We start from the raw sequence: 72,089 nt of genomic DNA, 5'->3' as shown, positions 1-72,089 counted from the left end.
CTGCCTCGGATGTGTTCTTCACCAGCCAATCGTCGAGATATGGGAACACGTGCACCCCCAGCCTGCGAAGTGCCGCTGCTACCACAGCTAGGCACTTTGTGAACACCCTGGGCGCAGAGGCGAGCCCAAAGGGTAGCACACAGTACTGGAAGTGGCGTGCGCCCAACTGAAATCGCAGATACTGTCTGTGAGCTGGCAGTATCGGGATGTGTGTGTAGGCATCCTTCAAGTCCAGAGAGCATAGCCAATCGTTTTGCTGAATCATGGGGAGAAGGGTGCCCAGGGAAAGCATCCTGAACTTTTCTTTTACGAGATATTTGTTCAGGGCCCTTAGGTCTAGGATGGGACGCATCCCCCCTGTTTTCTTTTCCACAAGGAAGTACCTGGAATAGAATCCCAGCCCTTCTTGCCCGGATGGCACGGGCTCGACCGCATTGGCGCTGAGAAGGGCGGAGAGTTCCTCTGCAAGTACCTGCTTGTGCTGGAAGCTGTAAGACTGAGCTCCCGGTGGACAATTTGGAGGTTTTGAGGCCAAATTGAGGGTGTATCCTTGCCGGACTATTTGGAGAACCCACTGATCGGAGGTTATTAGAGGCCACCTTTGGTGAAAAGCTTTCAACCTCCCCCCGACTGGTAGGTCGCCCGGCACTGACACTTGGATGTCGGCTATGCTCTGCTGGAGCCAGTCAAAAGCTCGCCCCTTGCTTTTGCTGGGGAGCCGCGGGGCCTTGCTGAGGCGCACGCTGCTGACGAGAGCGAGCGCGCTGGGGCTTAGCCTGGGCCGCAGGCTGTCGGGAAGGAGGATTGTACCTACACTTACCAGAAGCATAGGGACCAGTCTTTCTTCCCCCGAAAAATCGTCTACCTGTAGAGGTAGAGGCTGAAGGCTGCCAGCGGGAGAACTTGTCGAATGCGGTGTCCCGCTGGTGGAGAGACTCTACCACCTGCTCGACTTTTTCTCCAAAAATGTTGTCCGCACGGCAAGGCGAGTCCGCAATCCGCTGCTGGAGTCTATTCTCCAGGTCGGCGGCACGCAGCCATGAGAGCCTGCGCATCACCACACCTTGAGCAGCGGCCCTGGACGCAACATCAAAAGTGTCATAAACTCCTCTGGCCAGGAATTTTCTGCACGCCTTCAGCTGCCTGACCACCTCCTGAAAAGGCTTGGCTTGCTCAGGGGGAAGAGCATCAACCAAGCCCGCCAACTGCCGCACATTGTTCCGCATGTGTATGCTCGTGTAGAGCTGGTAAGACTGGATCTTGGCCACGAGCATAGAAGAATGGTAGGCCTTCCTCCCAAAGGAGTCTAAGGTTCTAGGGTCTTTGCCTGGGGGCGCCGAAGCATGCTCCCTAGAACTCTTAGCCTTCTTTAGGGCCAGATCCACAACTCCAGAGTCATGAGGCAACTGAGTGCGCATCAGCTCTGGGTCCCCATGGATCCGGTACTGGGACTCAATCTTCTTGGGGATGTGGGGATTACTTAGTGGCTTGGTCCAGTTCGCAAGCAATGTCTTCTTCAGGACATGGTGCAAGGGAACAGTGGACGCTTCCTTAGGTGGAGAAGGATAGTCCAGGAGCTCAAACATTTCAGCCCTGGGCTCGTCCTCCACAACCACCGGGAAGGGGATGGCCATAGACATCTCCCGGACAAAGGAAGCAAAAGACAGACTCTCGGGAGGAGAAAGCTGTCTCTCAGGAGAGGGAGTGGGATCAGAAGGAAGACCCTCAGACTCCTCGTCAGAGAAATATCTGGGGTCCTCCTCTTCCTCCCACGAGGCCTCACCCTCGGTGCCCTGCTCGACTCGGTGGAACCCCGTCCACGGTGGGGGCGTCGAGAGGTAGACTCCCTCGCCCGCATCGGCGAAGCTCCCTCCGCCGACGTAGTCGGGGAGCCTTCCTGAGAGGTGGCCGCGGTCGGCACCGCACGCAGTACCGACGTCGGGGACCTCAACCTGGGCGATGGGCCAGCCGGCGCCACGCTCGACGGTACCGGAGGCGCAAGCACCGCCGGTACCGGAGGGGTAGGGCGCAACAGCTCTCCCAGAATCTCTGGGAGAACGGCCCGGAGGCTCTCGTTTAGAGCGGCTGCAGAGAAAGGCTGAGAGGCCGATGCAGGCGTCGACGTCAGAACCTGTTCCGGGCGAGGAGGCTGTTCCGGGCTGTCCAGAGTGGAGCGCATCGACACCTCCTGAACAGAGGGTGAGCGGTCCTCTCTGTGCCGATGCCTGCTGGGTGCCGAATCCCTCGGCGACCCAGAGCTCTCGGTGCCGACATGGGGAGGAGACCGGTGTCGATGCTTCTTCGACTTCTTCCGAAGCATGTCACCGGAGCTCCCCGGCACCGACGAGGAGGACGTAGAATCCATCCGTCGCTTCCTCGGGGCCGAGACTGAAGAGGGTCGATCCCGGGGGGGCTGTACCGCAGGAGCCCTCAGGGTAGGAGGAGACCCACCCGAAGGCTCACCGCCACCAGCAGGGGAATGGACAGCCCTCACCTGCACTCCTGACGATGCACCTCCGTCCGACGACATCAGCAGACGAAGTCTCGGTACCTCCGACGTCGATACAGTCGCCCGATGCCTCGGCGCCGATGCAGAGGTTCGATGCCTCGATGCAGTCGATGGAGCGGCAGCCAAGGAAGATGGTCCGGACGCTGACGACGTCGATGCACTCGATGCCTCCGGTGCCGATGCCGACGAAGAGCCCGAGAACAAAACGTTCCACTGGGCTAATCTCGCTACCTGAGTCCGCCTTTGTAACAGGGAACACAGACTGCAGTTCTGAGGGCGGTGCTGGGCCCCTAGACACTGAAGACACGCAGAGTGCCTATCAGTGAGCGAGATTACCCGGGCGCACTGGGTGCACTTCTTGAAGCCGCTGGAAGGCTTCGATGTCATGGGCGGAAAAATCACGCCGGCGAAATCAAAAGCCAAAATGGCGAAAATTGAAGCACCAAAATTTAGAGGGAGAAAAATCTCGACCGAGGCCAAAAGAGGCCTACCCCGACAACGAAAGAAAACTTACGGGGCAAAAAACTGAGAAATACGGGAAGGGCAGAAAACCCGAAAGGGTCTTCCGGAACACTACCGGAGCGCTTCCCAAACTTTTTCAAGGAAAAAAGGACAAAAACACGTCGAAAAGGACGCGCGAGGTCGACTCTCTGGGGCACGAACGGCGTAACACAACCGTACCGAGTGCGGACGAAAGAAGACTGGCCGGCTCGAGCCGGTTTCGGGCGGGAAGACGGCCGCGCATGCGCAGTGCGCATGGGCGCGCGAGGACTAGCAAAGGCCTTTGCTAGTAAACTTTCCGATGGAGGGGGGCTGCCGAGGACGTCAACCCATCAGTGAGAACAAGCAGCCTGCTTGTCCTCGGAGAATATAACTTATGTTTAATGATCGTGACCAGACTAGAGCCAGACCTGGAACTCGGAGAAGGACAGAGAAGAATTTATAGGTTGTATTTAGGGGCAGGGCTGTTTCTCTTAAAGCGTAATATCTTCTTAAAAACAGATATGTGCTAAAATAATCAGACAGTATAACCTTGGCACAGCAGCACAGGAGAAAAGGCAGCTGAGAGGAGATATGATAGAGGTCTATAAGATAATGAGTGAAATGGAACGGGTCGATGTGGAGCGTCTGTTTACGCTTTCCAAAAATGCTAGGACAAGGGGGCCTGCGATGAAGCTGCAGTGTGGTAAATTTAAAACGAGTCGGAGGAAATTTTTCTTCACTCAACGCGTAGTTAAACTCTGGAATTCGCTGCCGGAAAAGGTGGTTGTTGGTTATCTTAGCGGACTTCGAAAAAGGGTTGGACGGCTTCCTGGAGGAAAAAGCCATAGAACGTTATTGAATGGACGAGAGAATAATGCAGTATTTCTAGGATGGGCAGGACAAATTGCTTGTTCTTTTGGCCGCTGTCGGTGACAGGGTGCTGGACTCGATGGACCCTTGGTCTGTCCCAGCATGGCGATGCTTATATACTTACGTACCAGAAGTCTCTTTTCTTTTTCTGAAATTTTACTTTTATTGAATCAATATTGCTAATGTACTCAGTAGATTCTCAGAAGTTATTGCCCCAAGGCAAGAGACTTCGTAGTATTGGAGGGTGGGGATGGAAATTTGAAGAGAAGGAAGCTTTATGGCAGAGGGTGGGAGAGCTGACGGGTGAATGAAGGTGGTTCAGAGATGGGATGCTGTTTAGGGGAGCATGAACATGTGCATCTGGACAAGATGGAGAATGCCTGAGCTCATGGGACAGAGATCGAGAAGAGCACACACAATCCCAGGGGAGAAAGATAGAAGGTCCAGTAGGGACAAAACTTGAGACTAGCTAGCAGAGGTAGTCCTGGAGGGCACTCCTCGATTGGAGAGATAGGTGTGGGTTGTAGGTTTTTTTTTTTTTGTTTGTTTTTTTAATTTTGCCCATTTCCAGGCTTATATGGGCTCCAGGGAGGTCCGGACCATTTTTGGCCCACTTCTGGCTCCATTGGTGGCCAGGGGTTGCTTTTAAGCCTGGGGTGCTGCTGCGCTGGTCCCAGTTCAGTCTGGGACGCTTAGGACCATTTCGGGGCTGGCTCAGACGTGCCCAGTTGTTTTCAGGACCCATTTTGGGCCCAGAGAGGGTCCGGGAGCTGCAGGAGGTAAACCACTGCAGGACTTCACGCCTGAAGCCAGAACCTGAAAAAAAAAAGATCCCACATATCAGAGGGGGAGCTGAAGGCCCAGGTGTACATCAGAGGAGCCAGGTATGAGGGGCTTTAGGGGTAAACACTGTAATTTTAAATTGTATTTTTTTCTGTAAATCAGGGGTATTGGTCAGGGATCCTTAAAATTATTTAATTTAAATTTCAATGGAGGCTGTGTCTCGAGGGGGCTTTTGGGAGAAGGTCTTGGTGGTTAGAAGTTAGAAAAAAATCATTTAAATCAATTTAGTTAACATTTAATTTTAAATAGTTTTTAAAGTGCTGTAATGTGAATGCAGCGTGTGCAGAACGAAAGAGTGGCTAGTTACAGCTAGTGTAGCTAGCGGGAGGTGTCAGGGATTTTTAGGAGAATCTGGGTGGTATTTTGGGGTAATATCCATTCTCATTGTATTAAAAGCTACAGTATTTGTAATATGGTTATGGAATTTTTACCTACATTTTTATGTTTCAACTTAGGAAATTTTGGGTTCTATGGTAAAGAATGTGTTTTTATTAATTATTGATAGACAACTGGGTTTCTTTTAATTGAAGCCTATAGTAGGAAATCAGAATATTCATTTAATTTAAAAATCAGTCTGCACCAAAAGCATGCATGCAGGGCTATCGGAATTTTCCTGATGTATGCCTGTGATTGATTGAGAAACATTCTGGCGGGAAAGGTGACATCAGCTTCTTATTGCTCTCATGAAAAATTTATTCCTCTGAAGAAAAGATCACCACATAATTAGGTTTGCACCTTTCACAAATAACACAAAAATATGTTGCTGAGGTACAGACAAAGATCAATCACCTTGAAATAAATTAATAGTACCTTTTGATACCGATATGGGTTCCGTGCTAGGACCGCTGCTTCTTAATATATTTATAAATGATTTAGAGATGGGAGTAACTAGCGAGGTAATTAAATTTGCTGATGATACAAAGTTATTCAAAGTCGTTAAATCGCGACAGGATTGTGAAAAATTACAAGAGGACCTTACGAGACTGGGAGACTGGGCGGCTAAATGGCAGATGACGTTTAATGTGAGCAAGTGCAAGGTGATGCATGTGGGAAAAAAGAACCCGAATTATAGCTACGTCATGCAAGGTTCCACGTTAGGAGTTACGGACCAAGAAAGGGATCTGGGTGTCGTCGTCGATAACACACTGAAACCTTCTGCTCAGTGTGCTGCTGCGGCTAAGAAAACAAATAGAATGTTGGGTATTATTAGGAAAGGTATGGAAAACAGGTGTGAGGATGTTATAATGCCGTTGTATCGCTCCATGGTGCGACCGCACCTTGAGTATTGTGTTCAATTCTGGTCGCCGCATCTCAAGAAAGATATAGTAGAATTGGAAAAGGTGCAGCGAAGGGCGACTAAAATGATAGCGGGGATGGGACGACTTCCCTATGAAGAAAGACTAAGGAGGCTAGGGCTATACAGCTTGGAGAAGAGACGGCTGAGGGGAGACATGATAGAGGTATATAAAATAATGAGTGGAGTGGAACAGGTGGATGTGAAGCGTCTGTTCACGCTTTCCAAAAATACTAGGACTAGGGGGCATGCGATGAAACTACAGTGTAGTAAATTTAAAACAAATCAGAGAAAATCTTTCTTCACCCAACGTGTAATTAAACTCTGGAATTCGTTGCCGGAGAAAGTGGTGAAGGCGGTTAGCATAGCAGAGTTTAAAAAGGGGTTGGACGGATTCCTAAAGGACAAGTCCATAAACCGCTACTAAACGGACTTGGAAAAATCCAAAATTCCAGGAATAACATGTATAGAATGTTTGTACGTTTGGGAAGCTTGCCAGGTGCCCTTGGCCTGGATTGGCCACTGTCGTGGACAGGATGCTGGGCTCGATGGACCCTTGGTCTTTTCCCAGTATGGCATTACTTATGTGCTTATGTACTTATGTAATCACGGTCAGGAAGAGGGTAGAAGTTAGTGAAGCTGTGTTGGCAATATCAGAAAACAACAGCAGGGGGCGCCAGTACAATTATAAGTAAAAGAATATAAAGTATCACAGAGGAGCTAGAAAGTACCACAATCTCATAATGATACCAAGGAAGTAGGACTCATTTAGGAGGATTTTTAAAAAGGTTTAGGTGTCTAAGGGGCTCATTTTCAAAGCATTTAGACTTACAAAGTTCCATCGTGCTTTGAAAATAGATCTTCATATATAGGAGCGGAGGAGTAGTCTAATGATCGGCGCAGTGGGCTAGCTCCTTATGATCTTGGGCAAGTCACAACCCTCCACTGCTTTTTTTTATTATTATTTATTTATAAATTTAAGCTTTACATTTATGCAATAACACAAATATATGGAATTCAAGAAAATTCAATAATTCAAAGTAAAGTATAAAGAAGAAATAATTAATTATATCTTTGTCCACAGTATATGATCCAAGTACTAGGAAATTCAATTATCAATAATAATAACAAGCTCAAATAATAAGCAAAGAGTAGAAGGAGTTCAGGAATACACAGCCGAGTAGCGAAATGCAATCTGGTATTTCCCCAAATTATTCTTTAGTATTTATGAATTCTAATAATTTCCCAGGTGTGAAAAAACATAATTAGTGGAATTCAATGAGACAATACATCTGCAAGGAAATTTAAGGAGGAAAAATCCTCCTAAATTATGAATTCTTGGTTTTAGTGCCAAGAACTCTTTTTTTCTTCTTTTTTGAGTGTCCCTGGACAAATCCGGAAAAATCCGTATTTTTGAACCTAGGAAAAGAGCATTTATATGACGGAAATATAGTCTAAGAATATTGTTCTGGTCAGGTTCTAAAGCAAATGATTCTTTCAGAAATAACTTCCATAGAATTTCCCAAAATATCCGTAAGATTTAAATCTACTTGAGGAGATTGGCATGTTCTTGCTTCCTGTAATATATTGAGCCTTTGTAACTGGAGGAAAAGCTTCAGATGGAATACCCAATATTTCCTTTAAGATATTTTTTCAACATTTTTAAGGCTGAAATAACAGGGGACTTAGGAAAATTCAATAAACGTAAGTTATTTCTCCTAACTTGGTTTTCTAAATATTCAATTTTGCAGATTTGATAGTTATTGCCTTTTATTATTGACACAATCGAGTCTTTAGAAGATTTTACCTCATGTTCTAGAACTTCAACTCTGGTAACCTGCTCTTCTATCTTCCCGGTTAATTGATCTTTGAGTTTCTTTAATTCCCGTCATCTCTCCCCGAAGGGAGTTAGAAATCTGTTGGAGAGTTGTGTTTATTCCCTGGGTTGCGTTCCATAGTGCTTCTAAAGTAATTACAGCCGGTGTAGTTTCTCCACCATTTCCTCCGGTAAGACTACTCTGTGATATTTCTGGTAGGCAGGGTAAAAACACCTGTTTTCCAGCACAAGCTCTTTCCACAGGAGTCCAGATGGCTGCGGGTCCTCCACTCACAGCAGCTGAACTTTTTCCCACTTTCGGGCGACTCAGCTTGCTGTAACGCCGTTCCCACCAGTCCTATTCCCGGTCTCGGAGGAGTGGACGTCACTCCCTCTACGCTCTGGTCCTGGTCTTCAGTTGATCCCCTCGTGGTGTTTCCCTGAGCTCCCGGCATCTGCAGTCCCAGCTCCTCAAGCGTCGTCTGGCACATGGGGATGGTAATCGCCCGGCTCGTGGAGGTAAGCATACTCGCTTTCCCCTTCCCCATTTCTGGTTCGAGGAACTACCCAGTTGCCAGAGATTTCGCTGGGAGACCGGAGCTAACACAGACTCGCTTCTGGTCCAGATGCCATCTAACCCTCCACTGCTTTAAGGGACAGGAAAAATATGTATTGTAACTCACCTTGAGCTACAACTGAAAAAAGGTTGTGAGCAAAATCAAAATTCCTTTCCTTCTATTTATTTTAAAAAATTTTATGTCACACATCATAAAATTATAAGTGGTTCACAAAAAAAAAACATACATAATAAAATCATACTTTAGAAGGCATGACTTGGGAGTTAGGATCCTAAATTGACCCCTTTGAAAAAGGGCTACGTTTTTTTTAAATTTAGGATTCTAGTTTCACTAGAATCAGTGGTATAGTGACAGATGTTGGCCTGAGGGGAAGGGGGCGCTTCTGGGTAGGAGCCTTGAGCAGGGCAGGATTAACACTATATTGGGCCCTAGGCAAACACATAGGTGGGAAAATGTGGGGTACAAATGCAACAAATAAAATATTTGTGGGCCTCCCTACCCCACTGTAATCCCCTGTTGAATTGGGATTGCTAAAAGATGAGTCCCTGTGAATGGGGGAGTGACTGGGACGGGGGCGTAGCCAGACAGCCAATTTTGGGTGGGTCTGAGCCCAAAATGGATGGGCATAGAATTCAGTCCCTCCTGCCCCCCCCCCCTCCGCTCTGCTCTCTGCCTCTCCCCCTACCCTCAAACACAAAATATTAAATACCGGATATGGTGAGGATCCCCAAACTGCACCAACTGAAGATTGACAGTGTGACAAGGCGGTGGCCGTAGCCAGAAGGTTGCTAGGCTGTATAGAGAGAGGTGTGACCAGCAAAAGAAAAGAGGTGTTGATGCCCCTGTATAAGTCGTTGGTGAGGCCCCACCTGGAGTATTTTGTGTTCAGTTCTGGAGGCCGTACCTTGCTAAGGATGTAAAAAGAATTGAAGCAGTGCAAAGAAAAGCTACGAGGATGGTATGGGATTTGCGTTTCAAGACGTATGAGGAGAGACTTGCTGACCTGAACATGTATACCCTGGAGGAAAGGAGAAACAGGGGTGATATGATACATGTTGGATTATTTGTAGTAAATAATTAGCAGATTTTATACACACAGCTTCAGCTTTAGAAATGTTAATTTCTTTTCTTCATCTCTCTCATTCACCCCAGAATAATTCACTGCTGAGTCACTTTAAAGTTGAAGTAACAAAACATCTGTTTACTCACAGTTTGTAGTTAGATTATATTCAGACAGGCTTATATATACATAATACTATACATTTGGATTATCAGCTCTTTCCATGTGCTTAGATGGTAATGGATGCTCACACCACCATAGATCCTCTCAGGTTAGGAAAGATCATGAGCTCCATGTGCTGTGCCTAACCCCCACAGGAAGTTGCATGGGTGTGACCTCTCTAAGCAATTTACATCAGAGGTCACAGAGTAATCACAGAGAAAAAACATTTCTGACAGGCAATGCATGTTAAATACAATACATTCCAACAAACCCCTTCTCATGCATAACTGTCATGCAATTATTAATTCACACAAAGTCCAAGCTTTATACGCAGATTCTCAAAACGTTCTCTGGTGTGATAACCACAGTGTCTGCCCTTACAGGAGGAGACCGCCAGAGGGCGCTCGCCCACTGAAATTGGGAAAATGCCCATTCTGGCCACTAGAGGGAGCTCCAGGGATCGAGCTGAGTATGGGCATGTATGGGCCAGTAGAGGGAGCTCCAGAGAGATAGCTGTGGGGAGTGAGGCGAGGCTTCTAGGCCAGATCTTTCTGGAACCAGAGGGGCGAGGTTTCAAGAGGTGGGGAGGTTTATTGGACACCTCATAAATAGCTTCCTCTTAGCAGAGGGGAGAGGGTTTTGCCCGAAAGAGAGGAGGGTTCTCCCCCCAGGAGAAAGCCTGGCTGTGCCCTATGGCCCTGTGTGTCCCCAAAGGAAAAGATGGGGAGTCAAGAACAACCCAGAGGTACTGTGTGTCCCAGGATAAGAAGTATAGACTATGTGTTTAGGCAACAGGGCAAGGAGAAAAGTTTGAAATGGAAGATTGCCCTGTGTAGGAAGAAGTGAACTTATAAGCTGGAAGAACTGTTTTAAGCTTGGGAAAGTGTTTAGAAGAACCAACAGCCGTGGGGTGGAGGATGGGACCGTAAGGTTAAAGTGAATAAAAGAAGGTTCCATCCAGGGGAGGAGGCTGTTGTACCCTGAGACCCAGATGTCCTCAGGGAATGGTCTCAGGGGGGTGAATCTCAGTCAGAATGAGAATGGGAAAGCCAGGTTCCAAGAAAAGACTGTAACCGAGCTAATAAACTGAATTTACATGTAACTGACTAATTTGCATATTGTTTTGGGCCAGCCGAAGAAGCTGGGCTATCTCCCCAGAAAAGAGGGACCTGGGGGGCCCCACCTAGAGAGCTGGAAAAGGGGAGGGGCGGTTACCAGGGGATACAGCGGAGAGGCAGGACCAGGACTGCCGATTAAGGAAGAGGTCACCCTGAGGAAAAGGGGAAGACCAAACCTAGAGGCCGGAATGAATGCAACCACATAGAAATCTGGTTTCAAGGTGGTTCCCTGTGGTAAAAGGCTGGTGAGGCCAGGCAGGAGCCCCTAGAGGACCAAGGCACACCAGAGAAGGCTCTGGTGGGGGGGGTTTACAAAGGGCACTAGACCAGAGAGTCCTGAGGGTGGAATAACCCCCATGAAGACAAGGACAGGCAATAATTGTATCCCCCCAGGAAAGGGTGCAGAAAGGCCCACTGACTACAGGAAGGTTCTGGAGGACTAGAGAACTCGAAAAGAAAGCTGAGTGGAGCAGGCGTCCGTCTCCAGAGGAGGCCCCGGTATGAGGATAGCGGGAGCGGTCAAGTTCCAGAGGTCAGTCAGTCGAGGGACACGACGTCTACTGTGATCCTTTTTACACTGGGTAACGGTTTGGTCATGATGTCAGCTGTCATCTCACTGGTGTGACAATAGTGTAGACTGATGACCCCTTCTTTCGCCAGCTCTCGCACGTTGTGGTATTTCGTTGCGATGTGCTTGGTGCGTGACTGAACCTTGTCATTCTGTGACAGTCGGATGCAGCTCTGATTATCTTCCATTAACTGGATTGGTCTCTGTTCAGCTATTCCAAAATCCAGCAAAAGTTTTTCAATCCACATCAGTTATCTGCATGCTTCCGATACGGCCACATATTCAGCTTCTGTAGAAGACAGACTCACAATACTTTGTTTATGACTGGCCCAAGAAATTTGTACATTTCCATACATAAACACATATCCACTTGTGGATTTATAATCAGAATGATCCCCTGCCCAATCTGAATCACAGTAACATATTAGTTTTGGATTACTATTGGCTGAAATCTTTAATTTACAATCAATGGTACCTTTTAAATACCTTACCATCCTTTTAACTGCAGTCCAATCTGATTGGTAGGTGAGCTGACCCTTCTGCTCAAAATTCCTACTGCATTTGCTATATCAGCCCTGTATGTGGTAGTCAGATATAAAAGCTTACCTATGGCTGATCTATATTGGATGTTATCTGGTAAAGGTTCTCTTACTGTTTCATCCTTCAGAAAATCAGTGATCATGGGAGTGCTTACAACTTGGGCATCTTGCATACCTAAACTTTCAATAAGCTCATTTATTTTCTGCTTCTGGCTTAGAAGATAAGAACCATCATTTTGTTTCTCAATTTCTATACCAAGATAGTATGACACATTACCAAGTTCTTTTATCTCAACATTCAGGTTTAAATATTTTACAATGTCCTTGTACTCTTGCTCACTTTCGCTTGCAATGAGCAGATCATCAACAAAAGCTAAAATGTATGCATATTGTCCATTTCTGCACCTAGTGTACAAGCATTTATCTGCTTCACCTTGCTTAAATCCTAAATTTGTCAATATTTCATGCAATTTGTCATTCCAACATTTTGCACTTTGCTTTAATCCATAAAGACCTTTGTTTAATTTACACACTAGCTGTCTTTGTTTTGTATTTATGAAACCTGTTGGCTGTTCCATGTACAAGTCTTCAGTTATATCTCCATGAAGAAATGCTGTTTTCACATCAATGTGGTTGACTTGCATGCCTTTTGAGACTGCAATGCTCAGAAGTGTTCTAATTGTCGTGTGTTTCACTACAGGTGCAAACACTTCATCAAAATCTTCTCCATATTTTTGAAGATATCCCTTTGCGACTAATCTGGCTTTATACCTTTCCACTTTTCCTTGTGCATTCCTTTTTAACTTGAATACCCATTTGCATCCTATAGCTTTCTTGCCAGGAGGTAATTTTGTAAGAATCCAAGTATTATTTTTATCCAATGCATCAATTTCTTCTTGTGCAGCTTTACGCCATTCAGCAGCTTCTTCTGCTGGCATTTTCTCAATCTCATCCCATGTTAAGGGCTCTTGAGCTTCTGCTGACTTTGTTAGGTAAGACAGTCTTGGGGGTGGAACACCTTTGTTTTCCCTGGATGAGCATCTGACAACAGGTTGGTCTGACCTTTCCGCATCCTCTAAATCTGAGAGTCCTTCTCCAATTGATTCCCCTTCTCCAACTATACTGTCTCCTGCAATGATCCTTTCTGTGTCTGCTTCCTCTGCCTGTTCCTCATTAGATACAGATGAGTTGCTTTCAGACATCTGCCTTGGTATGGCATTTATATACACTGGCATGTCTATTATGGTTCTAGTTTCATATTCTGGATGATAAGGCTCATCTGGGATAATCCAGCCTTTATCAACCCTTTTGTTTTCATCAAAATATGTAACATGTCTTATGCCAACAATGCCAGTTTTCAGATTCAAAATTCTATATCCTTTGTGTCCTGGAGCATAGCCAACTAAAATGCCCCTTTCTGTTGTGGAATCCAGCTTATGCCTTCTTTGCTTTGGTATATGAGCATATGCTGTACTTCCAAATGTTCTTATGTGTGACAGGTTTGGCTTCCTACCATGCCATGTCTCATGTGGTGTGCGCTCAGCGCCTTTAGTTGGCATTCTGTTTTGTAGGTACACTGCTGTGAGAATGGCTTCCCCCCATAGTCTTTTAGGGAGATTGCTATCTGACAGCATACATCTGGTCATTTCCACAAGTGACCTAAATTTTCTCTCTGCAACAGAATTTTGCTCTGGTGTATAAGCTACTGTTGTGATATGCTGAATGCCTTCTTGTTCTAGAAATGTGCGCATGCTTTGTGAAGTGAACTCACCACCATTGTCGGTCTGAAGAACCTTTGGTTTTCTTTCAAATTTATTGCTCACCATGGCTACGTATTTCTTCAGCATGTCTGTGACTTGACTTTTTTCTTTCAGCAAATAGGCCACACAGTATCTAGAGAAATCATCCAAGAATATTAGCACAAATCTGTTATTTCCCAATGATGGGATATTAAACGGTCCACATAAGTCACTGTGTATTAAGTCCAGTACTTTATTACTCCTATTTCCTGTGTATGCAGGAAATGAGGGTCTCACACCTTTTTGAGTAACACAGTCTATGCATTTCTCCATTTACCAGTATTTGCACTTATCTGAATGCCTGTGGCTAGTTGCCTACTGTAAAGATCCTGGATCACCTTAAAATCACGATGTCCCAGGCGGCGATGCCAGATTTCCAGACTACATTTACCATCATTCTTCCTTACTTGCGCCAGATGTGAGGCTTCACCTGAAATGCTCAGTTTATAAATATCATTATGCATAAAAGCTTCAGCATATACTTCATCATTTTTAGAGATTGTGCACTTACTGTTTTCAAAATGAATCACAAATCCCTTCTTATCTAATGTAGATACACTAAGCATATTGCAAACTGCTTGGGGAATATACAAGACATCACTTACAGGAATTTCTTTAACTTCATTAGACACTTTGCATTTTAAGAATCCAATGCCTTTTGCTTGGATCTTAGCAGTCCCTGCGTTTGCAGTATTAAGAATACCTTCTTCTGGACACATTTCCTGAAAGAAATCCTTACAATTGGTTAAATGGCATGTGCTCCCCGAATCCAAAATCCAAGTACTTTCATTTGAATTATTATTTACCATAGTCAAAGATTTTTCTGCCATTAGAAAGCCCTTATGTTTATCATTGTCTTTCATACATTTCCTGGTTGGAGAATTCTTTTGTTCCATTGGCTTAGGTGAGCTAGAGGGAGTGTTTTGTGTTTCCTTACACCATTTAGATACATGTCCCTCCTTTCCACATGAGTAGCAAATCAGCTTGCCCTTGGGTGGAGTTTTCCCATAGCTCCGCCTTCCTCTGTTCTTTGCCAAGAAATTTGTTTCATTTCTCTCTGACTTGCTTTGAGAACACATCTCCTCAGAATCATTAATTATGCATTCCTGCCTCAGTTTTGATGCTGCCTGTTCAAAAGATTGCCCTTCAATGGCTTCATTTACAGACCTAAAAACATCAAACTACTTTGATAGTGAGGTAAAAAGAAATGCTCTTTTCAATGCATCACACATGGGAATTCCAGAAAGTTCTAACTTTTGAAATGAAGACATAAGATGCATAATGTGATCATTACATTTACTTTTATCCCTTAATTTGGTTTCATTCAACTCTGCTAACCAAATTGGTTGCTGTTTTGCATATGTAGTTGCATACATAGTTCTCAGTTTATCTAAAATGTCGTTTGCTGTATCTTTTGCCTCCACCAATATGGCTTGTTTCTCTGAGAGAGCTTCCAAAAACATGCACTTCACATAATAGTTTGCATTGTCCCATTCAGCCATATTTTCAGCTGTTCTGTTTTGGTCTAAGCATATATTTAATTTCTTTGCTTGAAGGAGACATATGAATCTTAGTTCCCACTGCTGATAATTAAATTCAGTTAATTTAGGCACCTTGAGAGAGTAGAAAAATGGTGAATTTCCTCCCTCAGCCATTTTCTTAGCCTTCTGTCTGGTGTGTGGGGGGAGAGAGAGACAGACTGAATCTTTCTTTTAAAACTTAAGAGAAAAATGTGGCTTTTTTACTGCCTGGTAATATTTCTCTTCTTTTTCAATTCCTGGCCTGGGCCCATAACCCTTTTGTTGGATTATTTGTAGTAAATAATTAGCAGATTTTATACACACAGCTTCAGCTTTAGAAATGTTAATTTCTTTTCTTCATCTCTCTCATTCACCCCAGAATAATTCACTGCTGAGTCACTTTAAAGTTGAAGTAACAAAACATCTGTTTACTCACAGTTTGTAGTTAGATTATATTCAGACAGGCTTATATATACATAATACTATACATTTGGATTATCAGCTCTTTCCATGTGCTTAGATGGTAATGGATGCTCACACCACCATAGATCCTCTCAGGTTAGGAAAGATCATGAGCTCCATGTGCTGTGCCTAACCCCCACAGGAAGTTGCATGGGTGTGACCTCTCTAAGCAATTTACATCAGAGGTCACAGAGTAATCACAGAGAAAAAACATTTCTGACAGGCAATGCATGTTAAATACAATACATTCCAACAATACAGACGTTCAAATATTTGAAAGGTATTAATCCGCAAACAAACCTTTTCCGTAGATGGGAAGGCAGTAGAACTAGAGGACATGAAATGAGATTGAAGGGGGGCAGACTCAAGAAAAATGTCAGGAAGTATTTTTTCACTGAGAGAGTGGTAGATACTTGGAATGCCCTCCCGCGGGAGGTGGTGGAGATGAAAACGGTAGCGGAATTCAAGCTTGCGTGGGATAAACATAAAGGAATCCTGTGCAGAAGGAATGGATCCCCAGAAGCTTAGCCGAGATTGGGAGGCGGGGCTGGTGTTTGGGTGGTGGGGCTAGTTCTGGGCAAGACATCTACGGTCTGTGTCCTGAAAATGGCAGATACAAATCAAGGTAAGGTGTACACAAGAAGTAGCACATATGAGTTTATCTTGTTGGGCAGACTAGATGGACCGTGCAGGTCTTTTTCTGCCGTCATCTACTATGTTACTATGTTACCAGCTGAAGATTTCCTCCTCCTCGGGCAGCCAGTGCTCTTCCAAACGGCAGCTGGCAGCACTCGACTTGAGCTGACACCGCTGCCAATAGTCCGTACGTGCTCAGTGCTTCTGCATGGGTGAAAATTGAGCATGTGCAGAGGGGCCGGTGTGCGGTGCCAGCTGCCGTTTGGAAGAGCATTGGCTGTGGCCCACCCAAGCCCACCTGTAGCTACGCCAATGGACTGGGGAGGTCCTGGGGTGGGAGGAAGCCCTGCCCATGAGAGTGTTTATGAAACAAAGTGCAGAGGAAAAGTACCCCTGGATAGGACAGGGGGAAGGAGTTGAGGGGATAATAAAAGAGGAGATTTTGAGCAGGACGATGTCCTTGGTTTCTAAGGGTACCGAGTGATCTCTGGTTGCCTGAAAGCCCCTGCCAAGTGACCAGGGAGGAGGAGAAGGAGGATCCTGGCACAGTTATTGCCGTTCTCACAATAACTGGAGAAAGACTGCAATGGTCTTAGATACAAATCAACTTATGCATCCAGCTTATAAGTACACAACTGTGGAACGCACTGCCTAAAACCGTGAAATCAATTCATAACCATCTTAACTTCAGGAAGTCACTGAAAACCACCTTGTTTAAGAAGGCCAACCCCTCAGACCCAACTTAATGCTCTACTTCCTGTGATACAGCAAAACTATGGACCGTATTGGACTTTTTATCGTATCTTTATTGCCTTATACTCATGTTATCTATAAGTTTACTACTATTTGGTGTATTTGTGTTTTACCGAACCGGAGCCTCTACGGTATTATGTAAACCACGTTGAGCCTGCGGCTAAGTGGGAAAACGTGGGGTATAAATGTGTTAAATAAAAAATAAAGTGACAGCTCTGGTGGGATTGGGGAGTCCTATCCAGGAGTGGGATTTAGAGCAGAAAAGTGTCTGGTCGGGGTGTGATGTTGACTCACTGAAGGAGGACAGCCCTAAAAGCATAGGCGTAGTTTGACTGTTTCATTTGGGGGGGCAAAGGATGGGGCGGGGCATATTAGCATATTCATTTGCATATATACATATGCAAATGAATATGCTAATATGGAGGAAGGAATTGAAATTTACAGGCAAAATATCACAGATGCACATTTCAAAAAGCTGACATATTTCAATTAATATATTCTGAATAAAATACTTTTTTTTACCTTTGTTGAGCATTTAGTTTTTCTATTCGCTTTGGTCCCAGTGTCTTCTGTTTTATGCAGTGTCTTCTTTCCAGTAGGCTTCCCTCTGCTCCCCACCCCTCCCAGTCCCATCCATCTCCTGCTCCTTCCCTCTGCTTCCCACCCCTCCCAGTCTCATCCATCTCCTGCTCCTTCCCACTGCTTCCCACCCTCCCAGTCCCATCCATCTCCTGCTCCTTCCCTCTGCTTCCCACCCCTCCCAGTCCCATCCATCTCCTGCTCCTTCCTAATGTTAATATGTGGCCTGGCTTCAGACCTACCACTGGAATAGTGGTGGGCTAAGCTACACAGCCTAAAGCAACTGAAAAAGTACTGACTAGGCCAAATAACAAGCTAATGATGTCTTATTTGAGAATCTGCAAAAAGCAGGTCTGAACAATGAGTCTTAACACAACCAGGTACAACTTTCTAATTGAATATAGCACCTATAATGAAAAAATAATGGGTAAAAGGAATAAAATGAGGTTCTTAAAATGGGACTTATTTTCCATAAGATGGCACACAGATCATAAGATGTTATGAAAGGTATTACAAAAGGAAGATGTGGAACTATAAAGATATTTTAGTAAACGAGAAAAACAACTTGTTCCAAAAACATGTTGACATTTACGGAAGTGTGGCAATCTCTAGAAATAGATAGAACGGAAAAGAAATGGGTACAGATGAACATCTGGCCGGATACGAAAGTATGATCTCAGAAATTGAGAAATATTAGAAAAAAAGGTACCTCACAATTGACTTGTATTGGGACCTGGGGCTATAAAAGAGATAAGATTTTGACAGAGAGTTGGAGTCTTCCCCAACACTTCTCAGACGGCGGAGCTCTATACGATTGAACCCAGAATCTGTTTGATGTCTGTACTTAATTGAAAACTTGGTAAGAATAAAGCCTTCTTTCTGAAATCTATCTCTGTCTTTATTTTCAAGTATTCTTCACCTGTCATTGATACTACAAACTAAGCCACACACACAACTGACACCCAGTGTGTATATAGATTACTGTTGCATTTTAATAGAATACATGTAGGTACATAGATGACCAAGGATTCACTTAGATTCTGATAGACAGAAGGCCATGGTCATGGGCATTATCCTAGAGTTACGCCTTCTGGTGCTTCCACAACAGAAATATCACTGGGATGGAATATCAAAAGAATTTAGGCAGTCGGCCCAACTGATAGTGGAAGCGCAGACCCTTTGTCCCCAGAGAAGGGTATTCCTGGGGCGCAAAGAGAGCCTTTAAAATTTACACTACTGCTTCCCACCTTCCCAGTCCCATCCATCTCCTGCTCCTTCCCTCTGCTTCCCACCCCTCCCAGTCTCATCCATCTCCTGCTCCTTCCCTCTGCTCACCTCATTTCCCAGTCCAATCCAATTCCTGGTCCTTCCTTCTGCTCCCCACCCACCCCTCCCAGTCCCATCCATCTCTTGCTCCTTCCCTCTGCTTCCCACCCCTCCCAGTCCCATCCATCTCCTGCTCCTTCCCACTGCTTCCCACCCTCCCAGTCCCATCCAATTCCTGGTCCTTCCCTCTGCTCCCCACCCACCCCTCCCAGTCCCATCCATCTCTTGCTCCTTCCCTCTGCTTCCCACCCTCCCAGTCCCATCCATCTCCTGCTCCTTCCCTCTGCTCTCCACCCTCCCAGTCCCATTCATCTTCCCTCTGCTGCCCCCCCCCCCCCCCGCGAGGTCCAGGATCGTGACTCCGTTTACCCCCTCTCTTCCTCCCTCCCTCCGGTGCAGGCAGCAGTCTTCTTCAGCCTTTCTGTGTTCCTGGCAGCGGTAGCGACGTACACGCTGCCTTCGGTCTGCCCCGGAAGCCTTCTCTTCAAGTTCCTGTTCCCACCTATGCGGGAACAGGAACTTGAAGAGAAGGCTTCGGGGCAGAGCTGAAGGCAGCGTGTACGTCGCTACCGCTGCCAGGAACAAGAAAGACTTAGAGAAGATTGGTGCTGCCTGCGCCGGAGGGTAGGAAGAGAGGGGGTAGATAGACACGCTCGTCTCCGTCCGCTTCGCTGCTTCCCTGCCCTCTCTGTCTGCGTTCCGCCTTCCTCTGATGTCATTTCCTTTCGGGCGGGACGCAGACAGAGAGGGCAGCGAAGCGGACGGAGACGAGCGCGTGCCTGCTTGGTTTTTTTTTTTTTTTCACTTCTAGCGCCTGTCCACGTCATCGTCGTTTGGGGGGGCATTGCCCCCCCTTGCCCCCCCAGTCTACGCCTATGCCTAAAAGGGAATGTGCCTGATGGAAAAGGAGAGTGGGAGCAGGAGAAAGCGAATGCTACATACCTGTAGAAGGTATTCTCCGAGGACAGCAGGCTGATTGTTCTCACTGATGGGTGACGTCCACGGCAGCCCCTCCAATCGGAAACTTCACTAGCAAAGTCCTTTGCTAGCCCTCGCGCGCCCGCGCGCACCGCGCATGCGCGGCCGTCTTCCCGCCCGAAACCGGCTCGAGCCGGCCAGTCCAGTATGTAGCAAGACAATACACTTCAAGGGAAGACACAACTCCAAAGGGGAGGCGGGCGGGTTTGTGAGAACAATCAGCCTGCTGTCCTCGGAGAATACCTTCTACAGGTATGTAGCATTCGCTTTCTCCGAGGACAAGCAGGCTGCTTGTTCTCACTGATGGGGTATCCCTAGCCCCCAGGCTCACTCAAAACAACAACCATGGTCAATTGGGCCTCGCAACGGCGAGGACATAACTGAGATTGACCTAAAAAATTTACCAACTAACTGAGAGTGTAGCCTGGAACAGAACAAACAGGGCCCTCGGGGGGTGGAGTTGGATCCTAAAGCCCAAACAGGTTCTGAAGAACTGACTGCCCGAACCGACTGTCGCGTCGGGTATCCTGCTGCAGGCAGTAATGAGATGTGAATGTGTGGACAGATGACCACGTCGCAGCTTTGCAAATTTCCTCCATGGTGGCTGACTTCAAGTGGGCTACCGACGCTGCCATGGCTCTAACATTATGAGCCGTGACATGACCCTCAAGAGCCAGCCCAGCCTGGGCGTAAGTGAAGGAAATGCAATCTGCTAGCCAATTGGATATGGTGCGTTTCCCTACAGCCACTCCCCTCTTGTTGGGATCAAAAGAAACAAACAATTGGGCGGACTGTCTGTGGGGCTGTGTCCGCTCCAGATAGAAGGCCAATGCTCTCTTGCAGTCCAATGTGTGCAGCTGACGTTCAGCAGGGCAGGAATGAGGACGGGGAAAGAATGTTGGCAAGACAATTGACTGGTTCAGATGGAACTCCGACACAACCTTTGGCAGAAACTTAGGGTGAGTGCGGAGGACTACTCTGTTGTGATGAAATTTGGTGTAAGGGGCCTGGGCTACCAGGGCCTGAAGCTCACTGACTCTACGAGCCGAGGTAACTGCCACCAAGAAAATGACCTTCCAGGTCAAGTACTTCGGATGGCAGGAATTCAGTGGCTCGAAAGAAGGTTTCATCAGCTGGGTGAGAACGACATTGAGATCCCATGACACTGTAGGAGGCTTGACAGGGGGCTTTGACAAAAGCAAACCTCTCATGAAGCGAACAACTAAAGGCTGTCCTGAGATCGGCTTACCTTCCACTTGGTAATGGTATGCACTGATTGCACTAAGGTGAACCCTTACGGAGTTGGTCTTCAGACCAGACTCCGACAAGTGGAGAAGGTATTCAAGCAGGGTCTGTGTAGGACAAGAGCGAGGATCTAGGGCCTTGCTGTCACACCAGACGGCAAACCTCCTCCAATGAAAGAAGTAACTTCTCTTAGTGGAGTCTTTCCTGGAAGCAAGCAAGATGCGGGAGACACCCTCTGGCAGACCCAAAGAGGCAAAGTCTACGCCCTCAACATCCAGGCCGTGAGAGCCAGGGACTGGAGGTTGGGATGCAGCAGAGCCCCTTCGTCCTGCGTGATGAGGGTCGGAAAACACTCCAATCTCCACGGTTCTTCGGAGGATAACTCCAGAAGAAGAGGGAACCAGATCTGACGCGGCCAAAAGGGAGCAATCAGAATCATGGTGCCTCGGTCTTGCTTGAGTTTCAACAAAGTCTTCCCCACCAGAGGAATGGGAGGATAAGCATACAGCAGACCTTCCCCCCAATCCAGGAGGAAGGCATCCGACGCCAGTCTGCCGTGGGCCTGAAGCCTGGAACAGAACTGAGGGACCTTGTGGTTCACTTGAGATGCGAAGAGATCCACCAGGGGGGTGCCCCACGCCCGGAAGATCTGTCGCACCACACGGGAATTGAGCGACCACTCGTGAGGTTGCATAATCCTGCTCAACCTGTCGGCCAGACTGTTGTTTACGCCTGCCAGATATGTGGCTTGGAGCACCATGCCTTGACGGCGAGCCCAGAGCCACATGCTGACGGCTTCCTGACACAGGGGGCGAGATCCGGAGCCCCCCTGCTTGTTGACATAGTACATGGCAACCTGATTGTCTGTCTGAATTTGGATAATTTGGTGGGACAGCCGATCTCTGAAAGCCTTCAGAGCGTTCCAGATCGCTCGCAACTCCAGAAGATTGATCTGTAGATCGCTTTCTTGGAGGGACCACCTTCCTTGGGTGTGAAGCCCATCGACATGAGCTCCCCATCCCAGGAGAGACGCATCCGTGGTCAGCACTTTTTGAGGCTGAGGAATTTGGAAGGGACGTCCCAGAGTCAAATTGGAGCAAATCGTCCACCAATACAGGGATTCGAGAAAACTCGTGGACAGGTGGATCACGTCCTCTAGACCCCCGGCGGCCTGATACCACTGGGAGGCTAGGGTCCATTGAGCAGATCTCATGTGAAGGCGGGCCATGGGAGTCACATGAACTGTGGAAGCCATGTGGCCCAGCAATCTCAACATCTGCCGAGCTGTGATCTGCTGGGACGCTCGCACCCGCGAGACGAGGGACAACAAGTTGTTGGCCCTCGCCTCTGGGAGATAGGCGCGAGCCGTCCGAGAATCCAGCAGGGCTCCGATGAATTCGAGTTTCTGCACTGGGAGAAGATGGGACTTTGGGTAATTTATCACAAACCCCAGTAGCTCCAGGAGGCGAATAGTCATCTGCATGGACTGCAGGGCTCCTGCCTCGGATGTGTTCTTCACCAGCCAATCGTCGAGATATGGGAACACGTGCACCCCCAGCCTGCGAAGCGCCGCTGCTACCACAGCTAGGCACTTTGTGAACACCCTGGGCGCAGAGGCGAGCCCAAAGGGTAGCACACAGTACTGGAAGTGGCGTGCGCCCAGCTGAAATCGCAGATACTGTCTGTGAGCTGGCAGTATCGGGATGTGTGTGTAGGCATCCTTCAAGTCCAGAGAGCATAGCCAATCGTTTTGCTGAATCATGGGGAGAAGGGTGCCCAGGGAAAGCATCCTGAACTTTTCTTTTACGAGATATTTGTTCAGGGCCCTTAGGTCTAGGATGGGACGCATCCCCCCTGTTTTCTTTTCCACAAGGAAGTACCTGGAATAGAACCCCAGCCCTTCTTGCCCGGATGGCACGGGCTCGACCGCATTGGCGCTGAGAAGGGCGGAGAGTTCCTCTGCAAGTACCTGCTTGTGCTGGAAGCTGTAGGACTGAGCTCCCGGTGGACAATTTGGAGGTTGAGAGGCCAAATTGAGGGTGTATCCTTGCCGGACTATTTGGAGAACCCACTGATCGGAGGTTATAAGAGGCCACCTTTGGTGAAAAGCTTTCAACCTCCCTCCGACAGGCAGGTCGCCCGGCACTGACACTTGGATGTCGGCTATGCTCTGCTGGAGCCAGTCAAAAGCTCGCCCCTTGCTTTTGCTGGGGAGCCGCGGGGCCTTGCTGATTCGCACGCTGCTGACGAGAGCGAGCGCGCTGGGGCTTAGCCTGGGCCGCAGGCTGTCGGGAAGGAGGATTGTACCTACGCTTGCCAGAAGTATAGGGAACAGTCTTCCTTCCCCCGAAAAATCGTCTACCTGTAGAGGTAGAAGCTGAAGGCTGCCGGCGGGCGAACTTGTCGAATGCGGTGTCCCGCTGGTGGAGAGACTCTACCACCTGCTCGACTTTTTCGCCAAAAATGTTATCCGCACGGCAAGGCAAGTCCGTAATCCGCTGCTGGACTCTATTCTCCAGGTCGGCGGCACGCAGCCATGAGAGCCTGCGCATCACCACACCTTGAGCAGCGGCCCTGGACGCAACATCAAAAGTGTCATAAACTCCTCTGGCCAGGAATTTTCTGCACGCCTTCAGCTGCCTGACCACCTCCTGAAAAGGCTTGGCTTGCTCAGGGGGAAGAGCATCAACCAAGCCCGCCAACTGCCGCACATTATTCCGCATGTGTATGCTCGTGTAGAGCTGGTAAGACTGGATCTTGGACACGAGCATAGAGGAATGGTAGGCCTTCCTCCCAAAGGAGTCTAAGGTTCTAGCGTCCTTGCCCGGGGGCGCCGAAGCATGTTCCCTAGAACTCTTAGCCTTCTTTAGGGCCAAATCCACAACTCCAGAGTCATGAGGCAACTGAGTGCGCATCAGCTCTGGGTCCCCATGGATCCGGTACTGGGACTCGATCTTCTTGGGAATGTGGGGATTAGTTAATGGTTTGGTCCAGTTCGCAAGCAATGTCTTCTTCAGGACATGGTGCAAGGGAACAGTGGACGCTTCCTTAGGTGGAGAAGGATAGTCCAGGAGCTCAAACATTTCAGCCCTGGGCTCGTCCTCCACAACCACCGGGAAGGGGATGGCCGTAGACATCTCCCGGACAAAGGAGGCAAAAGACAGACTCTCGGGAGGAGAAAGCTGTCTCTCAGGAGAGGGAGTGGGATCAGACGGAAGACCCCCAGACTCCTCGTCAGAGAAATATCTGGGATCTTCCTCTTCCTCCCACGAGGCCTCACCCTCGGTGTCAGACACAAGTTCACGGACCTGTGTCTGCAACCTCGCCCTGCTCGACTCCGTGGAACCCCGTCCACGATGGGGGCGTCGAGAGGTAGACTCCCTCGCCCGCATCGGCGAAGCTCCCTCCGCCGACGTAGTCGGGGAGCCTTCCTGGGAGGTGGCCGCGGTCGGTACCGCACGCGGTACCGACGTCGGGGACCTCAACCTGGGCGATGGGCCAGCCGGCGCCACGCTCGACGGTACCGGTGGCGCAAGCACCGCCGGTACCGGAGGGGTAGGGCGCAACAGCTCTCCCAGAATCTCTGGGAGAACGGCCCGGAGGCTCTCGTTTAGAGCGGCTGCAGAGAAAGGCTGAGAGGTCGATGCAGGCGTCGACGTCAGTACCTGTTCCGGGCGTGGAGGCTGTTCCGGGCTGTCCAGAGCGGAGCGCATCGACACCTCCTGAACAGAGGGTGAGCGGTCCTCTCGGTGCCGATGCCTGCTGGGTGCCGAATCCCTCGGCGACCCAGAGCTCTCGGTGCCGACACGGGGAGGAGACCGGTGTCGATGCTTCTTCGATTTCTTCCGAAGCATGTCACCGGAGCTCCCCGGCACCGACGAGGAGGACGTCGAATCCACCCGTCGCTTCCTCGGGGCCGAGACTGAAGAAGGTCGATCTCGGGGGGGCTGTACCGCAGGAGCCCTCAGGGTAGGCGGAGACCCACCCGAGGGCTCACCGCCACCAGCAGGGGAATGGACAGCCCTCACCTGCACTCCACCCGATGCACCACCGTCCGACGACATCAGCAGACGAGGTCCTGGTACCACCGACGTCGATGCAGCTATCCGATGTCTCGGCGCCGATGCAGAGGCCCGATGCCTCGATGCACTCGATGCAGGGGCGGCCGAGGAAGATGGTCTGGACGCTGACGACGTCGATGCACTCGAAGATCCCGGTGCCGATGCCGACGAAGAGCCCGAGAACAACACGTTCCACTGGGCTAGTCTCGCTACCTGAGTCCGCCTTTGAAGCAGGGAACACAGACTGCAGTTCTGAGGGCGGTGCTCGGCCCCCAGACACTGAAGACACGACGAGTGTCGATCAGTGAGCGAGATAACCCGGGCGCACTGGGTGCACTTCTTGAAGCCGCTGGAAGGCTTCGATGTCATGGGCGGAAAAATCACGCCGGCGAAATCAAAAGCCGAAATGGCGAAATTTGAAGCACCAAATTTAGAGGGAGAAAAAATCTCGACCGAGGCCGAAAAAAGGCCTACCCCGACGACGAAAGAAAACTTACCGGGGCAAAAAAAGCTGGAAGTACGGGGAGGATTTACACGAAACCCGGCGGGGGGTTTCCGGAGCACTTCCCGACTAGGACAAAGCTTTCCCGAAGGAAAAAAAACACGTTCAAACAAATTGGACGCGCGAGGTCGACTTTCCGGGGCTCGACACGGCGAAAACACGACCGTACCGAGTGCGGACAAAAGAAGACTGGCCGGCTCGAGCCGGTTTCGGGCGGGAAGACGGCCGCGCATGCGCGGTGCGCGCGGGCGCGCGAGGGCTAGCAAAGGACTTTGCTAGTGAAGTTTCCGATTGGAGGGGCTGCCGTGGACGTCACCCATCAGTGAGAACAAGCAGCCTGCTTGTCCTCGGAGAAATATACTACTACTACTACTACTTAACATTTCTAGAGCGCTACTAGGGTTACGCAGCGCTGTACAATTTAACATAGAGGGACAGTCCCTGCTCAAAGAGCTTACAATCTAATAGACAAGAGTGAGACAAATATAGGACAATCAAGCCATTGTGACATCACTGATGAGGTTGGCTCTTAGGCATTGGTGGAATGAGGCATTATGACATCACAATCTCAGCTCTGGTTAAATCACTGCTATATGTAATACTACTACTACTACTTAACATTTCTAGAGCGCTACTAGGGTTACGCAGCGCTGTACAATTTAACAAAGAGAGACAGTCCCTGCTCAAAGAGCTTACAATCTAATAGGCAAGAGTGAGACAAATATAGGACAATCAAGCCATTGTGACATCACTGATGAGGTTGGCTCTTAGGCATTGGTGGAATGAGGCATTATGACATCACAATCTCAGCTCTGGTTAAATCACTGCTATATGTAATACTACTACTACTACTTAACATTTCTAGAGCGCTACTAGGGTTACGCAGCGCTGTACAATTTAACAAAGAGAGACAGTCCCTGCTCAAAGAGCTTACAATCTAATAGGCAAGAGTGAGACAAATATAGGACAATCAAGCCATTGTGACATCACTGATGAGGTTGGCTCTTAGGCATTGGTGGAATGAGGCATTATGACATCACAATCTCAGCTCTGGTTAAATCACTGCTATATGTAATACTACTACTACTACTTAACATTTCTAGAGCGCTACTAGGGTTACGCAGCGCTGTACAATTTAACAAAGAGAGACAGTCCCTGCTCAAAGAGCTTACAATCTAATAGGCAAGAGTGAGACAAATATAGGACAATCAAGCCATTGTGACATCACTGATGAGGTTGGCTCTTAGGCATTGGTGGAATGAGGCATTATGACATCACAATCTCAGCTCTGGTTAAATCACTGCTGTATGTAATACTACTACTACTACTTAACATTTCTAGAGCGCTACTAGGGTTACGCAGCGCTGTACAGTTTAACAAAAGAACGGTCCCTGCTTAAGAGCTTACAATCTAATAGGCGAAGTGTCAAGTGGGGGCAGTCCAGATTTCCTGAATAGAGGTATGGTGGTTAGGTGCCAAAGGCGACATTGAAGAGATGGGCTTTGAGCAAGGCTTTGAAGATGGGCAGGGAGGGGGCCTGGCGTATGGGCTCAGGGAGTTTATTCCAGGCATGGGTGAGGCGAGGCAGAAAGGGCGGAGCCTGGAGTTGGCGGTGGTGAAGAAGGGTACTGAAAGGAGGGCTTTGTCTTGAGAGCGGAGGTTACAGGTAGGAACGTAAGGGGAGATGAGGGTAGAGCGGTAAGGAGGGGCTGCAGATCGAGTGCATTTGTAGGTTAATAGGAGAAGCTTGAACTGTATGCGGTACCTGATCAGAAGCCAGTGAAGTGACTTGAGGAGAGGGGTGATATGATCGGTCCAGGTGGAAGATAAGATGTGCAGCAGAGTTCTGAATGGACTGAAGGGGGGGGGATAGATGGCAAAGTGGAAGGCCAGTGAGGAGTAGGTTGCAGTAGTCAAGGCGAGAGGTAATGAGAGAGTGGATGAGAGTTTGGGTGGTGTGCTCAGAGAGGAAAGGGCGAATTTTGCTAATGTTATAGGTATATAGCCTGTGTATACCGTCACCTGGCTACAAGAATAGGCCTGGAGAGGAGTATTTGCCTATATGTAAATAGCCCCAATTTGAGGATTCCCTGTACATATACCTGTGAGAAAGGGCCAGGGTCCATGGAGTCCCCCGGACATCAATAGTCTCGACACTAAAACTGTTTTGAAAGTTGGAAACATTTGGATTGTATCGAAGGAAAGTTCAAGTTATTAACTGCCTGTTGCAGCTACAGTAAGTTCAATAAAAGTTGTTTGTTTATAAAACCTCACAACGTGCAGAGTGGTTTCTGGACTGAAGAGCAGGGCGGAATCCTGTCTGGTAAAGTGTCTCCCAAACCCCCGGATCGCTGTTCCGGACCCTAGAACCACTCCCAGCTCGACTGGACTTTGACTGAAGGCTCGAGTGTCGTAAGCGTGGCCTGAATGAGCAGTGACTGTTTAATGGGCCTAAGACCATGGCTAGTACTGGGTGAGACCCAGGTTATACCACTATCATTTCACCTAGGGTTACCATATGTCCGGATTTACCCAGACATGTCCTCTTTTTGAGGGCATGTCCGGGCAACCGGGCAGTTTTTGCCAATCTGCCCATTTGTCCGGATTTCTGGACAAACGGGTAGGCTGGTATATCCATATATCCAGAGTTGGTGGTGGGAGGCAGGACTGGTAGTTGGGAGGCGGGGATAGTGCTGGGCAGACTTATACAGTCTGTGCCAGAGCTGGTGGTGGGAGGCGGGGTTGGGGGTTGGGAGGCAGGGATAGGGCTGGCCAGACTTATACGGTCTGTGCCCTGAAGAGGACAGTACAAATAAAAAAAAGTAGCACATGAATTTATCTTCTTGGGCAGACCGGATGGACCTTGCAGGTCTTTTTCTGCCGTCATCTACTATGTTACTATGTATACTGTACAAGCTGGCATGTTTGAAAATGTAAGCGTGTTTAAATACAAAGAAAAATACTACCAACAAAGAACGACGACGCGGGTGCAGCAGATCATAGGTTTGTTTGCCTTGTTTTGAGTGTTTGCAGAACGACCAGCGGGTAAGGGGAAACAGTGGCTTCAACGTTTTGATGTCATGCCGCCTCTTCAGGGTTGCCATATAAAAAAAAAAATTCCCACACAAAACCGCTCAAAACCCGCCCAAAAACCGCACACACCCCACCCGCGGCGGGTTGCGGAAAACCGCCCAATTGGGCAGGAAAACCGCCCATCTGGCAACCCTGACCTCTTCTCAATCAAACCTCCTTGAGAAAAGCTCAGCAGCCATTCTCCCACTCATTTCCATAGCGGCCCAATCTCCCTCTCTTTCTTAGCTCTCTCCCCATCCTTATCAGAGGGCAGACCCTTGTACTACTAGTCCAGCCCCTGGAACCATTCTGTCCAATCAGCACTAAAAGGGGTAGGGCCAAGAAGACAAGATTCTCTTAGCACAAAAGCTCTGCCCCTTCCATTTGATGTCATCAGTCTGTGCAAACGAAGAGATCGAGTGGAGTCTTTTCTTTTTCTACCCTTAATTTACAGATTACAAGTTCCAGCAAGAAATCTCAGCTTCTGCCCTTTTGTCCCTTCTCCCATTCAGCTTCTCTCCCCATTCATTTCGAATCCTGCAAACTTCAAAAGCAGAGGGGAAAATGCCTGCAGGAACTTTCTGCTCAGGTAGGGGGATTGTCCCCAACTTCTTCTTATTTTGGTGCAAACACTGCTGGGCAGACTTGGGTCTAGAGAATGGTACTTTGGGACCCTCCTGAGGGGATGGAGAGAACCCAGGGGTCCTACAAAGGGAGATTAGATGTTGTGTGTCCGGTTCTGGACCACCAGGGCAGTAGTAAGGGAAGGGGGAGGGGAGGGTTTGACATGGGGCGGAACGAGGGTGTGACGGGGCGGGGTGGGGGTGTGAAAGGGGGCGGGATGGGGTGTGTGGTGGGGGTGGGGCGTGTCCTCCTAATTTCACCGCTCCAGAAGTACCAAGGAAAAGTGCACAACCTATCTATGGGTTTAATAGCATAGTTTGTGAGTGAGCATTGGGACAATATAGAAGCCCATGCTTTGAATAGAAGGTTTCATGGTTACAGCTGGAGAGCTGCTAAGTTGCTCAATTCCAGGAGGGAAATTCTGAGCCAGTCCTGCAGACCTATCCTGGTACATTATGGAACCTGAAGTCCTGATTTCAGTGGTATCAGGGACTAGATATCAGGGGCGTATCTGGACTTCGCCGGTAGGGGGGGGGGGTCCAGAGCCGAGGTGAGGGAGCACATTTTAGCCCCCCCCCCCCCGGCGCCGCCACGGCCAGTACCACCTCCGTGGCCCGCCCGACAACCATCTCGACCGCTGCTGACCCTCCGCCCGCTGTTGCCTACCTTTGCTGGTGGGGGGACCCCAACTCCCGCCAGCCAAAGCCGTCTTCCTTCATTGTTTCTTCTTTCTGAGTCTGACTCTGACGTCCTGCACGTACACAACGTGCAGGATGTCAGAGTCAGATTCAGAGAGAAGAATCAAACAACGAAGGAAGACGGCTTCAGCTGGGGGGGGGGGGGGGGGTTGGGTTCCCGCCCCAGCAAAGGTAGATGACGGCAGGTTGGCAGCGGGAGAGGGGTTGCGAGGGCCATCGGTAGAGGGGTCCAGGGCCAAATCTACGGGGGCCCTGGCCCCATTACAGATACGCCCCTGCCAGATATAGAACACTGAACTGGGATGTAAGTTCAAAACCAGGACTGACCAAGAAGTCTCCCTCCTGGAGCTGGGTAACTAGGCAGCTCTGCAGCAGTGGGCTGAGAACAGGGAAGGCCGGGCAAGTCATTTTCACTCTCCATTGCCTCAGGTACAAACTAGAGATTCCAAAGGCAAACGGCCTGAAAGAGTGAGATTTTAAGGACTATGTGTCTAAGATATAAACTTAGTTTTATATGTGGAAAAAAAGGTTCACAAATAGAAAAGGCAAAATTTGATGCTTCTGCAAGGATCTAGGCAGAATGGAGGCAGTATTAAGTGGTCACAGAAAATTTGCCCAAGTAAATTCCCTGGGCTGAAAACTTCCATTCACTTAATACATGCACAGGTATATTTGCACCGGTGAACTTCTCTATTCCAGCCCACATTTTCAAGCTTTCCTTAACAGAGACAGAAACATACAGAAATGCATGCATGCATTCTCTAGCTTGCTCTCTTTTCTAGTGCTGTCCTGCTGTTAATATGCTGATCCAGGCAATGCCCCCGCCCCCACCTGGTCTGCCCACCATCATGTAAAAATTCTGGCATTTGCTGCCAGTTCTCTTCCTCAGCCAACAGCAGACCCTTCACACTTTTCCCCATTCTTAGCTCCTCCCCCTATAGCTCAGCCCCTCCTTCCTGGGGCTAGAAGCCTTCCCATTGGCTGGAAACTACCACAGCATCTGCATTGGAAGGGGAGAATGGAGAGCTGTAGTGGGCTGAACTGTGAAAAAATATCCACACACAGCCAGTGGTGTGCTGGTAAATTTTTAACAACAGGCTCTCTCCCCGGTCCACCTCTGCGCCCCCCCCCCCCCATCCACCTCTGCGCCCCCCCAAAATTGCAGAGCTGGCCATAGCGGGGGAGGGGGGCAATGCATTACTCTCTCCAGGAAAAAAAATTAAATGATCCCAGGTTCCAATCTAATTCATGTTTAATGTGGGATAAAATGCCATAAATAAGTAATTAAATATAAACTTTTAATGTTGAGCACCTGATTCTCAAAGTGAACATATTCCAAACACTAAAATGAAAATAAAATGATTTTTTTTCTACCTTTGTTGTCTGGTGACTTTCTTTTTCTGATCATGCTGGCCCAGTATCTGATTCTTCTGCTATCTGTCCTCTTAACTCCGTTTCCAGGGCTTCCTTTCCATTTATTTCTTTCCTTTCCTCCTTTCTTCTTCATTTCTGGTCCTCAGCTTCTGCCTATTTTCTTCATCCATGTGCAGTTTTTCTCCTCTCTTCCTTTTCCCTCATCTCATCTCCTTCCTCACTCTTCTCTCCCCTCCATCCATGTCCAGCATTTCTTCTCTCTCCCTTGCCCTCCATCCACCCATGTCCAGTGACCCTCCTGTCCCCTGCCCTGCCCTACATGCACCTATACCCAGCGATCCTCCTGTCCCCTGCCCTGCATGCACCCATGTCCAGCAGTGACCCTCCTCTCTCCTGCCCTCCATCCACCCATGTCCAGTGACCCTCCTGTCCCCTGCCCTGCATCCACCCATGTCCAGCAGTGACCCTCCTCTCCCCTGCCCTGCATGCACCCATACCCAGCAACCCTCCTCTGCCCTGCATGCACCCAGATGTCCAGCAGTGACCCTCCTCTCCCCTGCCCTGCATGCACCCATGTCCAGCGACCCCCTCCATCCACCCATGCCCAGCAGCGACTCTCTTTTCCCCCCTGCCACCCCCCCCCCCCGAGCTGTTTTATGAAATTCTTCTTCTCCTCCCTCCCTCCTGATCTGGTCTCTCACCGCGCGCCCGCTTGTTTTTTAAATTCTTCTCTTCCAGCGCCGAGTCGCCGACTGTCTGAGTCCTCCCTTGCCGATTCGTGCTTCAAAATGGCCGCCGAGACTTCAGCCGAAGTCTCGGCGGCCATTTTTAAAGCGCAAATCGGCAAGGGAGGACTCAGGACAGTCAGCGACTCGGCGCTGGAAGCCAAGAATTTAAAAAACAAGCGGGAGGTGAGGCGGATCCGAAGGGAGGGAGGAGAGAGGGAGGGAGGAGAGCCAGAACCGGCTCGCTATTTGCAACAACCGGCTCGCAAACCAGAAGAAAATTTAACACCACTGCACACAGCCATCCTTCTGGCTTTGAGAAAGGTAATTTACACATTTTTAGAATCTTCATGGACGCAACCTCGGTGTCATCTTCGACTCCTCCCTCTCCTTCTCTGCACATATCCAGCAGATAGCCAAGACCTGTCGCTTCTTCCTCTACAACATTAGCAAAATTCGCCCCTTCCTCTCTGAGCACGCCACCCGAACTCTCATCCACTCTCTCATTACCTCTCGCCTTGACTACTGCAACCTACTCCTCACCGGCCTCCCACTTAGCCACCCATCCCCCCTTCAGTCCATCCAGAACTCTGCCGCACGTCTTATCTTCCACCTTGACCGATATACTCATATCACCCCTCTCCTCAAGTCACTTCACTGGCTTCCGATCAGGTACCGCATACAGTTCAAGCTTCTCCTCCTAACCTACAAATGCACTCGATCTGCAGCTCCTCCTTACCTCTCTACCCTCATCTCCCCTTACGTTCCTACCCATAACCTCCGCTCTCAAGACAAATCCCTCCTTTCAGTACCCTTCTCCACCACCGCCAACTCTAGGCTCCGCCCTTTCTGCCTCGCCTTACCCCATGCTTGGAACAAACTCCCTGAGCCCATACGCCAGGCCCCCTCCCTACCCATCTTCAAATCATTGCTCAAAGCCCACCTCTTCAATGTCGCCTTTGGCACCTAATCGCTACACCTCTTCTCAGGAAATCTCAACTACCCCAACTTGACATTTCATCCTTTAGATTGTAAGCTCTTCTGAGCAGGGACCGTCCTTATTCGTTAATTTGTACAGCGCTGCGTAACCCTAGTAGCGCTCTAGAAATGTTAAGTAGTAGTAGTAGATTATTGATATACCCAGAGGGAGGGGTATAGAAAATCTGGGGAGGTGGGGAGGGAGAGAGAAGGTTATAATTTCATTATTGCTTTATTCTGACAATAGGGAGGGATGGTTCGATACATAAACACAAAAGTTTGTGATAGAAGTTTTTTTATATAAGCTGGAAAAATTGAGGGAAGATCTAGGTCTGAAGGTATGACATAGTGCTATTCAGTGGCGTAGGAAGGGGGGGGAGGGAGGGGCGGTCCGCCCCGGGTGCACGCGCTCGGGGGGGTGCCGGCCCCGCTGGTTCCCTGCTCCCTCTGCACTTCCGGGGCAGAGAGAGCAGGGAACCAGCGGGGCCGACGCAGCTTCGAGTGACGTGCACTTGGGGCAGATCGGCCCTCCCGCAGGTAAGAATGCGGGGGGAGGGGTGGGGTGCGCAGCGGCGACCCGCCCCGGGTGCCATTAGCCCTCGCTACGGCACTGGTGCTATTATTTATTTTTTTAGAACATGGGTAATATAATATAGTGTCCCTTAATGTCAAAGGTTTAAATTCACCATATAAGAGACAACGTTTATGTAAGGAACTCTCTAGGTTGTCATCTACTATCTGCTACCTGCAGGAAACACATTTGTTAAGGTGTCACCAAGGCCTCCGGTGTCATCACATAGGCCTCTCATCCTTCCACAAAAAAACAAGGGGTGGGTATTTTGATTTCGGGGTCACTTCAACCATCAGTAAAGGGAACCATAACAGATCCCAATGGTTGTTATCTCGCTGTTCAATTGGCCATACAGGGTAATATATACACTCAGGTTTCTGTTTATGGCCCTAACGATGGACAGAGGTCATTTTATTTAGATTTGGAGAGATCGCTACTTCAGTGGACTGAGGGATTCTGGGTTATAGGAGGGGGTTTTAATGCGACACTTCACCCAAGCTTAGATTCCTCTGGACAGCACTTGTGTAGACAGATGGACCAGAAAACATTACAACAATTTTTGACAATTATGGGGTTAGTAGATACGTGGAGGTATTTTTCGGGAACAAGTAAGCGATTTACGTTTTATTCTGCTCCACATACCTCTTATTCTCATATAGACTGTTTTTTTTTTCTGGATAAAAGTATTCTATATACTATTGTAAAGCAAGGTATTGAAAATATAGTGTGGTCAGACCATGCCTCAATCTGGGTGCAGTGTAGGGGTCACATTCAGGATCTGAAGTTATGTTTCCAGAGATTGAATGAATCCCTTCTAGACGACGATAGGGTGATTCAGGACTTAAATAGCGAAATCCCTGACAGATAATATCACCCCTGATGCTTTACTGGGGACTGTGTGGGATTGTTTCAAAGCGTATGTTCGTGGTCGCCTGATTATGTGAGCTACTAAGCTGAAGAGAGAGAGAGCAGGTCAAGACAGGGAATTAAGGAAAGGTCTCTCTGAGTTAGAACATCGGTGTGCACAGTCTCCCACCCCGGAGCTGATGCACCAGATTCAAGAACGTCAATCCTTGCAAGCCTTGTGGGCGGGGGAGGTGGTACATCATATAAATAAAGTAAAGCAATTATTAGCATCTCAGTTGAAACAGCAATGTTTGCTCTCACAGGATGCGGAAGGCAGGGAATATTTTAAACCTGAGGATATGAGAACTTATTTTGTACGTTTCTATAAAGCCCTGTACGTTTCTGAAGTAAGTGACACCCGCTGAAATGCAGCTTTATTTAGATGGGGGTTGATCTTCCATGTCTTACGGAAAGTCAGGTAGAGTTCCTAGACCAGGGAATAAAGGTTGAGGAGGTTTGGCGTGCAATTAAATCCCTGAAGCCTGGCAAGGATGCTAAGTTATGCGACTCCTGTTGGCCGATCTCTCTCCTTTATCTGGATGTTAAATTGTTAGCAAGTGTTCTGGCTAAGAGACTTAATACTCATATTTCTGATCTTATTCATATGGATCAATGTGGGTTCATTCCGAACCGCACAACTGGTGACAATATACGTAGAGCAATTCAATTAAATTGGCAAGCGGTGCAATCAAGGACACCTATGGTACTACTGCCGATTGATGCAGAAAAGGTGTTGATGCCCCTGTATAAGTCGTTGGTGAGGCCCCACCTAGAGTATTGTGTTCAGTTTTGGAGGCCGTATCTTGCTAAGAATGTAAAAAGAATTGAAGCGGTGCAAAGAAAAGCTACGAGAATGGTATGGGATTTGCGTTACAAGACGTATGAGGAGAGACTTGATGACCTGAACATGTATACTCTGGAGGAAAGGAGAAACAGGGGTGATATGATACAGACGTTCAAATATTTGAAAAGTACTAATCTGCAAACGAACCTTTTCCGGAGGTGCGAAGGCGGTAGAACGAGAGGACATGAAATGAGATTGAAGGGGGGCAGACTCAAGAAAAATGTCAGGAAGTATTTATTCATGGAGAGAGTAGTGGATGCTTGGAATGCCCTCCCGTGGGAGGTGGTGGAAATGAAAACGGTAACAGAATTCAAACACGCGTGGGATAAACATAAAGGAATCCTGTTCAGAAGGAATGGATCCTAAGGAGCTTAGCCGAGATTGGGTGGCAGAGCCGGTGGTGGGAGGCGGGGATAGTGCTGGGCAGACTTATACGGTCTGTGCCCTGAAGAGGACAGGTACAAATCAAAGTAGGGTATACACAAAAAGTAGCACATATGAGTTTATCTTGTTGGGCAGACTGGATGGACCATGCAGGTCTTTTTCTGCCGTCATTTACTATGTTACTATGTTACTATGATCCAGTAGAGTGGAAATTTATGTTTGTTGTATTGGAATCCCATCCTTTCGCTCGTGGATAATGGCACTATATGCTGACCCCATTGCGAGAATTCAGGTAAATGGGGGATATTCTCAAGCTTTCTCAGGGAGGGGCACTAGACAGGGCTGTTCTTTATCGCCCCTATTGTTCGCATTAACGGTGGAACCATTGGCAGCCCGTATTCGTCAAAACACAGCCGTCAAAGGGCTACAGGTGTGGGGGGGGGGAGGGGGTTGAATATAAAATATCCCTGTTTGCGGATGGTATCTTGCTATCGGTGACAAGCCCTGAGACCACACTCCCGCTTATTCAAACCCTTCAGGAGTATGATGCGCTTTCAGGGTTTAAAATGAATGCTTCCTAGTTTGAAATCTTGAATGTGACTCTAGATTCTGCTAGGGCTCAGGTGCTGAAGGAATCTTTACCATTTGGGTGGGCCAAAAGATGTATTTGGGAGTTAATATTTGTTCCAAATTTTCCGATCTGTATAGAATCAATTATCAAGTGGTGCTAAAAGAATTATCCATAGCGCTTGATAGATCATGGTCTGACCCACACCTGGCTAGGGAGGGTGGCAGTATGAAAGATGATGCTGCCCAGATTTCTTTATTTGTGCCAGACACTCCGAGTGCCTGTTCCTAGGTGGGTATTGGGGAACCTGCAACGCAAACTATTTCAATACATCTGGAAGAAACGACCCCCAAGAGTGGCCAAACAAATTCTTATAAGGAGACAGCATGGGGGACGCCTGGGGGGTCCCAGATCTGAAGTGACTCAGATACAAATCAACATAGGCGTCGAATTTTTCTTACTTAAGTACACAAATGTGGAATGCACTACCAAAGAGTGTGAAAACGATTCACGACCATCAAAACTTCAGGCAATCATTAAAGACCTATCTATTTTGCAAGGCCTACCCTACTGGCCCTACTTAAATGCCTCAACTCTGCAATGCATCAATACCTTACATCGCATTGGACATTATATATTCCTTTATTTCCTTGTCCCTTTTTGTACCTGTTTACTCTAACCTTACCTGACCCTTATTTTAAACTGTATTTGTTTAACATCTACCGGACTTGGCGATCGCCTTTACGGTATAATGTAAGCCACATTGAGTCTGCTAATGGGTGGGGAAATGTGGGATACAAATGTTACAAATAAATAAATAAATATTACTGGGCTGTACAGATTTGTGCCCTGATGGCTTGGGGCTTGACCTCCCCAATGCCATAGGTACAGATAGAAGGGGAGTTGATGGGTACTCTAACCACTAGTCAAATGTTTTGGAGCCCTTGGGTAGTTGAGGGAAGAGGGGGCATTCAAAGTCCCATCATTAAAGGTTCCTTGGCCCTCTGGGTAAGGTGGTTTAGTCTCTTGCTTAAAGGACGTAAGTTTGTGCGATGTTTTCCACTATCAGTGTTAACACATTTATAGAGGGGAGTCCACGATCCACCCTTCAAGATAATGTAAGGGGCTGACACACCAGGGACAGGTACTACAGGAGGGGGGGGAGTGATGGTCTCTTTCTTCGACTTACAAAAGATGTACAACCTAGATAAGAGAGATTTTTAATAAGTATCTCCAAATCAGGCATTTCCTGGGCAGTGTATCACATAAGGAGTACTGGGGTAAACCTCCACTCCCATTTGAAGAATTTCTAACGAAAGGGCTTTGTCAGCCAAAAATGATCTCAGCAATCTATGATTTTCTAGGCTCCGTGGGAGAGGAACAGACGCCATCTTTATTAGGCAATGGGAGGCTGAATTTGGTCGGAAATTGTCTGCACAAGAGTGGGACTCAGTAAATCGGCCCAAATTAGCATATGCAATCTCAGCGAACTTGATAGAAAATGGGATGAAATCTTTATATCGGTGGTACAGGTCGCCCATGACATTAGCGAAGTTCTTTCCTGCCCAAAAGGGGGAATGTTGGAGGGGATGTGGAAATCCGGGCACATCTCTCTATATAAAACGCACCTCCAACGTTCTGAAGCCTCCACAAGTCCCAACGTTCTAAATGCATGGTGGTGAAACCAGGAATTCGCCCATGAGTGTTGGCCCCGCCCCCACATAAAACATCATGACTTCGAGGGCAGACCAATGACACTCAACCAATCAGATCGCGAACCCGTTACTAAGCGACGGAACGTGACATAAGACACATCGCGGAACAATGAAAACCAGCAGCACACAGTTGCTACACGACGTCAACAGCAACACTAAAAGGACCATATAGATCTCTGCTCTCCACACAAACAACGGACACAGAGGGCATATGAGGGAAGGAAAAAAACCAGCACATACACACACACTCTCACTCTTAACTGGCTATAATGAGCAACTGACCTGCCACTATCACAGGGACTGCTAGCACCTCTCTCTCTCTCACACACATACACACGGGACACAGAGGGGATGGAAGACAAGGAACGAATCGTTGGGTATGCAGGGGGCGGCAGGGGAGATAAGGCAAGAACTGCCTCAAATGTTTGTGCTGTGCTATGTACAATTATAATGCTGTCTTTTCATTTTGACCCTACCCTTTCACACTCTCTTTCACACAGACGCACACACACACACTCACACTGTCTCTATCTCACACACACACGCACCCACACACATATACACACTCTCTCACACAGACACACAAACACGCCTCGAATGGTTCAGCTGTCCTATGTAAAATTTCACTGCTGTCTCTTCATTTTCACGCTACCTGTGCACACTCTCTTTCACACAGAGACACACACACACACACTTTCTTTGTGTCACACACACACAGACACGCATACATATACACACTCTCACTCTCTCTATAGCCTTGCTAGCACCCGTTTCATTTGTTTACGAAACGGGCCTTTTTTTTACTAGTATTTTCATATTTGGTTGGACTGTCCGCCAAAAGATCATCCCGAACTCACCTCAACCTTCACTACCCAACTTGCAAGGGGTTGAAGTACAAGACGATACACGCGTCAACCTTTTCCTACATGAGCACGAAGTCTTGGAATACACTACCGCGCAACCTAAGAACGATTAGCGAACAAGCCTCCTTCCGTAAACTACTGAAGACTCACCTGTTTGAACAAACTTACGGAAAGAGCCAAAACACTTAGAAACCACACTCACTGTCCACCAACTCAATACACATCCACTTCTGATCCCTCATCCCTCTATCCAGTCAATCATTCACTTACTCACGGAACAATGTACATTATATGCCTAGGTTTCTAACAATGCCCTTTTTTCCCATTGTCTCCTTCTAATGTTTCTATGTTGATGTCCCATTGTTATACTCCCATTGATACTCGAATGTCTCGCACAACACTGTTCAATGTAATCCATAACCTAGTCGTAACAAATGTATTTCTATTATTCATGACTTATTGTAAGCCACACTGAGCCCGCAAATAGGTGGGAAAATGTGGGATACAAATGCAATAAGTAAATAAATAAATAAATAATTGGGTTGTTCTGGAAGTCCTGGGCTAGGATTTTTTTCCACCATGTTCTCCTTTAATATTATAGCAGACCCAGCTTTAGTTTTGCTGCAAGTGGTGCTGGAGACCATGCCTCAGGCAGTGATGAGAGTGCTTCTCCCATGCTTAGCGGTTCTCCGTCAGGAAATTTCAAAATGTTGGCGAACTGCAGTAATTCCGCAGATGCCTCAACTGAGGAGAGCCTTATGGGAGGCATATTATTTTAGTAAACTTACAGCGCAAAGACATGATCAGCTGGCTGCCTTCCAGAGAGCCTGGACACACTTCCTCCACTGGTTCTCTGTTAGCAGCTCTGTCTCTGAATCTCCCCCACAAATTCAAACTTAGTGGGTGTGACCTGATTCTCTGTTAGAGGGGCAGCCTTATATACCAGTTTTTCTTGAGAAATCCACCTTTTTTACAGATTAACTGGCTGTGCTGCAGCTCTGTCTCTACATTTTAGACTTAGCAGCTCTGTCTCTGAATCTCCCCCACAAATTCACCTTCACACTTCTTCACCCTCCCCCTCAGCCCCGCCCAACATTAACCACTACTTCCAGGAATCTCCAGGCTATTGACCCTCCCACCTTATCATCTAGTATTTCTAATCTCCTCCCCTCCATCATGTCCTCCGAGTCTGTCTACAAGGCTGTCTCCGCTTACAATGCCACTCTCTCCTCTGCTCTGGACACCCTTGCACCATCCACCTCCCGTCCCACAAGGCGTACTAATCCCCAGCCCTGGCTGACCCCTTGCATCCGTTACCTTCGCTCCTGCGCCCGATCTGCTGAACGCCTCTGGAGGAAATCTCGCACCCATTCAGATTTCCACTACAAATTCATGCTATCCTCCTTCCAGTCCTCACTATTCCTCGCCAAACAGGACTATTACACCCAATTGACTAATTCTCTCAGCTCTAACCCTCGTCGTCTCTTCGCCACCCTTAACTCCCTCCTCAAAGTGCCCTCCGCTCCCACCTCCCCTCACTCTCTCGTCAATCACTGGCTGACTACTTCCGCGACAAGGTGCATAAGATCAACCTTGAGTTCACTACCAAGCCACCTCCTCCTCTTCACCCTTTAACCCTCTCCCTCAACCAACCAATCCAGACCTCCTTCTCCTCCTTTCCTGATATCTCCGAGGAGGAAACCGCCCGCCTTCTTTCCTCCTCAAAATGCACCACTTGTTCCTCTGATCCCATCCCCACCAACTTACTTAACACCATCTCTCCTACTACCACCCCTCCATCTGTCATATCCTCAACCTCTCTCTCTCCACTGCAACTGTCCCCGACACCTTCAAGCATGCCGTAGTCACGCCACTCCTCAAAAAACCATCACTAGACCCTACCTGTCCCTCCAACTACCGCCCCATTTCCCTCCTACCCTTCCTCTCCAAGATACTTGAGCGCGCAGTCCACAGCCGCTGCCTTGATTTTCTCTCCTCTCATGCCATCCTCGATCCGCTTCAATCCGGTTTTCGCCCTCTTCACTCGACAGAAACAGCACTCTCTAAAGTCTGTAATGACCTGTTTCTTGCCAAATCCAGAGGCCACTACTCCATCCTCATCCTCCTCGATCTATCCGCTGCTTTTGACACTGTCAATCATAACTTACTTCTTGCCACACTGTCCTCATTTGGGTTCCAGGGCTCTGTCCACTCCTGGTTCTCCTCCTATCTCTTCTACCGCACCTTCAAAGTTCACTCTCATGGATCTTCCTCCACCCCCATCCCCTTATCTGTTGGTGTTCCCCAGGGATCTGTCCTTGGACCCCTTCTCTTCTCAATCTACACCTCTTCCCTGGGCTCCCTGATCTCATCTCATGGTTTCCAGTATCATCTCTATGCTGATGACACCCAACTGTATCTCTCTACACCAGACATCACCGCGGAGACCCAGGCAAAGGTATCGGCCTGCTTATCCGACATTGCTGCCTAGATGTCCAACCGCCACCTGAAACTGAACATGTCCAAGACCGAGCTTATCGTCTTTCCACCAAAACCCACTTCTCCTCTTCCTCCACTTTCTATCTCAGTTGATAACACCCTCATCCTCCCCGTCTCATCTGCCCGCAACCTCGGAGTCATCTTTGACTCCTCTCTCTCCTTCTCTGCGCATATCCAGCAGATAGCCAAGACCTGTCGCTTCTTCCTCTTTAACATCAGCAAAATTCGCCCTTTCCTCTCTGAACACACCACCCGAACTCTCGTCCACACTCTCATTACCTCTCACCTGGACTACTGCAACTTACTTCTCACCGGCCTCCCACTTAGCCATCTATCCCCCCTTCAATCTGTTCAGAACTCTGCTGCACGTCTCATATTCCGCCAGAACCGATATACTCATATCACCCCTCTCCTCAGGTCACTTCACTGGCTTCCGATCAGATACCGCATTCAATTCAAGCTTCTCCTTCTTACCTACAAATGCACTCAGTCTGCTGCCCCTCACTATCTTTCTACCCTCATCTCCCCTTACGTTCCCGCCCGTAACCTCCGTTCACAGGATAAATCCCTCCTCTCAGTACCCTTCTCCACCACCGACAACTCCAGGCTCCGCTCATTCTGCCTCGCCTCACCCTATGCTTGGAACAACCTTCCTGAGCCCTTACGCCAAGCCCCCTCCCTGCCCGTCTTCAAGTCTTTGCTTAAAGCCCACCTCTTCAATGCTGCGTTCGGCACCTAACCCTTACCGTTCAGTGAATCCAGACTGCCCAATTTGACTGCCCCTATCGGACCGACCGTTCACTTGTCTATTAGATTGTAAGCTCTTTGAGCAGGGACTGTCTCTCTCTGTTAAATTGTACAGCGCTGCGTAACCCTAGTAGCGCTCTAGAAATGTTAAGTAGTAGTAGTAGTAGTAGTAGTGGTATCAAAATTAATAAGGGGAGTAATCTGATGTATGGGAAACTCTTCGTATAACATTGTTTGGGGATGGACAGTTGGAATGTGAGGAACTACGATATACTAAACCAGGCCTATATTCTATCTCAGGATTGTATTGAGGGGTGGTGTATCCGGAGGAGGGGGGATAGTTGAGTTTGGGAATTGGGTCAGTTGTTATATATTACTCTGACTGTTGCTTTCTTGTATTTTGTAATGGGAATTGGTTTTGTATTGTAACTTTCAAAAATTTAATAAACACAAAATGGAAATAAAAAGTACAGAGAAGGGTGATGAAAATGATAAAGAGGATGGGATGACTTCCCTATGAGGAAGGAATCAAGCGGCTAGGGCTCTTCAGCTTGGAAAAGAGACGGCTGAGGGGAGATATGATAGAGGTCTATAACATACTGAGTGGAGTGGAAAGGGGTAGACATGAATCATTTGTTTATTCTTTCAAAAAATACTAGGACTAAGGGACACAACAATGAAACTGTTAAGTAGTAAATTTAAAACAAACTAGAGAAAATATTTCTTCACTCAACATGCAATTAAACTTTGGAATTCATTGCCAGAGAATGTAGTAAAAGCATTTAGTTTAGCAGGGTTTAAAAAAGGTTTAGATAATTTCCTAAAAGAAAAGTCCATAAACCGTTGTTAAGATGGATTTAGGAAAATCCATTGCTTATTTCTATGATAAGCAGCATAAAATCTGTTTTACTGTTCTAGGATCTTGCCAGGTATTTGTGACCTGGCTTGGCCTTTGTTGGAAACAAGAGACTGGGCTTCATGAACCTTCGGTCTGTTCCAGTATGTGTCAGTATGTTCTTATGAGCCTGTAGTACTATTTTGAAGGGGGGAGGGGGGAATATGATAGCCTTGTTCCTCTGTGTACAAGAACATTAAGGGAGTCTAGTTTTTATTATAGTTATCATATATGACTGAAGGGTCATGATGTGACATGAAAGAAGCGTAGAGCATGGTGCATGCTCAGAGTTTAAAGCTTGTACTCGGAACTCTGGCACTTCTGTTTTTTGTGATTTTAAATGTCACCCACAGTGTTACTTGTCCTCTCTTCCAGGAGAACACCATTCACAGGTAAGCAACAAGTTTATGGCAGGTCATTGAAGCAGACTGTGAGCCAGAGGACTGATATAAGTAATGAAACAGGCTGTGATATCGAACACAACCCTAGTAGGTTTTATTAGGAACATCTTTCTTGTATGTGATTGCAGATTTTTAGGTAGTTGGATACGGGACTGTGGAGTCAGAGTCAGTTGGAAGCAATTTTGGGTGGAGTCTGTCAGTAAAAATGTACCAACTCCAACTTCAAAATAAAAGCTAACTGATATGTAGCATTATTTTATTGGTTACATAAGTACTGCCATACTGGGAAAGACCAAAGGTCCATCGAGCCCAACATCCTGTTTCCAACAGTGCCCAATCCAGGTCACAAATTACCCGGCAAGAAAACATTTTATACTGCTTATCCCAGAAATAGTGGATTTTCCCCAAGTCCATTTAACGGTCTATGGACTTTTCCTTTAGGAAGCCATCCAAATCTTTTTTATACTCCGCTAAGCTAACCGCCTTTACCACATTCTCTGGCAAACTAAAAGGTTTTGGTTTATTATTTCTAATTTTGTTCCTAAATATGTTTGGCAGTTTGCCATTTGTATTGTACTTGTATATTTTGTAAAGGTATCTGCTGCTTATTGCATCTTTTTGCAAAAACCATAAATAAAAATAACAAATAAAAACTTATAATATTCTAATATATGGTAAATTTATTGTTTTTATATTTATATTTTTTGTTCTGGATCTAAAGTACTAGTAATAAGTTATATTTACCAGTGCTTTAGATGCAGAACAAAACATTTAAAGCCTAATATCAGCAAGAGTCAAGAGTTAGACAGAAAAATGGCGGCGTCCGAGTCGAAGGTTTGGAGTACCGACTCCACAGCCCTGGTTGCATATCTGACTGTTGTGTGTACCTGGCCCTGAGCCAACAAAGTGGCCTGCATTGTTTCTTTCCTTGATTTCATACTTAATGTCTCTATTCCTTCCATCCTTCCTTTCCTGCAGGATTTATACTCATTGATATCGTCTATTACCTAGGTTCTGAATGAACTTGTTGTACACCACCTTGGGTGAATTTCTTCAAAAAAAGCAGTAAGTAATGTAACCCTAAGGGGTTAAAATAATATTAACTGGGCTCCTCAAGAGGAAAAAAATAAGGGTTCTATAGTGACATCACTATGGGACAACAGCTGAGCAAGCTGAGACCTGGTTGCCTTGACAACGGCTTGCAGTGTTGCCAGGTGGGCGGTTTTCCTGCCCAATTGGGCGGCTTTCCGCAACTGGCTGCGGGAAAAAATTTGACCGCTACGAGAAATTGGGCGGCTTTCTTGCGGCTGCGGTGTAGGTTTGGGCACTTTTCCGGGGCTTCTATTGGTCCAATAGAAGCCCCATGGAGGTGGGGTTAATGACGTTGGGGGCGGGGTTAAATATGTCTGAGGCGGGGCGGGGTTAATGACGTCGGAGGCAATGTCAGAGGTGGGGTTAAATATGTCTGAGGCAGGGTTGATGATGTCGGAAGCGGGGTTTGACTTTGTGTGGGTTTGGGGCGGGTTTGGGGCTGGTTTTGGACAGGGAAAATTTTTCCCATCTGGCAACACTGACGGCTTGCTGGTCAGTGGAGAGTTGGGCAGAGTGAGGAGCGAGGAAGCACTGTGAGTGTGTCTGTGTTTGAAATAAAAGGGGAGAAGGCTGTGGCACTGGAAGCGAGAGGTTGTGTTGCTGATGATCTGTGAGAAAGGAAGGAAAAATGTTAAATGTTATGTAGGAAAGGTATGAATGCTGAAGAGAGCAGTTGAGAGATAGTTTGTGGACTGGCAGAAGAGGGAGAGTAAGAGACTGAGAGTCCTGATTACACGTATATTAGATGAGAAAAGCCATAAGGGTGATAGGGGAGAGAAGTGAGGAATGATGTGAAGTGTGACAGAGGGGAGGCTGAAAATGTGGTAATCGGGAAAGGGAATCCGGGCGGTGACTGCATGAAAGGTGGGTTGAGGCTAGGGATCTGGGATTAGTATAGAATTGGGTAACTAATAACAGGTAAAAGAAAATTAACACTGCTCCTTGATAAATGTGTGGCATTCTTAAGGTTGACCTGTTAGATATAAAGAGTGATGTTATGTTCTGATGTGAGGCCTGCGTTATTGGAATGTTAAACTACCCTCTGAACAGGGAATGTAGCTCTGTGTGAGGTTCTTGGGTGCAGTGCAAGAGCTTGCTGCCATTCTTTAGAATAGGGTCACAACAGTGAGGAATAGATTTTCTAGTGAGAAACCCTTTAACTTATTTTATTTTAATTAGAGTACATGGCCACAGTATTGAAAGTTGATTAAAAGTCACCAGAGAGGAGACAGTTCGTGGACCCGAGCAGGGAGTTGAGGATTTTGCCTCCCAAGTTATTTTCTTTACAAGTGAGGTGTAGGGAGAAGAAAGCCGTGAAGGATTCCACACATAAGAGAAGGAAGCCGTGAAATATTTCACATTCAAGACTTCTACAAGGGCCCCCACGCAAGAAAGAATTTGCTCCAATTGGCTACAGACTGAGCAATTACAGCTAAGTGCCAATTTTGCAGGAAAACTGTGTGAGAGGGGGAAAAAAAAGAAAGTTAATAAAACACTTACCTGAGATGAAGATGGTTCTCTTCCAGGAATGAAGGGGAATTGTAAGAGAAGAGTACACAGAGAATCAAATTCTTGATAGGCTCTGAGGAAAAGTGAAATAAATGAAAAGGGTTGAATATGTTTTAAAAGGGGAAAAATACTTATCTGATGTTTGTTCCTGTCTGAAGAGTATGAACTGACCTGGTGAAATACAGAGCAGATTAATGTTAAATGCAAAGTTACATGTTAAACCAGATTTGTTAAGGGAAGAGAAATTATTTCAAAAACAATAAATACTTACTTTGATTCAGAAATATATAAAAAATAAAAAGAAACAGTATGAACATGCAAAGTTAAAGGTTTGATTCTTTAAAGATTTAAAGAACTGAGTCAAATTGGGAAAAGAATTGTGTCAATTTCCTTTTTCATCTTCTTAAGGTGAGCCTGGAGATTAGTTTTTTTTTTTGTACCCCTCGCCCTACTCCCGCAGATGATTCAGAGTCACTGGCACGACTACTGACACAGGGTACTCTGATTCACTTGATAAGATCTAGACTGCCTGAGAGGGGGCAGGGCTTACAGTAAGTTCTAATGAGCAATATCGTGTATATTTATTATTTATTTATCACAACTTTCATGTCTTTTCTCGAAGATATACACTCTTCTGTCAAAACCATCACCTGGCTATGCCGGTCCCTTCTCCAGCAGGTACAATAGACTTGTACTTGAGTAAAAAGCAGAAAGAGGTATATGCATCCCCAGTAGGGGGCAGAAATAGGGTGTGTGTGTATCTTTGAGTAATGCAGCAAAGGCTCCATTGAATTCTGCAGCCTGGTGTGTGCAGCCCACCCCTCTTGTGGAGTTCTCTGTATAGTCCTAACTGTGCTTATCGTCTGTAAGGTCCTCCCAAGGAAATCAGCCTCCAAGGAGCCTACTCCGGAGTAGTAGCCCCCCACACTGCGTTGAATGCAAGGCTATCTCTGCTTCAAGCTCTTCTCCAAAGCCTTTAATGGAAGAAGCAGCTAACTAGTTGTAGTAGTAGTACTTAGTCACACACACACACACACACACGCACTAACACACACACACACACACACACGCACTAACACACACACACTAACACACACACACTAACACACACTAACACACTCTAACACACACACACACACTAACACACCTGCTGCTTATCCACTCTCACTCTAGGTGAGATCATTTTCCTGTACCTTTTTCTGATTTCATGTGGAATTTCTCCTTAAGTGAGTCACCCCTATCTTCTATCCAGCTCGTTACTCTGTCTCTGTGGTCCATCTCTGCTTATCCCCTTTGCTGTCTATTAAGATTGTATTGTGTTGACATTGTAAGTAACATACTGTGTACTGTTATGCAACTATTTTATTGCCTAAGTCTAGGTTATACTTGCGGTAAATTGCTTTGGGTGAGTTCCTTCAAAAGGCAGTAAATGAATCAAAATAAATATAGATAAAGTTCTCTTTTCTCTCTTGTTACAGTCGATTGCAGGGAGTCTCGTGAGTGATGCTGCCACATGGTTTTTCATCAGTGCTCTGCAAGGGTTACAGATGCGCGGGGTGTCATGGTGGTTACTGGGCAGCTCTTGGCTTCTTGCATCCCACATCTTCAAATCCCTGGTAAGACGGGGCGAGGATCCAGGTACTGTGTAACACACAAGCCTGGTTCTAGTTTTGTGGTCTCTCTGACCGTTCTTTAACCTGCCTGGTTTTTTTTTTTTCCTCAGCTCCCCTACGTAGTACCCAGGAAGTCAGTAAATGGAGCAGATCCCAAACATTCAGAAGGAATTTCTTGAGCAATTTGATTCCAAATTGTCAAACCCAACACTGCAAAAAAAATTGCTGATTAAAGGGTAGAAGCTGAATTTCAAGCACTGTATCTCGGGCTACGCTGGAGTCAGGAGGGTAATTCTTATTGTAACGCTGCCGATATATCTTCACAAGCAAGGTTTACGAAATGAGGTAATGTGAAACAGGGCCCCCTCGATTTTCTGCAGTGAGCTCTGAGCACATAGACGGGGCGTCCTGTATTAGCTGACGCACTGATATCTTTCCCCCATTGGAACACAGGAATGGTGAGGGAGCCCTATGCTAGTATGGGTCGCTGTGTTACAAGAAATGATTTACTTGGGGGAAAGAGCTCTAGAGCACTCGCTACTGTTTATAATTTAAGAGCTGGCGCTGTATTTATAAGTTTTAGGATATTAATTTCTCCACCAATCACCAAAGGAGATAATTGCAATAAATTAAATATTATCTCTGTTGAAATGCAGTATTCTGCACTGCAAGATTAACCTTAACAGATACCATATACTCAGAACACAAAGAGACTATATTTTTAGCTTCAAATGGGTTCATTTAATATACAAATAATATTGCAAATGAGAGATAGCTTTTAAAAGGATCTTAGTGTAATATGGGGTTAAAAATAGGGGGAAAAAAATAATATATATATATTTTTTTACTCACCTCGGGCTCCGGGATTTGTTGGGGCTGCTTGGGAGCAGGAAAGTGAGGAGGAGCGCTGCAGGGAGCAGCGTTGAGTTTTTTAAACCCGGGAACAGTTCAGCACGTCCCCGGGTGGGGGAATTTGGGGCCGGTTGGGGCCGAATGCAGAAGTGCAGCGCTATAGGAGCGCTGCGAGGAAAGCGCCGTCATTTTTAAACTCCCGGGGACGTTTGAGCACGTCCCCGGGTCAGATGGGGTGAGCGGGCATTGTTCTGCATGTCCGGGGATGATTGGAGACGTCCCCGGACACGGAGGGTCCAGCTCCGATCGCAGGCGGGACGCCAAAGAGCGGGAGAGGGCTGTTCCGAGGCCTGAAGATTGAGGAAGATGGCCGGCGGGTAGGGAAAACGTGCGGGCGCGCTCCCAACGGGGTGCGCGTCACATGCACAAATCGGCGGCGTGCATCCGCGAAGAAAGGTCCGTTTAGGCCCAAGCCGGGGACTAAATTTTCGGACGGAGCTCTGAGGGTTTTTTGTTTTTTCGATTTTTGGCTCCGTTTTCGGACGGGGACGTCCGGGACCGGAACCAATGATAGTCGTCGAGTGAGGAGAAAATCAGCAACAAGGTAAGGGGTTTTTTGACCCAGAATTTTAATTTAGTTATTTTTAAATTGTGAAAATGCGTTTTTTATTTTTTTTAAATCAGGGGTTTGTTGGATTTAAATTATTTTTGCATATTTGTGATCGGGGTATTTTTGTCTATTTTTGTGGGGGGTTACATTTTAAATTGTAATATTTTTAGGGGGTGTTTTGAAGGGGTGCTGGTTTTAAGGGGTTAATTGCGGTTTAAATTTTTAATTTCGACGTAGTAGGTAGAGGGAGGCGTGATTGAATTTTTGAGGTTTTTTTTTTTTTAATGTTTATTTATATTTATTGAACATGCACAAATCGCATAGAAATAATTGTAAACAAACAGTATCAACACTTCCCTCTGCTACATCAACATTAGTTTTTTGCTTTGTTTCCATTACTCTGTAATCCCCTTATATACCCCTTACCCCCTCCCCCACCCTCTACCCCCTTCCTCCCACTTAGTTAATTGTCAAGGCAGGGTCCGGCTGCGCCGACCACTCAATATATGAGTCCCATATTCGATGATACACTACCAGGCGACCTTGTCGCATCGCTGTTAGCTTAGACATTAGGTGAATGTAGTCCAGTTTCCTTATAACAGTCCTAAGTCCCGGCAGAGTTTGTTGTTTCCATGCCGCTGCTAGCACCAACTTGCCAGCCACCAATATCTGGGTAGCCAGCTGATACATATATTTTTTGGACCCCTGGGGTCGCATATGCAGAAGGCAAAAGTCCATTGTCATTGGAAAGTCTGATTTCGTTATGCTTGTGATCAACCTCACCACTCCTGTCCAATACTGTTGAGCATGAGGACAGGCCCACCAAATGTGAGCCATATCTCCCAACATTTCACATTGACGCCAACAGAGAGCCGACCCCCCTTTAAACATTTTAGCTAATCTCTGTGGTGTGTAATACCAACTATACAATATTTTGTAGCCATTTTCTACAAGAGCATTGGAAATTGACACCTTAAGCAACGAAACAAACACTCGTTCCCATACTGAGTATTCATGAGAGACCCCCAGTAATTTTTCCCATTTATGTGTATAGTATAGAATTGGCTGTGTTTGCAATAAAAGTGCTTTATATAGCCTAGAGATTCCCCCTCTACCCCCTCCTCTGGCCATAGCCCTCTCTAATTGCGTTTCCTCCAAACTCAACTCTTCCTTTGCTCTCCTCAAAATGTAATCCCTTAGTTGGGTATATTGAAATGCATTAGACGTTGGGATCCCGTATTCCTCTTGTATTTCTGCAAATGGTAATATTTCTCCCTCCTCCCACATCTGCCCCAGCTCCCACAAGCCTCCCCGCTCCCAATTCCTATATCGCGAATCCATAGATCCCGGTGTGAATCCTGGTGCATGACGTATTGCGGTATGTAAAAAATGTATGCGTCCTCTAAAGAATCTACTACGTATATTACTCCAGGTTGTAAGTGGCCACCTAATAATCGGCGGCACTTCTTTTATTATCTCTCTGATCTCCCGTTCAGAGAGCCAAGGGATAACCCTCAAGGGGTAAGAGCCGCACCAAGTCTGCTCCATAGCCTTCCAAGCCTTCCCACCTCCCTGCAATCACTCTGCTAAAATGCGAAGGTGAGCCGCCTGGTAATAAAGCAAAAACGAGGGCACCCCCATACCCCCATGTACTCTCGGCTGATGCATCACTGACCGACGCACCCGTGGCGGCTTCCTTTTCCATATGAAGGAGAAGACTCTGCGCTGCAACCCCTTTAGAAACTTGTCAGGTAGAGAAATAGGAAGCGCCATAAATAAGTAGAGCAGCTTCGGCAGCAAGATCATTTTAATCGCATTTATCCGACCCATCCACGAGATTGTTAGGCCCTCCCATCTCTCCATTTCCAAAAAAAGTTCCCGTACCCTTGCAGGGAAATTGGCCGCATACAGGTCCTCAAATCGCTTAGTAATATTCACCCCTAAGTATTTGATACTTTTGGAGGCCCACCTAAAGGGGAAAGTGGCTCGCAACCTTGTTACTTGGTCCCTTGGTATGGAGATGTTCAACACCTCGGATTTCTCCATATTAACCTTAAATCCGGCCACCCAGCCAAAATCCCGCAATGCCGCCCCAATAATTGGAAGTGATGTGCCGGGATTTGTCAAAGTAAGGAGAATATCATCCGCAAATAATAGCACCCGAGTTTCAGTGGTTCCCATCCTCAGTCCACGTATGTCAGGGTGTGATCTAATGTAAGCCGCCAAGGGCTCCACGACCAAGGCGAAAAGGAATGGTGACAAGGCACATCCCTGTCTCGTCCCCCTCCGCAGCAAAAACGGTGTGGACTGGCTCCCATTGACTTTAACCGAGGCCGTGGGCGCTCGATATAATAGATATATCCAGTGCATGAACCCTTCCGGAATACCCACCCGCTTCAGGGTTGCAAACAAAAATGGCCAATGCACCCTGTCAAACGCCTTTTCTGCGTCTAATGAAAGGATACATAGTGGCTGCTGTTTTATATGCGCAAATTGGATGAGGTGGAGCGCCCTTCGAATATTATCAAATGTTTGGCGCGCCCGCACGAACCCCGCTTGGTCTTCATGGACTAATTGCGGCAAATACTGCTGCAGGCGGGATGCCAGGATCGCAGTAAAGATTTTATAGTCCACCCCCAGAAGAGAGATTGGCCTGTAAGAGCCGCACAGCTGTGGATCTTTGCCTGGTTTGGGCAGGACTATAATATTCGCTTGGTGCCAGGTCTCCGGAAGAGACCTTTGTTCTCCCAAATCATTAAACGCCTTCAGCAGCATAGGAGCTACCAGGGACCCAAAAGTCTTATAAAACTTGTTCGTAAATCCATCAGGTCCTGGTGCTTTATTGGGTGCTAGTTCCTTTATTGCCTGTAAGACCTCTACTAACTCAATTGGTCTGGAAAGTCTAAGCTTGGCACTCTCTGTAAGTGTGGGCAGTACATTCCTATCCAGGAAGGCCTCGATCTCAACTTCCTCTGGACTGATATCTGGAGTATAAAGTTTTTCATAGAAGTTCCTAAAGGCTTCTTGTATGGCCTGAGGATCCGCTATGCGGTCCCCCCTGTCATTTCTCAACTGAGTGACATGCGCTTTTTTTGCCTGTTGCTTTAATTTGTGTGCCAATACCCTGCTGGCCTTGTTGCCAAACTCAAAATGAGTCTGGCGTGTCCTCTGCAGTTGTTCAGATAGATCCGCCAATTGGAGCTCCCTAATCTCTTGCCTTAGCTTATGCGCTTGGTCTAGCAGAGTTTGTGCTGGGCCTCCCTTACCCTGTCTACTTATTAGTTTCTCCACCTGTGCCAATTGCTTGCGCCCTGACTCCTCTGCCCGATTTCTTTCCCGTCGCACATGTGCTTTCAAGGCAATAAAATGGCCTCTCATCACAGCCTTGAAGCCCTCCCATAGCACCCCAGGGGTCACCTCCCCATTATCGTTAAATTGGATATATTCTTTAATTATCTTCTCCAATTGAAGTACATGAGTCACCTCAGCCAGCAATGCATCATCCAAGCGCCACTGTGGGGCCTCCCTCCTCCCCTCTTGCATATGTAGGACAAGGATGACCGGGCTATGATCGGACCAGGTTCGCGGCTCTATGTATTGATCTTTAACCCTACCACTCGCCCCAGCATCCCCCAGCCAAAAGTCAATACGAGAGAGGGAGTTATGAACTTGGGAGAAGCATGTGTAATCTCTTTGTGTTGGGTTGGCCTGTCTCCACAAATCACTCAACTGCCACCTTGCTATAAATGTATGAAGTAGCTCCCGTCCCTGTTTAGCATATTGAATTGATGTAGAGGAGTTATCCAGCTGTGGGTTGGGAGTAACATTAAAATCTCCTCCCACCAGCACGGCTCCCTCCCCATGTGCCAGCAATATCTGATCTAGTCGTTGAAAAAATTCCCCATGGTCTGCATTGGGCCCATAAACATTAACTATGGTGTAGGTCTGTGTTCCCAATTGGATAACTAATAGGATATACCGACCTTCCTTGTCTCTACTGATCTTTTTAATCTGCCATGGGTGGGAGTCATTAAGTGCTACCATGACCCCCCTACTTTTGGTGCCTGAATTGTTCGATGCAAAGAACACATGCGGATACTGGCGATGCCTACATAGTCTCTCATGTTGCTTTTTTAAATGAGTCTCCTGAATCAGGGCTATGTCTATTTTTAAGCGGATCAGCTCCCGAAATAGGAGCTGTCGCTTCATTGGCACATTTAAACCTCTGACATTCAGGATCGCTAGTGTTACATCTTGCATTCCATCACCTCCCATAGGCGCCCTAAGCCAGCCCGGATATGGTCTCCCGCCTTGTCATCCCTTTGTTCCTCTCCTCTTTTCCATTTGCTCCCCCTCCTCCCCCCCCCGCCCTGTCCCTCCCTCCCTTCCACCCCCCTCCCTCTATGTTCATATAGATCCTCTCTCATATATGAAAGAGTATCCCGTAGAGGAAGTACCTCACCCCTCCACTCACCCTCTTAGTGCCATTGAACAACATAACAACTGTTCTCCCGCTATATATCAACCAAAACCATTACAAACCAGAACCAAATAGCTCTTGCAAGCCTTACATTCTGAACTTCCATTGGACCCAGACCCAACACATGTTAACACTTCATTTGTGCCCCCCTTACCCACAGTCATGTAAGGTGGCCAGCCGACTGCTGACGTTGCAATCTCTTCTGTCCCTTACCCACTCGCTGCCATTTCGAGTGGGATGCCGGGGCTCTATCACGTCTTGTTTTCCCCGGGGTCTCCGGCGGGTATTCTTGCTGTATTTCTGGGAGAACCGCTCTAGCTTCAGCTAGGGATCTTGCTTGGTGCATGCGGCCTTCCTTATAGAATGCTAGTGCAAAGGGATGCTTCCAGCGGTAGCGAATTCCAAGCTCCTGCAACCTTCTTGTTATCGGCTTCAGCTCCGCACGCCGTTTTAAAGTGGCCAGTGCCAGGTCCTGATAAATTTCCACCTGATGCGTGTCCCACTTGACACTTTGTAGGCTTCTAGCCGCCTGAAACACCTTCTCTTTTAATTTGTAATCCTGAAAGCAGGCTATGATGTCCTTAGGCAAGTTGTTCCGGGCTGGGCCCAGCGTTCTATGAGAGCGCTCAAGCACTACTGCAGTTGCTTCCACTGGGCTGCCAGCCTCTTTCAATATAGCACACACCACCTGCTGCACTACTGTCTCACAGTCGGCGTATTCCGGGGTTTCAGGAATACCCCTAAACCGCAAATTATGCCGCCGACTCCTGTTCTCTAAATCTTCCATCTTGTCAGTCAACTGTTGCTGGCCCAGCCGGACGTCCGCGATCGCTCGGTCTAGCGATCCCAGTTCTTCCGTATGTTCTTCCACTCGAGACTCCATCTCCTCCATCCGATTCCCCAGCTCTCTAATTTCACCGCGGAGATCGGAGCCTAGTGTCTCCAGCTCCGCCCGGACCGCCTTTACGTCTGCACGGATCTCCAGTAGCCATTCTTTTAGCTCTGCGAGCGGGTCCGCTACTGTCCGGTCTGGGTCCTCACCAAAGAGGCAAGGGCTCTGCTGCAAATCGCCGTCTGATTGTTTGCCGCCCCGCTCGGGCTGGGTTTCCAGGCCCGCCACGCGGTTAGCCGTCTTTCCGCCTTTAAAGCCAAATTGGCTGAGTTCTGCTTGCATATTTATCGCCGCCCGGAGCGCCACCGATTCCGTGGGTGCTGCGAAGCAAAATCGCACCGGGAGGACACGATCAGCGGGAGAACTCACGCTTTTTTTTACTACGGTGAGCGGGAGCTAGCTGTTTAAGCCTCCATCTTTGTTGGTGACGTCACTTCCTCCGAATTTTTGAGGTGTTTTGACATTTTTGAGGAATTTTAAAAGGGGTTTTTGGGGGAAGACGTTGGGGCATGTATTTTAAAGGGTTAAATTTAAATTTTAAAAATATAGCTAGGTAGGGGATAAAAGGTTTATTGTGTATGGGAATTTTGGGGTAGTTTGGATAATGCTTAGTAGGGTTTTTATTTAATTATATGATTTTCCTATTATTTCCTATGGAAAATCATTGTTTAAAATGGAGATTTAGCACTGTTGGTCAGCAGTGAAGCTTGGAATTTTGAGGGAAGTAACTGATTGGCTGGGGGGGTGGCCGGAATGCTGCCGGAGGTTCCGTATCCTGGGAGACGGAGTCTCTGGCAGTTGGCAGAAGGAGTTAGGACAGCGGAGAGAGCGGATGCGTGTTGTGAGAGGGGATATTGATTGAGGTAGAGAGGAATAGTTAGGCTAAGATAAGACTGGGAAGGGGGTGATTGATTAAAAAGGGGAGTTCAATGATACTTAGGAAAAAGGGGTGATTGTGTTACTGTTTTGTGGTTTAAAGGTTTTTAGGAAATTCAGGGTTAAAGGAGTGGGGGATTTGGGGATAGAATTATTGAAGTAAGGATTATTAAGATTTATTTGAGTGGGTGATTTAATGGGAAATTTGTGTGTTGAATGTTTTAAAGGTTCTAAATAAATATTTGAGTTGTGTGGTGATAAATGAATTGGATAGTGTTTGATTGAACTGGAGTTAGCATAAGCGTGTGATTGAGGTAAGATTTTGGGTTCCTGAATAATCCACGGCTCTCCTTCCATAGAATAGGGCACAAAGAACATAGTTTAGGAGATTAAAGGTAGGGAAATTTAGTTATTTTATTTTTGGTTAGAAGGAGCCCCAGTCTTTTTAAATAAAGAAAACCTTTTAGATTCCAGGGGAAAGGAGTCCGGAAACATAGATAAGGAGTTAGGGTTTTGCTCCCGTTTAATTTACTTAAGATAAGTGTAGGAGGAAGTTCCAGAAAACGCCGCAGCAACTGAAAGCAATGGGCCCCTACGCAAGAAAGACTTTGACGGTGAAGCGAGAAGAGAGACTAAGCTGCAGACCTAAAGGAAAGTGACTTTGGGAAGGGAGGAAAGGGAAAGAGGGTGACAGGGAGCACTTACCTGAATCCTTCGGGATGGTATGAAGTAAACCTGAAAGACAAAAAGAGTTGACACAAAGATTCTGTTCTTACAAACTTTGAGAAATTGAGAGAAACATTACTACACAATTAAGTTAGGAGGAATAGAATTGATTCCTATACTTATCTGATATTTTCCAGTTAAGAGGTAAAGGGTTAACCTGTTAAAACGAAAGTTTAAATTGAATGAATCTGAATTTGCTAAGTGATACAAATCTGATATTGTAATTTTAATACAAAACTTTTACCCAGGATTTTTACAAATTACATTTTCCTGTTTTGTTTAATTATCATCGGAATAAATCAAATTTATTATAAATATTGAAGTTTGCTTCTTTCAAGTCTGACTGAATCCAACACAATAGTTTCTTTCCTCCCATCTCTGATACAGATTTGGGACGAGGTTAGTGAACTGTATCCTGACCCTCTCTGCTCTGAAGTGGGTGACTCGTTTCCCTGGTTCGACTACAGAGCTCAGTCACCTGTAAGCTTTAGATCAGGCTCTTCAGAGCAGGGGGTCCGGATTACATTAGAACAGAGAATTTGTGCATAAAATAGAACAAAGTAACAGGTAAGTTAACTTACAGTCCTTGTTACAAGCATGCTGTGGTCCAGCTGATTGATGAGCACATGGTCAGGAGCAAGGAGCAGGGCTTCTGCAGTGAATGGATCTGAGTTGCTTGCAGCTGAAGAGAGAATCTGCAGAGAAGGATCTGTGTTGCAGTTGAAGGGAAGCATCTCCTTGTCTGGAACAACTTCTATCTTTTATACTCTTGCAAGCTGCAGGAAGACATGCCATGTGGATCTTTGTCTTGGTTTCCTGGTTAGCACACGACCCTTGGGCATTTGCAAAGCATTGTGGTATCTTGGTCTCATGTCTTATGACATCACAAGACTTGCTGTCTGGATCTTGCTGACAAATGGTCTTTTGATGTGAAAAGGCTTCCTGCTCAGTCTCTGGACCAGATACACATTATAAAGCCTTCCTTTCTGCACATGTCTGAAAGCTGATGGGAGGGGCAGGTATACCTTTGACAATCAAATGTCTTGTTTATGGTTTCCCCTCTGAAGTCTTTGTTATCAATAGCTGGAGTTATGCCTTTTCCAGACTATCTGTCTGCTGGTGGAGATGTCTATGTGATTCTTCAAGTATCCACCGTAGTCATGCTTTTGTTCAGTCTTTTTAGGTGGGAGGGCAGAGAGAGTTTTAGTTCTCTTTGAAGCACAGTACCCTTTTGTCTCTGTTAAGTGTTTGTAATTGACTAGTCCTGCTATCAGAAGTCCCCAGGAAAAGGGGAAGGGGAGATGAAATTCAGGCTAGCTGATCTCAAAGCTGTATTTTTATATTGTTATATATGATCCAGCAAAATCAATAATAAACTGATACCATTACAGCTGAAAGGAGATGTGTTAATGTCTCTCTGCATGCAGGGAGACTTGTGCTAGTTTAGGGCAGGAAAAGAGGAGTGTCGGTACCCCTTTGCACACAAGGACAGTGAGGAAGACCTTGCTAGTATTAAGGGGTAGGGATTATCCCTGCATGGAGCCCCTGGCAGTTCAGGTGAGTGGGGGATGATATATCTTCTCAGTGGGATCTGTTAGCGGACGGAGGGCTTCCTTGGATGTATAGCTGCTTGTTGAAATGATGCTTATGGCTTTAGCATTTGTAGAATTATTTATTTATTTTATCTGTTGCATTTGTATCCCACATTTTCCCACCTTTTTGCAGGCTCAATGTGGCTTACATATTAACCGTTAACGGCATTAATTATGGTACAATTGCCGTCTGATCATGTTTATAATAAATGATAGTACATGAGGGAACCAAATACAGATATTCATAGACTTGCCAACAGATGCAAGCCTTGTAGCGCTATAGAAATGCTAAATAGTAGTAGTAGTAGTAGTAGTAGTATGATTAAAGAAAATCTTTACCTACAAAATAAGATTGAAATTCTGGAAAATTATCAACGTTCAAATACCCCTTAGGCTTATACATTTTCCAAAGCAACTTTCAATCTCACCTCCTTATTACTTTAAAAAAAATAGTGAACGGAGGTTCTGAAAATTCCTGAACAATCGCATCCTCCTATATCAAAAATTTACTATATACTGTCTTTCCTGAAGAAACAGTTAGATCATGGACGTAGAGCAGATGAGCCTGTGGAGACTTTAGATATGAACTTAACACAAATGCTAGAAGTTGATAAAGTGGGAATTGACAACAGCAACGCTCAAAAGTAACTTGTATTTCACAACCTGATAGAGACTGGATACTTAAGCCATATTTTCTTAATAGAGAACAACATTTCCTTGACTGTCAAATAAGAATGTACCCAGATGTCTCTAAGACTGCACAAAAGAAAAGACAAGAGTTTCTTAAGTTACGTCCGAAGGCTCTTCAGTTGGGCGCATTATTTTGGCTAAATTTTCCTTGTAAATGTGTCTTAAAGCTGAATTCTGTTAAATGCATTTTCTTTGATTCTAAACAGTTGAACTCTTTTTTTGGCTGCCAAGATAGCTAGTTCACCTATGTCACAACCAAGGAATGTAACAACCTCAACGCCGCAATAAGTATAATATCACTCAACCTTCTTCTCTGCCACCTTTTTCTCTTTTCTTTTCTGTAAAGTAGAGATTAATTAAAGGTTTCCTTTGTAATTGTGTAATGCCTCCATATTGTGGACTAAAGATGAGCAAAAGATCAAAGATTAAGATTTAATTATGCTTGTAAATTAATTTCCTAACATTTATATGGACTTGTAATCATCTTTTCTGTTTCAAGAATATGTACTTGAAGTAAAATGTAAATGCAATTAAAAAAAAAAAAAAAAAAATATATATATATATATATATATACTAGTAAGGAAGGCCCGTTTCAAATCGCAATGAAACGGGCGCTAGCAAGGCTCACCTCCGTCCCTTTGTGTCTCCGTGTGTCGCCGGCCCCCCTGTAGCCTCCGTGGTGCGAATGTGTGACCCTGGCTGTTTTGGCACACCCCCGTGTGCTCCGCCCTCGACGTCATCGCGTTTTGACGCGAGGGCGGAGCAGAGCTACAGTACAACGTTGGAGCTGAGAATGTGCTCCGCCCTCAACGTCATAACGTTTGACGCGAGGGCGGGGCCCACAGACTGTGATTTTCTGTGGCTTCAGAGCTTCGAACTTACGAACCTGGCTTCAGTGACGTCAGTGCAAATAGAACGTTGAGGGTGAGTTTTATATATATAGATATATATATTGCCTACAGAGAATTGTTGGGCCTTTTCAAGATCCACTATTTCCCAGTTTGGTTGTCTCTCCTTTGGGTGTGATTCCAAAAAAAGATCCTAGCAAATTTCTTCTAATACATAATCTGTTCTTTCTAGAAGGTTGAAGTGACTGTTCCTTCATAGATCATAATTTGTGTTCAGTACGATACTTAATCGTTTGATTTGGCTGTGGAGATGTTGCGTCAAATGAGTAATGGGGCTTGGATGGCAAAAGCAGATATGAAGCCGCCTTTCAATTGTTGCCAGTCCATCCTCAGTCGTTCCATCTTTTGGGTTTTACATTTGAGAACAGATTTTATGGCAGAAGGAAGACACCGGGACTGATGCGGGTAGTGTTAGGTGAAACTGCTGTCTGTGTGTTGGGAGGGGAAAATTGCCGTTAAAAGGTAAACGGGGGTAGGTGGCCTGAGACAGAAAATGGAAGGGGGTTGCCGGCTCTTCTTTTTTTCCCTGCACTCGCAATGCCGCCAGGTAAGCTCTGGGCCAGCTTAACTTATAGGGCCAGTGACGTCACAGGCTCAGGCGTTTGGCACCCTTTATCTCTGGCACCCTGGGCCAGAGCCTCACTCAGTCCATAGGTTAAGCCGACCCTGCTGATTCGACAATCTCTAAGACGGATCAGTTGGGAAAAGGGAAGTGGGTGCATTTGTGGTCATCTGTTGATACAATTTCACAGTGCAAAGTTGTTATATGATGTTGAGGCCAGTAGGCAGGTTATATTGGCTGTTGACTCAAGATGGTTATGTTTATTAATGGGTCACCATTCGCGCAGTATCAGTTTGCAGCTGTTTAAAAAAAAAACCAAAAACCAACAACAAGGGATTGGGAAACTGCTTGTTATGAGACTCATTCATACTGCATTGGAACAGCCTCTTTTGTGGCCATTAATGGGAGGGGGGGAGGGAATCTGATTGATTGTTATTTACGTTATATCCGTCATTGTTTACTTGTTCTTCCTTGTAAAGAGTAACTGCTGTTTCTTTATATTTTTTTTATAGTTTCTTTCTCAGGATCTTTACCAGAAGAGATTTGTGTATGGATTTGTGGACATTCCTTTGTTTTTTGGGCCCAGAAGCACGCTGTGGAGCCCGTTGGGGCTCAGATTGGGACGGGCTGCTCTCTGGGTCTGGATCCGACGGTTGGAACTCCGGGGAATGTTATGGGATCAGTTTCTGCCTTCTGTACTACAAGCAAAATGTTTTTCTTCTCTGCCTATGATTTATGATTATAATCCATTTAGGTGGAAATGATTTATGTAAGGTAAAAGGGGTCAATTTAATAAAGCAGACTAAGAGGGACTTGTTTTTTTGTCTGCTTGTTATTTCCCTTACATTTGCCTTGTATGGTCTTGCGACAGCACAAAGAAGAGGGACAAACCTCCACACTAATACTAATCATTTCTATAGTGCTACTGGATGTACGTGACGCTGTACACATTATATGTACTTTCTCTGTCCCTAGAGGGCTCACCATTTAAGTTTCTGTACCTGGACCAATGGGGGGGGGGTTAAATGACTTGCCCATGGCCACGAGGAGCTGCACTGGGAATTGAACCCAGGTGACCAGGATCAAAACCCACTGCACTAACCATTAGACCACTCCTCCACATCTTGTAGTATAGTAAAGGAAGCAGTGGAGACGACCAGAAAACCAGTGTGCAGCCAATAATTTCTTCAGAAAGAGTTCTTTATTCACAAACAGCTAACATAAAATACATGCACATAACTGCTTTTAAGCGACCCGACAAGGGCCGTGTTTCGGAAATCCCAGGATGGTAAATAGTTATACACAGTTGCGGCCCTACCATTAGGCTAACTGAGGTGAGGGCCTCAGGCGGCACCCTCCAGGAGCGGCACTGTCCCCTTTCCTCCTCAACCCTCTTCCCCATGTGTCATGTCCCCTATCTCAGCGCAAGCGGCGCCCTCGGGCTACGCAGGGTCCTGTCAACATGCACACTTGACTGGCACTGCCCTGAACCATGTGTGTGTAGTTCTTCTCTGGGTTTGTTCATAGAGTGGTGGTTGCAGGCTCCTCAATTGCTTTGCTTCCAGGCACCTGGCTCTGCTCTCTCTCTGCCTGGCTTCCAGGCTCCTTGATTGCTTTGCTTCCACCCACCTGTTTCTGCTCTCTCTGCCTGCCTTCCAGGCTTCTTGATTGCTTTGCTTCCACCCACCTGTGTCTGCTCTCCCTCTGCCTTGTTTCCCTTATTTATTTATTTTAGCGCATTTATATCCCACATTTTCCCACAAGCGCAGGCACAATGTGGCTTACAACAGTGCATGAAACAATACAATAGGAAAGATAAAGCATAGGAAGACAGAATAGACAGAGAAAACATTGAAGGGGTAAAATGTTCGGCAGGAGCCAGTGGATCAGAGTCCCCTCTTGTCCTATGGTTGTGCTCTTTCTCCCTTTCACCTCTTGATGTAACTTCCTGTTTCCTCAGAGGCAGGATGCAGTAGAGCGAAGAGGCCGGTGCCAGTGGCACTGCAGCAGGGCAGCCTATGAGAATAGCTGCCGCTACTGCATTTTGGAAAAGAAAAAAATAAGGTAAACGTGGGGGAAAAACATACATAGTAACATAGTAGATGACGGCAGAAAAAGACCTGCACGGTCCATCTAGTCTGCCCAACAAGATAAACTCATATGTGCTACTGTAACGGGGGTAGGAATTAAAAGAGAAAAAAATACTTACCTGGGGTCCGTTTTGGGGGCTCCGGGGCTATTTTTGTGGCTGGAGGGTGTCCGGGAGCGAAGAGTGGCACCAGGAGCATGGGGTGCACTGTTTGGGGCCGATTCGTGGGGCCGTTTTCGGGCTTTGGGTCATCTTTGGGGGTCCTGTGGGCCGTCTTCGGCCAAGAAAAGGGCCGTTTTGTGGCTGGAGGCCGAAGAGGAGCGCTGCAAAGAGCCAGCGTTTTTTAAAAAGATGGCCGGCGATTCGAGGACGTCGGCGCGAGATTGCATGAGGCGGCGCGCCTCATGCACACATCGCGAACGCGCTCTTTCGCGTTTAGGCCGAAGCCGGGGCCTAAATTTTGGGCCCGGCTTCGGAGCTTTTTTATTTTTGCCTCCGTTTTTGCGGGAAGACGTTAAGGACCGGAACCGAAGGCAGGGGTCGTGTGAGGGGAAAATCCCGGTTAAGGTAAGGGGTCTTTTGACCCAAAATTTGAATTTATTTATTTTTAAATTGTATAAATAGGGTTTTTGATTTTTTAAAAATCAGGGATTTGTTTAATTTAAATTTGGTTTTCAGTTTCGGGTTCAGGGGATTTTTTCTGATTTTTCCAGTGGGTTACATTTTGAATTTTAATATTTTAAAGGGGTCTTTTGGGAGGGGTATGGTTTTAAGGGGTTAATTAAGGGTTAATTTTTTAAATTCGATAGGGTAGGTCCGGGAGGGGAGTTGGAAATTTTTGGGATGGTTTTTGGTCGGATTTAGGGATTTTGGAGGGGTTTAGAACAGTTTATTTGAGGGCGGACATTGGAATTTGGGATTTTTAAAATTGAAAAACAGGGATAGATAGAGAATGGGGGATTTAATTTTTGGGCCAAATTTTAAGGGTTTTGGGTAAACGGTAGGGGGGCTAGGATTTTTGGAAATATTTTTACATTGAAGTCTATGGGATTTTTTTATTCAAAATGGTGCTGGAGCAGTGCTGGTCAACATTCCGCAGGTCAGCTTGGCCAGTTTAGAATTTTAAAAAGAGATGGTGATTGGCTGAGCTGACTGCGGAATGGCAAGCCAGTGCTGGTCTCCTTGACAACGGGGTTTGGGCAGTTGGTCAGAATGTGTTTGGAAGTCAAGGTGAGAGGAGGTGTGGTGTGTGTTGGGAGTGTGTGAGAGGGGTTTGAGGGAAGGAAGAGGTAGAGGTTTGAGAAAAATTTGGGAAAGTATTGAAAAATAGGATATTGGTTAGAGTATAGGCTGTGTAGAGTATAGGTTAGAGTTAATATTCATTTTTATGGGGATTTGGGAATTTGGGGTATTTTTAGAAAGTTGTGGGGTTGGGAATAGTGTATAAAGTATATGGGAAGTTGGGTAAAGTGAATAGTCTGAATTAATATTAGAATCTAGTAAAGTTAACTGTGTTTAAAGGTTAAGTTAATAGAGGGGGGATAGGTATAGGGGTATAGTATAGAATGTTAAGTTTATAATTAAGAGTATAGTATTGGAATGAGAGGTATGTTTGCATGAAGGCTACCAAACATATTTGATAGTAAAGTTAGATAAAATAAAAGTTTAATTAGAGAGTATAAGTTTATAGGATAGGGAATTGTTTAATTATTTTGATTTTATTAGCTAGATGGCCACAGTATAAAATTGTGACAGACATTAGGTATCCTGGTACCTGGTCAGCGAAGGGAGGGTATTGCTTCCATTTATTTTATTATAGAGTGAGGTTTAGGAGGAAGAGCCGTCACCTGCAAAGAATTCTGGAACAGCTGACACTGCATTTACAAGGGCCCCAACGCAAGCAAGGTTCACCGGCGCACTGGAGAAAGAGGAACAGCCTACAGCTAAGTGTCTGTACAGGGAATTCTGTGACTGTGGGTAAAGGGAAAACAGTGGGGTTAGGTACCCTGAGACAGAAGAGAAAACAAATCAAATAAAATACTTACCTGTACCTGGAAAAGTTGGGTGTAGACTCTGTAAAACAGGAAAGTGAACACAAAGAATCACATTCTAGGAAAGCACTTTTTAATACCTAACAATATTAGGAAAGGTTAAGAGAATAAAGAGGAAAAGAAAACAAAATACTTAACTGATATATAATCTGGTGCAGAGCTGAAACTCCATCTGAAAGAAAAATAAAAGGAATGTATGGTAAATTTGGGGTTTTAAGAAATATTCATTATTTTTATTGAACTATTTTTACTATTATATTGAAAAGTTTTTTAATAAATGTTATTTGATTACAAAAAAAACCATCTGATCGCTATCTGATTTTGGGAGTTTGGGCAGATCCTAAATTTTAGTTTATTTTCCTCTCCTGGTCTACGAGATCAGGAGACGAGGTTAGTGATTGTACTCATCCTCTGACTTTGGTGATTGGGATCTCAATTTGGCGGTCACGACTACAATCATCTGGCTGTTGAGATCTTTACTTATTACAGCATACCCAAGGCTGAGGGGCTGTGGTACACTACTTCTTGTGTATACCTTACCTTGATTTGTATCTGCCATTTTCAGGACACAGACCGTAGAAGTCTTGCCCAGAACTATGATCAATGAATGTTGGAACAGTTTGTTCCATGCTGCATACTGTGATGTATGTATAACTATTTACATTCTATATATGCACATTGGGATTTATCTTTTGGGATTCCTGATGTAGGCAGTATCACCAAAATGCGGCCCTTGGATGGTCTTACATTATACACAGAATATTTCTGGCATGATGCTGAAAAGCCCAAGGCTGTGGAACAGTTGTGTTGTAAGGGTAAATAGGGATGTGTCTCGATTTATTGTAGCTCTTGGTAGCATGGCACACTCTCATTACTTGCTGACATCTGTCAATCTGAGAGACAGCACTGTGGCTTTGAGAGTTCCTGCCACTGAAGAAAATTGCTTTCTCAAAAGTGATAGAGAGGGAGAAAACATAGAAGCTGCAATAGTTTAAAACGTTGCAGGACCTGTGCTAAGAATCAAAGCTCAGGAGCCTGGGAAGATGGAATCATTCATATGGTTAAGGAGCCAAGATAATTATCTAAAAGAGATTCTCCTGGCATCAGGCGTGGATGCTGTTTAAAAACGCCATCCTGGAGGTTCAGGACAAATATATTCCACGTATTAGAAAAAAGGGAAAAAAGACTAAACGTCAGCCGGCGTGGCTAAACAGTAAGATAAAGGAAATCATTAGAGCCAAAAAACAATCCTTCAGAAAGTGGAGAAGAGAACCAACTGAAAGTAACAGGATAGATCATAAGGAATGCCAAGCCAAATGCAAAGCGGAGATAAGGAGGGCAAAAAAGGACTTTGAGAAGAAATTAGCGTTGGAAGCAAAAATACATAGTAAAAACTTTTTTAGATACATTAAAAGCAGGAAACCGGCCAAAGAGTCGGTTGGGCCGCTGGACGAAAATGGTGTTAAAGGGGCGATCAAGGAGGACAAAGCCGTAGCGGAGAAATTAAACGAATTCTTTGCTTCGGTCTTCACCGAGGAGGATTTGGGGAGGACACCGGTGCCGGAAAGAATATTTGAAGCGGGGGAATCGGAGAAACTAAACAAATTCTCTGTAACCTTGGAGGATGTAATGGGTCAGTTCAGCAAGCTGAAGAGTAGTAAATCACCGGGACCTGATGGTATTCATCCCAGAGTATTAATAGAACTAAAAAATGAACTTGCGGAGCTACTGTTAGAAATATGCAATCTGTCCCTAAAATCGAGTGTAATACCGGAAGACTGGAGGGTAGCCAATGTTACTCCGATTTTTAAGAAGGGTTCCAGAGGAGATCCGGGAAATTATAGACCGGTGAGTCTGACGTCGGTGCCGGGCAAGATGGTGGAGGCTATTATTAAGAATAAAATTGCAGAGCATATACAAAAACATGGACTGATGAGACAAAGTCAGCACGGATTTAGTGAAGGGAAGTCTTGCCTCACCAATCTAATGCATTTTTTTGAGGGGGTAAGCAAACATGTGGACAATGGGGAGCCGGTTGATATTGTATATCTGGATTTTCAGAAGGCGTTTGACAAAGTGCCGCACGAAAGACTCCTGAAGAAATTGCAGAGTCATGGAATCGGAGGTAGGGTATTATTATGGATTAAGAACTGGTTGAAAGATAGGAAGCAGAGAGTAGGATTGCGTGGCCAGTATTCTCAGTGGAGGAGGGTAGTTAGTGGGGTCCCGCAGGGGTCTGTGCTGGGTCCGTTGCTTTTTAATGTATTTATAAATGACCTAGAGATGGGAATAACTAGTGAGGTAATTAAATTCGCCGATGACACAAAATTATTCAGGGTCGTCAAGTCGCAGGAGGAATGTGAACGATTACAGGAGGACCTTGCGAGACTGGGAGAATGGGCGTGCAAGTGGCAGATGAAGTTCAATGTTGACAAGTGCAAAGTGATGCATGTGGGTAAGAGGAACCCGAATTATAGCTACGTCTTGCAAGGTTCCGCGTTAGGAGTTACGGATCAAGAAAGGGATCTGGGTGTCGTCGTCGATGATACGCTGAAACCTTCTGCTCAGTGTGCTGCTGCGGCTAGGAAAGCGAATAGAATGTTGGGTGTTATTAAGAAGGGTATGGAGTCCAGGTGTGCGGATGTTATAATGCCGTTGTATCGCTCCATGGTGCGACCGCACCTGGAGTATTGTGTTCAGTACTGGTCTCCGTATCTCAAAAAAGATATAGTAGAATTGGAAAAGGTACAGCGAAGGGCGACGAAAATGATAGTGGGGATGGGACGACTTTCCTATGAAGAGAGGCTGAGAAGGCTAGGGCTTTTCAGCTTGGAGAAGAGACGGCTGAGGGGAGATATGATAGAAGTGTATAAAATAATGAGTGGAATGGATCGGGTGGATGTGAAGCGACTGTTCACGCTATCCAAAAATACTAGGACTAGAGGGCATGAGTTGAAGCTACAGTGTGGTAAATTTAAAACGAATCGGAGAAAATTTTTCTTCACCCAACGTGTAATTAGACTCTGGAATTCATTGCCGGAGAACGTGGTACGGGCGGTTAGCTTGACGGAGTTTAAAAAGGGGTTAGATAGATTCCTAAAGGACAAGTCCATAGACCGCTATTAAATGGACTGGAAAAATTCCTCATTTTTAGGTACAACTTGTCTGGAATGTTTTTACGTTTGGGGAGCGTGCCAGGTGCCCTTGACCTGGATTGGCCACTGTCGGTGACAGGATGCTGGGCTAGATGGACCTTTGGTCTTTCCCAGTATGGCACTACTTATGTACTTATGTACTTATGTAATTTAAAAGGAGAAAAAATGTTTCCTGAGTGAGGTAGATTCTTGGTACTGCTCAGGAAAACTTATTTTAATGTTAGATCCACTGTGCCTAAAGCAAATTGACCAAAGTCTGAAAGCCTTGTTGCTGAAGAGAATAGGTTTACTTTTGTGTTGTTGGTGGGGGTGGGGGGTGGAGGGCTCCAGAAGGGATTCCATTCTTCTTTTCCTTAAAAAAAAATAGTGACAGGGACTCAACAGAGGGACATCTTAGTTAAAGCTAATTTTTTTTGGTTTAGTTAGGGTTTTGCCTATGTTGAGTTGTGTAAAGATAGGGAGTAGGTACAGCAGAAAGAAGAGCACCAATGTTCAAGAAAGGTGAAGACAAAAGGTTAAAAGACAGAACATAGTAGATGACAGCAGAAAAAGACCTATATGGTCCATCCAGTCTGCCCAACAAGATAAACTCATATGTGCTACTTTATGTGTATACCTGACTTTGATTTGTATCTGCCATTTTCAGGGCACAGACCGTAGAAGTCTGCCCAGCACTAGCCCCGCCTCCCAACCACTAGCTCTGCCACCCAATCTCCGCTAAGCTTCTGAGGATCCATTCCTTCTGAACAGGATTCCTTTATGTTTATACCACGCATTTTTGAATTCCGTTACCATTTTCATCACCACCTTCCGCGGGAGGGCATTCCAAGTATCCACCACTCTCTCCGTGAAAAAGAAGAGTGATGAGACAGAATTTTATAATCATTGAAGGCAATTGTATCTATAGCAGGCTAAGAACTTGACTATGGAATTACTCAATATACGTTAGGGTAAGTTCTCTTCTGTACTGTCTGTGGTTAGAGTCTTTAAGGAGGAAAAGGCTTCTGCTGTTCGGTATATTTTCTGACTTTAGCGTATCGCTTTGTTATCTGCTGAACTGATTTCTTCATTAGCCAAAAACCTCCTGGGGCAGAAAGTTATATTTTTTTCTTTATTTTAAAATATTTTCAGTATATTTTTCTTTAGTGTTCATACACTCCTATTATATATAAAGGGTAACACTGGTACTTATAGAGAAGTGCTGTCTGTATAGGTCTGCTCAACAGAGCGCCTCCGTTTTGGTTGCTTCGTCAGAAGACAAACCTTCTTGCACTAATTTTCCGTGCCGCCTTAGCGTTATTTGGCGTTTGGTCATTTGGAAACAAAAACGCCAAATAACACTAAGGGGGCACGGAAAATTAGTGCAAGAAGGTTTGACTTCTGACGAAGCAACCAAAATGGAGGTGCTCTGTTGAGCAGACCTATACAGACAGCACTTCTCTATAAGATAAGTACCAGTGTTACCCTTTATATATAACTAGTAAAAAAGCCCCGTTTCTGATGCAAATGAAACGGGGGCTAGCAATGTTTTCTTCTGAGTGCATGTGGGAGTGTCCCTGCCCTCTGGCCTCTCTCCCCTCCCCCCTCTGAGTCCTTCACTGTTACAGAGCCAGCGATTTGATTTCGTGCTCTGCTGTTTTCCTTCACTGACTGTGTTACAGAGAGGGCGGGGCAGACACTCATAGGGAAACCGGATATCTCGCCCCCTTCACACTTCCGGCTGGAGGCTTCATAGAACGTTGGTGTTGCCTTTTATATAGAGAGATAGGAGTGTATGAACACTAAAGAAAAATATACTTAAAATATTTAAAAAAAATAAAGAAAAAGAAATAACTTTCTGCCCCAAGAGGTTTTTGGCTATTGAAGAAATTGGTTTGGCAGATGACAAAGCGATACGCTAAAGTCAGAAAATATACCGAACAGCAGAAGCCTTTTCCTCCTTAAATAATCATTGAAGAAAAAAAGTCATACCCATACTCACCTGCATCCTGAGAGTCTGAAGTTCAGTTTTTGAACTATTAAAGTAGTGGGAAAAGGGTAGGATGGATTTATGATTGGTTCTAATGTGCTATTACTACCTGTATTTCTTAGTGGTAGGTTTTCATCTGACTTTTGTTTTACATTTGTTGTATTACTGTTTTGCTGTGTTGTTCTCTGGTTTTTGGCAGTTATGTACATAATAAAATTAAAAAAAGAAAGATGGAGGAGAAAAAGGTGATTGTAACTTAGTTAGGATTATAGAAGTAATGATTGTGTTATACTTATCTGATAATTGTCTTGCTTTTAGTTTGTGAGCTGGATCCAGTTAAGAAATCTAAGAACATAATATCATAGTAACATAGTAGATGACGGCAGAAAAAGACCTGCACGGTCCATCCAGTCTGCCCAACAAGATAAACTCATATGTGCTACTTTTTGTGTATACCTTACCTTGATTTGTACCTGTCCTTTTCAGGGCACAGACCGTGTAAGTCTGCCCAGCACTATCCCCGCCTCCCAACCACCAGCCCCTCCTCCCACCACCGGCTCTGGCACAGACCGCATAAGTCTGCCCAGCACTATCCCTGCCTCCCGCCACTGGCTCTGCCACCCAGTCTCGGCTAAGCTCCTTAGGATCCATTCCTTCTGAACAGGATTCCTTTATGTTTGCCCCACGCGTGTTTGAATTATGGGAAGAACTGGAGCTGGCAATTGAGGATTTAGAAAATAGGTCAAGGAGGTGTAACCTACGTTTCAAGGGGGTGCCAGAAGAGGATTAATTTAAAGATATTTTCGGAGTGGTGAAAGAACTTTGTGAGTTTATTCTTCAATCTGGAGAAGTAGAATCTGGAGATCGAGGCCCTGAGCTTATTACAATTGATAGGGCGAATAGGAGCCTTGGCCCTCAGAGAGGGGGACTGCCCAGGGACATCATAGCATGCTTTCACGAGTTTTTGGTGAAAGAATTGGTTTGGAAGAGAGTACAAGCTCTGGGTGAGTTAAAATGGAAGAACTGCAAGCCATAGGTTTTTCAGGATTTAGCCAAGTTGACTCTCCAAAAACGTAGGGAGTTCAAAGAAGTCACCTCATATCTGCAGAAGGAGGGTTTGCTTTATAGGTGGCTATATCCCTTCGGGCTTCAAGTCACAGTGGGGGATAAGTCACGGAAGCTATAAAATCCAGAAAGCTCCTGGAAAGTCCTTGCAGAAGCGAGATGTACAAATTTGTCTGCGGATCCAGGGGCTACTCAGCGCTCCCGGATGGGGGGGTAACAGCAAGAAGGACACCAGATGGGTTAGAGTGGACAGAGAAAAGAGGAGGTCTCCACAGCCGGCTACTGGGACCTGAGCGGAGTAGGGGACTCTTTCATAGATTCTTATATGGATCCAGTAGAACTGTGAAACTCGTTGGGACTTAGGGTTTTATGAGTTTAGTAAAGCTGACTGATGTTAAATGGAAAAGTGGTTTGCATGGTGAGGAATGCATGAGAGTTGCTGAGTGGAAAAACATAAAGGGGGTATGAAAGACAGAGGGTGGGTCTCTGGCGAGGACACACTTCCTCAGAGTGAGAACTGGCTGGAGAGGGAGATGGTCAGATGGTGGGGGGGGAGGGGGGGTTGGAGGGATTTGGGTAGGTTCCTGGAATGTTAATGGTTTGAATAGTCCTGGAAAGAGAAGTATTATCTTCAAAGAGTTACGTAGACTGAAGTGGGATGTATAATGTTGCAGGAAACTCATATTCAGAAGAAAAATAAGTCCTTGCTTATGAAATCGGGTTTGGGAGTCTGATGTCGGTATCAGGCAAAATGGTAGAGGCTATTATCAAGAATAAAATTATAGAGCACGTACAAAAACATGGGCTAATGAGACAAAGTCAGCACGGATTTAGTGAAGGGAAGTCTTGCCTCACCAATTTACTGCATTTTTTGAGGGGGTGAACAAACATGTGGACAATGGGGAGCCGGTGGATAGTGTGTATCTGGATTTTCAAAAGGCGTTTGACAAAGTGCCTCATGAAAGACTCCTGAGGAAACTGGAGAGTCATGGGATCGGAGGTAGGGTATTACTATGGATTAAGAACTGGTTGAAAGATAGGAAGCAAAGAGTAGGGTTGAATGGTCAGTATTCTCAGTGGAGAAGGGTAGTTAGTGCGGTCCCGCAGGGGTCTGTGTTGGGACCGCTGCTTTTTAACATATTTATAAATGACCTAGAAGTGGGAATAACCTGTGAGGTAATTAAATTCGCAGATGACACAAAATTATTCAGGGTCGTCAAGTCGCAGGAGTGTGAAAGATTACAGGAGGACCTCGCGAGACTGGGGGATTGGGCGTCCAAGTGGCAGATGAAGTTCAATGTTGACAAGTGCAAAGTGATACATGTGGGTAAGAGGAACCCGAATTACAGCTATGTCATGCAAGGTTCCACGTTAGGAGTTATGGACCTAGAAAGGGATCTGGGAGTCATCGTTGATAAGACGTTAAAAACTTCTGCCCAGTGTGCTAAGGCGGCTAAGAAAGCGCACAGAATGTTGAGTATTATTAGGAAAGGGATGGAAAACAAACACGAGGATGTTATAATGCCATTGTATCGCTCCATGGTGCGACCACACCTCGAGTATTGTGTCCAATTCTGGTCGCCGCATCTCAAAAAAGATATAAAGGAATTAGAAAAGGTGCAGAGAAGGGCAATGAAAATGATAAAGGGAATGGAACGACTTCCCTATGAGGAAAGGCTGTGAAGGTTAGGGCTCTTCACCTTGGAGAAAAGGTAGCTGAGGGGTGATATGATAGAAGTCTACAAGATAATGAGCGGAGTAGAGCGGACAGATGTGAAGCTTTTGTTTACACT

The 72,089-nt window shown here is 46.3% G+C and overlaps 1 long non-coding RNA gene across 1 annotated transcript; it reads left to right on the top strand.

The window, feature by feature from the left end:
- The first annotated feature begins 29,241 nt into the window (after positions 1-29,241).
- LOC115464214 lies at positions 29,242-60,771 on the top strand. The gene is made up of 6 exons (XR_003941246.1): positions 29,242-29,362; positions 44,544-44,630; positions 46,789-46,844; positions 47,645-47,782; positions 47,890-48,124; positions 60,480-60,771. It is a non-coding gene; the product is annotated as an uncharacterized LOC115464214 (long non-coding RNA).
- The last annotated feature ends 11,318 nt before the right edge of the window (positions 60,772-72,089 follow it).

The sequence above is a fragment of the Microcaecilia unicolor genome, chromosome 3 (assembly GCF_901765095.1).
Source record: "Microcaecilia unicolor chromosome 3, aMicUni1.1, whole genome shotgun sequence".
Classification (NCBI taxonomy): domain Eukaryota; kingdom Metazoa; phylum Chordata; class Amphibia; order Gymnophiona; family Siphonopidae; genus Microcaecilia; species Microcaecilia unicolor.
Note: the sequence above shows the minus strand (reverse complement) of the source record. Positions and strands in the feature narration are given on the sequence as shown.